Here is a 72,089-nt window from a genome sequence, read left to right on the forward strand (position 1 = left end):
CAAGAGACTATAAGAATATTTCAACATGCATGACATAACAGGAGCTAATATATTCTTAACAAACAATTGGCCAAATTGATGCACTACCTCCATCTGCCTGGCCCAAAAACAGAATTAGCAGCAGAAGCTCTGTCACAGCAAATTCAATGTTGATGGATTCAAGGACTCTTCAAGAAATATTAGGCATGAACTCAGCATTGATCTGATGACTCCTGAGATGAAAGAACTGTTTTATAAGAAAGACTTGAGAAGGTTGAACTGATATTTGTTGGAGTTCAGAAAAGTAAAAGATGATCTTGTGAAAAAATATATGGTTTTGAGGAAGTTTGATGAGAAATATAAAAACAATATCATCTGAATGCTGAAGATCTGATATGCAAACAGAAAGTGTTGGAGTAACTGAGCAGGCCTGGCAGTATCTGCGATGAGAAAAACAAAGTTAACATTTTGAATTCAATATGACTCTGCTTCAGAACAAGAACTCCCACTCCAGGTGCAGATAAAAATCCAAGAATTGTCCCTGATATACACTGATCTAAAATTTTTACTCATTCTGGCTGTATAGCTAAAATTGTAATTGAAAATGTAGACATTCAACAGTTTGTAAATAACAATCACATTATCTTGTCTAATTATCTTGAAATACTAGAATCATAGAATCCCCATAGTGTGGAAGCAGGCCTTTTGACCCAGCTTCTGAAGACGATCTCACACAAATCTGCACCTACCCTATCACTATAACACTGCATTTCCCATGGCTAATGTACCCCACCTGTACATCTCTGGACACTATGGGCAATTTAGCATGGCTAATCCATCTAACCCCTACAGGACTGCGACCGAATCAACACGGACATTTACTATAAACCGACCAACTCCCACAGCTACCTCGACTATACCTCCTCCCACCCTGCCCCCTGTAAAAACGCCATCCCATATTCCCAATTCCTTTGTCTCCGTCGCATCTGCTCCCAGGAGGACCAGTTCCAATACCGAACAACCCAGATGGCCTCTTTCTTCAAAGACCGCAATTTCCCCCCAGACATGGTCAACGATGCTCTCCACCGCATCTCCTCCATGTCCCGCACCTCCGCCCTTGAGCCCCGCCCCTCCAATCGCCACCAGGACAGAACCCCACTGGTCCTCACCTACCACCCCACCAACCTCCATATACATCGTATCATCCATCCGTCGTCAGTCCACATCCCCCACCAACCCAACCTCCACTCCCGGCACCTTCCCCTGCAACCGCAAGAAATGAAGCACTTGCGCCCACACCTCCCCTCTTACTTCCCTCCAAGGCCCCAAGGGATACTTCCATATCCGCCAAAGATTCACCTGCACCTCCACACACATCATTTACTGCATCCGCTGCACCCGATGTGGCCTCCTCTATATTGGGGAGACAGGCTGCCTACTTGCGGAACATTTCAGAGAACACCTCTGGGACACCAGGACCAACCAACCCAACCACCCCATGGCTCAACACTTCAACTCCCCCTCCCACTCCACCAAGGACATGCAGGTCCTTGGACTCCTCCATCACCAGACCATAGCAACATGGTGGCTGGAGGAAGAGCGCCTCATCTTCCGCCTAGGAACCCTCCAACCACAAGGGAGGAACTCAGATTTCTCCAGTTTCCTAATTTCCCCTACCCCCATCTTGTCTCAGTCCCAACACTTGAACTCAGCACCACCTTCCTAACCTGCAATCTTCTTCCTGACCTCTCTGCCCCACTCCCACTCCGGCCTATCACCCTCACCTTATCAACCTCACCTTAACCTCCTTCCATCTATCGCATTTCCAATGCCCCTCCCCCAAGTCCCTCCTCCCTACCTTTTATCTTAGCCTGCTTGGCACACTTTCCTCATTCCTGAAGAAGGACTTATGCCCGAAACGTCAATTCTCCTGCTCCTTGGGTGCTGCCTGACCTGCTGCGCTTTTCCAGCAACACATTTTCACCTGTGGGAAGGAAACCTATGCAGACACGGAGAGGATGTGCAGCCTGAGGCTGGAACCAAACCCAGGTCCCTGGTGCTGAGTCAGCAGTGCTCACCACTGAGCCACCATGCCACCCACATTGGTGTTAGAATTCGTGTTCCTTCAATAAACATTTATCAAATTCACAGCATAGGCAATTTCCATACGCAGATGAAAATCATTATAAGCCAAAATGTGCACATTTATGTGTGTTATGACCAGGAAAGCAATAAATAGTTCTAACAGTTAATCTGCCAATTGTTATTATACACCAGGCACCACTTGGGCTGTTCACACGCTTTCATTGATAGATTTATATCCAAATGTTGCATATATTTTCAGTAGCTTCCAACTGACTTCCTGACAAAAACGTAAAATTGATGATAACTTTGTGAAATCTGCTTTTTGCTACCTCAAGTGAAATAGACCATGCAAGGCAGTGAACTAATAATGACAAAATAATTAGTTGTGCATACATGAATGAAGATCTAGCAATCACTCAAATTCGAATCCAGAATCAGCCAATATGCATATACTTCATGCATTCTGTTAAAGATAGCACATTTTACCCAAGATTCTGCATTAAATAGTGCATAGTCGAATTTATTGAAAGAAGAAAGATCTGTTAACTGCTACACATTGAAATACAAAGGACAGATTTTATATTGATTGCAGGCAAGTCCGAGATCTCTCTGCTGCCAGGCTGATAAGCTGCAGTGATTTTGGGCTGGTTAGCACAGGGAGTGTGGACTTGGGGAAGCAAGTCTGTGGGTGGGGAGGGGGCGGGTGCTCAGTTTGACAGAGGGGCCCTGGGCAGAATGCACAAGACCCTTCCTCAAAGCAGCAGTCTGCAAGTTTAAATATGCCAGACTACATGTTGTTGGCAGACCATTCCCATTGCCAATTAAATCAGCGATGCACCTGGATGAGGCCATTAATTGGGCATTAATCAGCCAGGAATGTGAGGATGCAGAGGATCCTGGCAGAGGGAGATAGCACGAGGATAGGCAGTGATGGCGATGACTGAGGCAGTCATGACCCTGGATCAGCAATCAGATGCCCATGCGAATGCTTTGGGGTCACAGGTTCAAATCTCACCTTGTCCGAAGGCAAAATTTAAATTAAATTATTAGTATCAGGAAATATAAAGTTAGTCTCAGTGACAACTAAGACAATTACCATTAACTGTAATAAGAACCCATCTGATTTATGAGTTTCTTTTAGGAAAGGAAATATTCCCTCCTTACCTGGTCTGACCGACCTGTGATTCTGGGCCCACAGCAATCTTAACTACCCATGAAAATTGACTATTCAGATCACTAGCAATTAGAGATGGCTAACAAATACTGATCTTCAGTGATGTCCACATCCTGTGAAAGAGAAGAAAAAAAAGTGATGTTGTAATGGTAGTTTCATCAGCTGAGTAATCCAGAGACCCAGGTTAATACTGTTGGGACATGTATACAAATCCCACTATGGCAGCCTGTGGAATTTAAAATCAATTCATAAAAATTGAGTTAAAAGCTGCTCTAATGGTGGCTATGAACCCTTGTCATAAAAATCCAGCTGGTTCAGTAATGTCCTTCAAGAAAGGAAATCTGCAGTCCCCAAGCAACCCCAGACCCACTGCAATGTAGTTGATTCTTAAATGCAATCTGAAAATGCAAGAACACTTGAAAACCAAATGAAAGTTGTGAATCCAGCTTTGACCTAAAATTCAGGAATAACAACAATGAACCTATCCCTGTTAGCTCTGCAAAGTTCTCCTTGCTAGCATTAAGCAGCTTTTGCTCAGTGATAACCTGTTTACTGGTGCTCAGTTTGGTTTCTACCTGGGCCACTCAGCTCCTGTCCTAGTTTATCCAAGCATTAACAAAAGAGCAGGACTGCAGAAATGAGATGAGAATGACTGCCCTTGACATCAAGGTAGCATTTGATTGAGTATGACTTCAACGAAAAAGGAAATCGGGGGGATGTCTCTCCACAGTTTGGAGTCATACTTAGCACAAAGAAGATGGTTGTAGTTGTTGAGGTCAATCATCTTATTCCTAAACAATCATCACTGAAGTAGTTTCCAAGGTAGTGTCCTCGGCCTAACAATCTGAAACAGTTTCATTATGACCTTGCTTTAATCATAAGGTCAGAAGGGAGAACTGCACAATGGTCATTTGTGACTGTTCAGACACTGAAGCAGTGTGTGTTCATATGCATGAAGACATGGACACAATTCCATCTGAGGCTTATAAATGCCAAGTAATATTTATGCCTCTCTGGTGCTGAGTAATGGTCATTTCCAACAGAGGAGAATCTAATCATTTCTCATTGAAATCCCAATGGCATTACTGTCACTGATTCACCTGCAATCAATATCTTGGATGTTAACATTGACCAGAAACTGAACTTCACTAACTATATTAATACTGTGCTACAAGACCAGGTCAGAAGCTTGAAATTCAGTGGTGAGTAATTCACCTCCTAACTCCCCTGTCAATGATGAACATATCCCATGAATAAACAAATATTAAAAATAAAAGAAGGTCAGGTTAGTGAAGAAAGCAATAATATCTAAAGCAAGGTTACAATGCACATATATGAAAGCACTAGATGTGGTGAATAAGATTGATCAGGCACAGATAGCTGCGTGGAAATGTGATGCCAAGACGATAACAGTGACCAGGCTCAAAGAAGGACAGGATGCAAGGTATTCAGTCAGCTACAAAAAGGGTAATGTGGTGGTGGCATTAGTTAAGGAGTGTATTGTCATGCTGGGAAGAGAATATTCAGAAGGCCATCAATTAGAGGGAGAGAGATAAATGAACGCATGTACATAGAAATCATAGAGAGTACAAAAGTTAAAGAATAATGTTATTAGTTGTCTGAGTATTGTCTCGCATAATTATACTGTAAAGCACAGAAAGGGGAAAGAGTTGTAAGAGTGTGTTCAGGAACATTTTCTATGACAATATGTTTTTACTGTCCATGGAGAAGGACAAGGAAAAATTCAGAATAACTAATTGGGGAAAGGGGAGTCAAAGGTTGGCATGAGTAATGGTGGCTGAGTAATGTACTATCTTCAAATAAGAGTCAAGATATATTCCTTTGAAAGGGAAAAGTGAGAAAAATAACTTCAGAGATTACTGGATGAGAAAAGAGATAGAAATTAAGATAAAGATGAAAAGGTAAACTCATGACAGATGTTCAAGTAAAAATGCAATTATGATACATATTAAGTATAGCAGTTTCAGAAGATAGGTCAAAACGCATGTATGAAAAGTAAAGATGGAGTAGGAAAAGAGAATGTCAGCTACCATAAGAGGAAATCCTAAAATATTTTATAGCTGAGTAAATAGTCATAGGGTAGTAGAAGGAAAAGTAAGGCCAATTAATGACTAAAAGGTATACGAACAAAGGAGTCAGAGGGAACAGCCAAAATATTGCTCGAAGGAAGCAATGGCATAATGGACTAGTAATCCAAGCCCATAGATTAATGTTCTGGGGATAGATGCTCAAATCCCACCATGGTAAAAAGTGAAATTTGATTTCAATAAAATCGGGCCTAATAATGACCAGTTTAGCAATATCAGTTACCATTAAGACCCACCCGGTTCACTGATGTCCTTTCGCAACTGAAATCTGGACCACATGTGACACTGGACACACAGTGATGTGGTTGTCTCTTACATCAAATAGAAATAAATCCTAAAAAAGGAATGAGAATGGATAAACCATCTGGCATCGAAGACTTGTAAAGTCTTCCTTACCCACATTTAGTGAATTGTATCAAAATTGGGAAAGCTATCCCAAAGATATGTCAAGCAAAAGCCCGACAGAGACATACTCACAAAACCACTCTTACAATTCCTGGATATTTTCTATCCTACCTTCTGGGCAGATCACCAGTTGTAGCAAGATAGTCAGATGGGAGTTTCCCTGAGAGTCCCCAACATTGACTCTGGACCCCAGAAAATTTTATGACATCAAGTCAAATGTGGGAAAAAAAGCTTCCTGTTGATTCCTATCTACTGTCCATATTTTAACTAATCTATCTATCACAGATTCTTCCACCCCATAATGGCATTGGTAGGATTGGTCACCCCACTTTATGGAGATAAAATTCAATCAACACATTGAAGATACCATCCACTATTTTGTGTGGCACTACCACTGCATTAAGAGGGACAGAAGTTTGAACATGCCTAGGACCAATGATCATTTTGTTAGCACATTTTTTTCAAATATTTAAAAAAACCTTTACTGTCTGTTTTATATTTCTGGCTAGCTTTCTCTCATACTCTATTCATTCTTTTATATGTATATATTGTGTCCAATCTTCAGATCGGCCACTTGTCTTGCATTATTGTATGCTTTTCCTTTTAGTTTAGTACTACCTTTCACATTTCTAGTAAACCATGGATGGTAGATCCATCCCTGAGAATTTATTTTACTCATTGGAATGTATTTATTCTGCGTATTCTGAAATATTCCTGTAAATGTCTTTTACCATATTTACATTGAGTTTTCCTTCAAGCTAATTTTCCAATGCACTTTACCTCGGCCTAGTTTAATGCCAGAGCAGATTACTGCACATGCTAGAATCTGTACTGAAAACAAAAATTAAATCACAGTGGGTCAGACAGCTTTTGTGGAGAGAGAGCAAGCTAATATTTTGAGTCTAAATAACTCTTCATCAGAGCTGATATGAAGTATGGAGGAAACAGCATTTATACTATAGTCAAGGCGGGACGTGGCAGGGTGACTGGGATGCCGGGAGAGAAAACTGCACCCACCGCCCCCTTCAACTATTGCATAAATGCTGGCTCTTCCACACTTCTTGTTAGTGCTGATGAAGAGGCATCTAGACTCAAAACGTTAGCTTGCTCTCCCTCCATGGATGCTGGCTGAGCCATTGTGATCTCCAGCATTTCTAGCATTAATGCCCTCAGAATTGCCCTTACGTCATTTAAAAAAAATAGTTTCAGACACAGTTAAAAATCACACAATACCAGGTTATAGTCCAGCAGGTTTATTTGGAAACACTAGTTTTAGAGTACTGCTTCTTCTTCAGGTGATTGTGGGCCATTCCTCTCTCCTTCAAGGTGCATTCAAAATACAACCATATTATGGTCACTGTTAACCGTGAGACAATTAATCAAAGAGGCGAAAGTGAGGACTGCAGATGCTGGAGATCTGAGTCAAGATTAGAGTGGTACTGGAAAAGTATAGCAGGTCAGGCAGCATCCGAGGAGCAGGAAAATCGATGTTTCAGGCAAAAGCCCTTCATTAGGAATCTAATCTTGACTCTAATCAATTAATCAAAGAGCACAAGCAAAATGGAATCAATGGGTATCAGGGGTAAATTCTCCCCTGGTTGGAGTCATACCTAGGAATACATAGGAAGATGGCTGTGGCTGTTGGAGGTCAATCATCTTAGCTCCTGGACATCACTGCAGCAGTTTCTCGGGCTTGTGTTCTAGGCCCAACCATCTTCAGCTGCTTCATCAATGATATTCTCTCCATCATAAGCTCAGGAGTTGGATGTTCGCCAATGATTGCACAATATTCAGCACCATTCATGATTCTTTACATACTGAAGCAGTCCGTTCTCAAATGCAACAAGACGTGGACAATATCCAGACTTGGGCTGACAAGTGGCAAGTAACATTTATGCCACACAAAAGCCAGGCTATGACCACATCTAATAACAGACAATCTAAACACTGCTGATGACATTCAATGGTGTTACCATCACTGAATCCCCTACAATCAACATCCTAGGAGTTACCATGGATGAAAATCTCAATTGGACTTGCCATATAAACATTGGCTGTAAGAGCAGGTCAGAGGTGAGGCATGTAACTCACTACCTGTCACCCCAAAGTCTGTCCACCATCTACAAGGCACAGTAGGAAAGTGGTGGAATATTTCCAATCTTCTTAGATAGGTGCAGCTCCAACATCACTCAAGAATCTTGACACCATCCAGGACAAAGCAGCCCACTTGATTAGCACCATATCCAATAAACATTCTTTCCCTCCATCACAGACATTCAACAGCAGCAGTGTGACTATCTACAAGAAGAACTTCAGAAATTCACCAAAGGTTCTTAGCAAGCACTTTCCAAACCCATGACCACTTCTATGTAGAAGGACAAGGGCAGTTAATACAGGGGAACACCACCACCTACAAGTTCCCCTCCAAGCTACTAACCATCCTGATTTGGAAGTATATGCCATTCTTTCAGTATTGCTGGATCAAAATCCTGGAATTCCCTCTTGAAGGGATTGTGGGTCAATCTGTAGCATATGAACTGCAGCAGTTCAAAAGGCAGCTAGTGATGAGCAATAAATGCTGGCGAGATATTCTCACTCTTGAGGAATAATGTGCCTCTTGACCTTACTGCTATTCATATCTTACAAATACAGTGAACAGGTGAGAAGACTATCTCCATTATGCTAATCCTTGTTCAGAGGCATGTTACTTAGGCAACAATGGGTCAAGGAGCAACCAGTTGTGGAACCACAGATTAAGAAACCAGTTAACAGAAAAGCCAAAGAAAATTTAATTAGACTTCCTAGAGTCATGGTGGAACTCAAAGGAAGGCATGACATAAATAATATTGGCATAAGATAATTATTTTACCCACTCAACAGGATGGAAATCTGTGGCTAAACAGGTTGAGCAGAAATATTTTCCAATTATCATCACTGAAGATAGTTCACATGATAAAAATCTAAAGAGTTTATGAAAAGATGCAAATGATGAGAAAAGTAATGAACAGTATGACATAATAAATCACTGATGATCTTTAACTGAAATTATTCGGATAACAACACAGCCTGGGATACAAATCATTATGAAAAATTCAAATTTAATGTCAGGTGATGAGACAACACAAGTTCAAGAGGAAAATTTCAATGCTGCATTTTCCAAGGAAGAATCAACAGTACCAGTGGTAGAGATTAAGCTGAGTAAATCACAGTCTCAAATGACATGGAGAAGGAAGTGAATTCATTGGGTTCACCAGTAAGCCAACCACAACCAAAGTAGGTGAACGCAAGCATCCAACCTAACATAAGTTGAAATATGAAGTCTACATACATTAGGACAGAGCAGTTGGCAGTTTAGAATGACAAATTGTCTGCACCAGTTGAACACAGACTGCAAAAGGCTCCATAGAAGCCACCACTTAGGTCCAGATGACGAATGCCCACAGATTCAGGACATGATGAAGAGAAAGTACCTGATACAGAGATCCAGGAGATTCAGATCTCAAGGTGATATTGCCTGGATCAGAAATCTGGAAAAAGGCACATGGATGATTGTAACTAAGATCACATTTTGGTTCAGCGGTGACTTGGTCGTTGTTATTCCCATCAGACGATGTCCCTTTAAATGACCTTCATGAGTTCATTAATGAAAATGAGGAAGGACGTGCATTCCCACATGCTTCCCTGAGGAGCTTCAGTGTATGTGCGTGTTTTTCAGCATTCAATCACTTAAATGTAATTTTCTCTGAGACTAGAAGGGCAATGGTTAACTAATTTAAATTGGGCCATCTGGATCTTTCATAATTAAAACCTTGTCCAGCCATTATTGTGTGTGCTCATCTCAGAGGCTGTGCAGTATTAAATTGCATAACTTATACTCTTGATGAGGAAAAATATCTATTTCCTATTGTAAACCATGAAAAGGGAAGAATGTTCATACTTAAAACAAGAATACTACCAAATTTACACCAAACGAAAAGTCACCCATTAGTAATTTGTCCCATCTAATTGTTTTGTCCCACATTGTTGTATTTCTTCATCAGCTTTCACTTAACTTCTTCGCTTGCAATAAAGGTGGACATTTTCCTTGTTGAAATCTGTATGGCAGGCAGATGGACCTGCACAATGCACATGTTTTTTTCCCCTGAAAGAGACAGCCACAGAGATAACAGAAGTGTTGATCTGAGGCAGTTGGGAATTTCAAAGTGGTGTTTTGAGTTTAAGAGAAGATGCAGTTCCTTTATTTGACTTACCTAAAAAGTACAGGGTAACAGAGCAAGATTTCCAGCTTGCTGCATTGCATTTATGTGCGGCACTATTAGATCTGAGATTATCATCACCAGTTGAAATTATGTCATCGAGACTGATCAGAACAATACTTCTGAGTCATTGTGTAGTCAGGTTTTCAGCAAGGTAGAAAGACCACTAAAAGAGATTAGCCCAGCAGATGATCGGCATGCAGGTGAGGAATTGCCTTGCCTCCATGTGACACAAAAGATTATTCACACAGTAGAAAGAACCTGATTTCCTATGGGGGTATCAGATATTTGCAGTGACTGCACTGGAGGATGAACAGATGTCCAGTAAGGGAATAAAACTGCAGATGCTGAAGATCTGAAACAAAAACAGAAATTTCTTGAGAAACTCAGCATGACTAGCAGCATCTGTGGAGATAAAGCAGAGGTAACATGCCAAGACTAGTGACTCTTCTTCAGAACTGCTGTAGAATTTTCTGTTTTGTGCCAACTAAGGGAATTGCATTTAATCCAATAGCATTGAGAAAACAATGCAGGGAAGATGTGCGTATTAAATTTTGGAAGACCCTGTGAATTCAGCCATCACAATGCCAATGTGTAGGAGACACAAACATCTCCATTGATAAAGCAAGAACACAGTAGTCTTTTCAATATCAGAAGATTGCTAGCATTACAAAGCCCTGGCATATTATCATACCGCCTAAACATTTTGTGGACTCTTAAATGATGGATGAATGCCTAACTTCCATGTAAATACTTTTTATAGAAACTCTGTTATGTGTATTTATTATTATTGTGCACTCTTCAATTGAAGCCAAAAATGGAATGTTGTGATATTGGTTGAATGGGTTATGTAAATGCTAAATTGCATCAGCACTGCAGGAGTGGATGTGTGTAGCATGTGATACAACAATCAGAATTATGCTGAATCTCTAGCAGGTTATACACTTGAGCTCTGCTTTACTTTGCATTCCTCTGTATGTGAATGACAAAGTATGTGAATAACTGAATGAGCTTCAGATCTGACATCATATAACCATCTCACCCTTATATACAACCTTAAACCAGCATTTCACATCTTGTATAGAAAGCCAGGTATTCAACCAAGACACCAGAATATGTTGCAGACAGGATTGATACCCTTCTCTCACACTCACAGAAGAACATAGTGCACCACCAGTGACAGCAGTAATGACCTGAAAGGAAACTGTAGTGGTGGTACATCCTAATCTCCACTGAGGAGATGTGTTGAACATTTTTGGCTGCGTCCAGTGACAAGGCTGATTTCATCAAAGTTACTAAATCTAATTCCCTTTCTCATATTTAAGAAGAATTCAAAGTGGTAAAGTGACTGAACTTGCAATCTAGAGGCAGTCTATTGCTCTGGGACATTGGTTCCACCATGGCAGCTGGTGTAATTAAAATTAAACTAATAATTCTTGAGATTAAACGTAGTCTCAGTGATGATGGCTGTGATGACTATTATTAATTCTTGTAAAACCCATTTGCTTCACTAGTACTTTTTAGAGAAGGAAATCTACCATCCTTATCCAGGGCTGGCTTACACATGACCCCAAATCTCGAACAATGTAGCTGACTCTCAATGCCCATCTGAAACAGTTTGGGTAAACCATCCAGTTCAAGAGCAATTAGATATGATCAAAAAATGCTCACCTTGCTAATGGTGCCTTCATCCCAGGAAAAAAAGGTTTTAAAAATTAATTTTACCTTGCAACCTCTGATTTATGAACTGTGGATGTAAAAATGTACCTCTTATTTCCAACCGCACACAAAAGAACTCTTTAAAAAAATTATGCTCCGATACCCACAAGGTGCAATCAGGTGAAGCAATGACTACAACAGGGAACAGAAATCACTCAGTTTCATTTTCACAACAACCAACTGCAATGCTGACAATCCACAGCAATTACAGGACAGCACTGAGGTCGGATCTGCACATGACAAGAACGCTCTGGGCTTACAGCCAGGACAAGGGGAAAAGATAACACAGGGGCCAACTAATTGCAGGGTGAGATCACATAAACGGCAGAGGGCACCAATGAGGATGTCATTGCCAGCCCACTGAAAAACGCAGATGGCTATGCAAAATGAAATTATCGATGCAGGAAAGAAACCTATATTTTATGCCAGTAGCTACACAGTATTGGCACAGGGCTTTGTGCAAATATTAGGGATCACAGCTTCTACTGCAACAGTGGCTGCACGGCGCACCACAGCAGAGCAAACTGGAGGTGAACAATAGCAGGACTGGCTGAACAAATACCTGAGGAGCGGGGTCAGAGAGAGCAGGAGTGAGGTCAGTCAGAGCAAGACTGAGGACAGTCTGAGCAGGAGTGAGGATGGGATTGAGGACAGTCTGAGTGAGACTGAGGGCAGTCAGATTGAGACTGAATCAAGAGTGTAGTGCTGGAAAAGCACAGCAGATCAAGCAGCATCCGAGGAGCAGGAGAGTCGACGTTTCGAGCAAAAGCCCTTCATCAAGAATTCCTGATCATGGGCTTTTGTCCCGAAATGTCGACTCTCTTGTTCCTCAGATGCTGCTTGGCCTGCTGTGCTTTTCCAGCACCACAGTCTTGACTCTAATCTCCAGCATCTGCAGTCCTCACTTTCACCCAAACTGAGACTGAGGACAGCCAGCAAGGGACTGAGGACAGTCAGAGTGACACTGAGGACAGGCAGAGCCAGACAGGACAGTCAGAGAAGGACTGAGGACAGTTGGAGTGACACTGAGGGCAGTTAGAGAGAGACTGAAGTCAATCAGAGTGGCACTGAAGACAGTCAGAGTGAGACTGAGGACAGTTAGAGAAGAACTGAGGTCAGTCATAGGGTGATGGAGGACAGTAGGAGTAAGATTGAGGACACTATGAGTGAGACATGGGACAGTCAGATAGGTACTGAGGACAGTCGGAGTGAGACTGAGGTCAGTCAAAGTGACACTGAGGACAGTTGGAGTGGGACTAAAGTCAGTCAAAGGGGGATGGAGGGCAGTGAGAGTGAGATTGAGGACAGGGAGAATGAGAGATGGGACAGTCAGAGCAGGACTGAGGACAGTCAGAGTGACACTGAGGACAGTCAGAGAGGGACTGAGGACAGTCAAAGTCAAAGGTGTGGAGCTAAATCCAGGGGTGGAGTTCTGGAGGTTGTGTCACAACTCAAAAAGTGATGCAGATTTTCCTGCTCAGGAACCAGGTCTGGTGACTCAGAGGGTAGTGTCAGGAGACAGATAGTGATCCAAGTACTTTTGTGCTTTGTAGTTTGCTAGAAATACTTTATAAGAAAGAAAGGTGGGCAGTGGTATTATCACTTAACTATTAAACCACAAATCCACAATTCTGCTTTGTTTAAAAAGCACACAATCTAGAGGTAGTCAGTCAATGTGACATTTTGTAAATGCCTACTTTGGAAGTAAAGCCATTCTGCTGCTAGAATAGAACATAGACAGATTCTAACCCTACATCTTTAATGCATGAGCTGGGCTATCACCTTTTTTAAAAAAAAATATACTGATGAAGCCTTAAGTTATCTCAGGGTAGTGATTTGAAAGAAATTCTGGGCTATATATATTAATCAATTGAAAGCTGCATCCTCATTCTAAGTGATTGAAGACTTAACAGCCATCTGGGCTTGTCTAATACATTGCATCACTTGAATGACGCTTTGATTTTTTACTTATAAATTCTATGTCCAATGTATCTTGTCCCACTGGCTACCCGATGAAGGAGTGGGGGCTCCGTTAGCTTGTGTTTTCAAATAAACCTGTTGGACTATAAAAAGCACACAATCTAGAGGTAGTCAGTCAATGTGACATTTTGTAAATGCCTACTTTGGAAGTAAAGCCATTCAAATTTGTCCACCCCAGTCTAACACCGACACCTCCACACGGTGGCTTACAGAAAGAAGCGGCAATGACCAGCAGACGCCAGGTAACCAAGAGAATCAATAGACCAAACTCTTCAATCTCTTTAAAACATGCAATAGTACAGCCACTCAGTGATGATGGATGATGTATAGGATTTGGAAGATGCTCCTACTTCATACGATTAAAATTGCGAACCTTACCTGGGGAATTGTATTCCAGCAGATGTGAAGAATTGGATGTGGTGCACAGAGAAATGTGCCAGGAATGTCTTAGCAACTAGAACATTGCAAATTAAGCAAATTAGGTTCATTTTTCTTCCTTTGTATTTATGACAGAACTAGGTTCCTTTCATCTTAAGGCTCACCAAAGCAATTCACCTAATTTCCACTTGATAAAAGCGCCAGTTCAGACTCATGCAAACAGAAAGATTTCATTTCTTTTCTCAGAGGGAGAAGCACAAAAATGAGTGGTTTTATAATGCTTTGCTCAGCAAAGAAAGGAAAATACTTTAAGGCCAAGTACAAAAGTCTCCTGTCTGCTTTGCAAGTAGGTGATGCATATTTGTACAATGTCACACAGTAAGGAATCTCTGCATTGAATCTTGCCACTGAGCACCTTAAATTATAATAAAATCTATCAGGAGATGCCTAGCCTCCAAGATGAAGTATGTCTCAAGACTGCTCCTAATAGTTGTGATGAAGCAATGACATTTAGGATTAAAGAGCTATTTCCATACATTTGAACACCAAAACATCAGGATGAAATTCAGTAAACTTGAGAAGATCAATGGCAAACATAAAGACATCACCTTGTTAATAAAGCAGGCTGAATAGTGCATCATCAGCATTACCTATGTCTTTGAGCTTTGTTCTACATTATATTAGCAATGATAGTTTGACCCTTACAATCTATTATAAGTGTATGATGCTGGCCCAACCCTGAAACAATCTGCTTACTTCTCCTGCAAAAGACTACAGTCACTCATAAAATGCAACATGTGTTTACATCACCCATTTCATGACCTAGAGAAGTTCCAAAATGTTACATAGCCAATGATGTGATGGCTGAATGGTGAACACTTTTGCAAAATGGAAAAATCTCAATCTATTTTAGCACAGGCCAGCAACAGCAATGTAAATATAACCAAAACATTTTTTTTAGTCACTTGACAGAAAATTTAATATTGATCAGGAAACTGAGGAGATATTACTTGTCATTTTTCGACAATGATATTGATTCTTTGGCATTCATCTTAGAGAAGAGACAAGAAGTGAACTATTGTTGAACTATGGACCTGGTAAGAGAAACAGATGGACTCCTTAAGGCAAGACCTACCAAAACCAATGCCAATCAGGCTTTGGTCAAGCCATTAATGGACTTTCACTTGCAATTGATACTCTGGAGGTGGAGTTTCTGCCGAGCAAGAGCTGCTACTCAAACAGTAGCCAGCAACTGTTAGACTGGACATGACCCCAGATGGTGTCACAGTCACTGCTAATAGGGCAGGATTGGTGCAGCACACATCCAGGCAAATGGGGAATATTCCATCACCCTGATTTGTGCCTTGCAGATGATAGACAGGTTTCCAGGACTCAGGAGGTGAATTACTCTCTGTTGAATTCCCAGCCTCTGATCTGCTCTTCTACCCATTGTACTTATACGTTTGTTACTTAATTCAGTTCAGTTTCTCACCAACTGTAATCATGGGGGTTCTATATGATCTGCTAGTCATTACAGAGATGTAGCAGTAAGATGAAATGGATTGTGACTTGAATCCTGAAGGGTACAGGGATTTAGGAATGAAAATAAACTAGGGAAAGGTAGAGGTGTGGCTTTGTTAATTAATGATCTTATTGGCATATTAGAGAGGGATGACCTAAGACAGGAAATCACTGTGGTATGTGCACAAACTGCAAATGCGCAGCAGGGTGGAGCATTAAACAAAAATAATGACAGCTTGTCAAAAAGGCAATGTGAATAATCATAGCAGATTTTTATCTACATATTAATTTGAAAATCAGTGGGAAAATGTAGCCTAGATGATGGGTACATAGATTAGTTTAGTATAATTATGAGAGCACTATGTTCTGAAGATGACCAGAGAACAGGCTATACTTGAGACAAGATTAATAAATGATCTCATAGTAAAGAATCTCGTAGGTAATAGAGATCAGAATATCTTGAATTTGAATTTGAGGGAGAACAGAGTCAGCCGAAGATATTCTTTTAAAAAAATTGCAACAAGGAGAATTATCAGGGTATGAAAACAAGGCCTGCTAAATGAATTGGTAAAAATAGGTTAAAGAAAAGTCAATGGAGATGCAATAGCACACATTTAAGGGAACATCTGAGAACATGCAGAATAAAATCATTAGAAGGAGGAACAAAAATTTTAAGGGATGGACACATTATCCATGAATAACTAGAAACATTAAAAATACTACTAAATTAGAAGAAAAAATATATAATCAAGCAAAGACAGACAATAGGTCAGATGGTCAGCGAGAGCAAATGAAGGATAAATTAGAGCTTGATGGAATGTTAGCCCGAAATATTTAAACAGATAGTAAGATCTTTTTCATAAATATTTAAAGATAGAGTCACACATTAAGTATTGGTTCACAGAAACTGAGACTGAATGAAATAATGAAAAATAAAGAAAGGACAAATGAATTTTGCATCCATCTTCATCAGGGAGGATGCAAGTACCATACCAGAAGCAGCAATAAATCAGGAAATGGAACTCAGCCCACAGAAAGCAGGATACTGCATATCAGTTCGCCTAACATCTGTCATAGAGAAAATGTTTGAAGCTATTATTTAAGAACTTATAGCAGGGAACTTGTACAACATGGTTTTGTCGAATGAAATCACGTTTCACCAATTCATTTGAGTTCTTTGGGAAGATAGCATGTGTTTTGTATAAAAGAGAATTGATTGCTGCATTGTATTTAGTTTTCTGAGGCATTTTTGATAAGATCACTTTGGAAAATAAAATGTCATGGTTTCCAGCATAGCATATTGGCGAAAATAGGAAAGAGATTTTTTTAAATTCATTTTAGTGGGATATGGGTGTGTCTGGCTGGGCCAGCATTTATTGTCTGTCCCTGTTTACCCTTGAGAAGGTGGTGGTGAGCTGCCTTCTTGAACTGCTGCAGTTCACCTGCTGTGGGTTGACCGACAATACCATGAGGGAGGGAATTCCAGGGGTTTGACCAGAGACACTGAAGGAATGGTGATATATTTCCAAGTCAAGATGGTGAGTGGCTTGGAGAGGAACTTGAAGGTGATGGTGTTCCCATTTATCTGCTGCCCTTGTCCTTCTAGATGGAAGAGATCTTGGGTTTGGAAGATGCTGTTTGAAGATCTCTGGTGAATTTTATGAGGGATTATGAGCAATTTGAGGCTATAATGATAACCACACCACAAAGGTAATAATCTTTGGATTCCTGAAGGGCTTATGCCCGAAACGTCGATTCTCCTGTTCCTTGGATGCTGCCTGACCTGCTGCGCTTTTCCAGCACCAAATTGTGTAACTAGCGTTGTAGACAGGGCTTTAAACTAATTATTGGGGTGGAGGATTCTATTGAAGGAAAATGTAAAAGTTTAAAAAGAAACAAGAGAGCAGAAGTGCAGGATAATGAGGAGATGAATGATGATAGGTAGGGTTAAAAAGTTATGTACTCAAGAATCTAGCAGAAATTAGCAGAATAACATTGGTAAAAGCTCAAAGTTTAAAGTCCGTTATCTGAATGCATGCAACAAGAAGTTGAAATAAATAAATAAAAATAAACTAATATGATTTAATTTAAGGAGATCTAGTTGTAAAGTGACCAAGACAGGGCACTAAATATTCATGGATATTCAACATTCCAAAAGAATAGGGAGAAAGGAAAAGAGGCTTTGATAATAAAGGTTGGTATCAATGCAGTGGTGAGTACTGATATTGTTGCAAACATCAGAATGTGAATCAGTTTTGGTGGAAATACGGAATAGCAAGCAAGTCATTAACAGGACCTCGCAGAGTTGCCTCATTGTAGGACAAAGTATCGATTGAGTATTAATGGAGCAATGAAAGAAGGGCATGATAATTATCATGGGTGATTTTAATCAGTATATTGATGGGACAAATTAGATGGGTAACAGTAAAGACTAATTTGCATCAAGGATTGTTTCGTCGAACAGTACATTGCAGAAGCTACCCAGAAACAGGCTATTTTACATCTGGTAATTTGGAGTAGGAAACAGAGGGTAATGGTGGAGGGTTGTTTTTCAGACTGGAGGCCTGTGACCAGCGGTGTGCCAAATAATTGGTGCTGGCTCCACTGCTTTTTATCATTCATATAAATGATTTGGATGTGAATATACAGTTAGGAAGTTTGCAGATGACACCAAAATTGAAGATGTAGTGGACTGTGAAGAAGGTTACCTCAGATTACAACGAGGCCTTGATCAGGTGGGCCAATGAGCTGAGGAGTTTAATCTAGATAGATGTGAGATGCGACTTTGTGGAAAGGCAAATTTGAGCAGGATGTATATACTTAATGGTAAGGTCCTGGGGAGTGTTTCTGAACAAAGGGACTTGGAGTGTAGGTTCATTGTTCCTTGAAAATGGAGTCACAGGTAGATAGGATAGTGAAGAAAACATTTGGTATGCTTGCCTTTGATGGTCAGTTCATTCAGTAAAGGAGTTGGGAGGTCATGTTGCAGCTGTACAGAACATTGGTTAGGCCGCTTTTGGAATACTGTGTGCAATTCTGGTCTCCCTGCTATAGGCAAGATGTAATGAAACTTGAAAGGGTTCAGAAAAGATTTACAAGGATGTTGCCAGGGTTAACAGGTTTGAGCTATGGAGAGAGGCTGAATAGACTGGGGCTGTTTTCCCTGGAGAGTCAGAAGCTGAGTAGTGACCTTATAGAAATTTATAAAATCATAAGGGGCATGGATAGGGTGTCCCAAGGACAGTAAAATCCAAAACTAGAGGGCATAGGTTTATTCTGAGAGGGGAAAGATTTAAAAGGACCTAAGTTGCAACTTTTTCATGCAGAGGGTGGTGTGTGTATGGAATGAGCTGCCAGAAGAAGTGGTGGAGGCTGGTACAATTACAGCACTTAAAAGACATCTGGATGGGTTTATTAATTAGGAGAGGTTGAGAGGGATATTGAGGAGAAAGTGAGGTCTGCAGATGCTGGAGATCAGAGCTGAAAATGTGTTGCTGGAAAAGCGCAGCAGGTCAGGCAGCATCCAGGGAACAGGAGAATCGACGTTTCGGGCATTCCTGAAGAAGGGCTTATGCCCGAAACGTCAATTCTCCTGTTCCCTGGATGCTGCCTGACCTGCTGCGCTTTTCCAGCAACACATTTTCAGCTGAGAGGGATATTGGCCAAATGCTGGCAAATTAACTATGTTTATTGAGGATATCTGGTAGGCATGGATGAGTTGTACTGAAGGGTCTGTTTCTGTGTTGTGTATCTCTGTGACTCTGAGTCTAAATGCTGGCAAATGAGACTAGATTAATTTAGGATATCTGGTTAGCATGGACAAGTTAGACTGAGCGGTCTGTTTCCATGCTGTTTGGAATTAATAAAAGATCCTCCTTAAGGTAGTGATCACATAGCAAATTTTTAAGTTTGCTTTCAGAGAACAGCTTGAGTGTCAAACCTCTGCCCTTGATTTAAAAAATGAATGATTATAGAGATACAAAGAAAAAGTTGTCTGAAGTGTGTTGAGAAAGTAGACTTGGAGAATGTCAGCGGACAAGAAATGATAAATACTTTTAGCAGATGATATTTCATGACAGTCAGCAAGAACTTTTCCAGTCAAAAACACAAACTTGTTAAAAGGGATGGACCACCCTTGGTAAATGGAGGCAGTGAAGGAGCGTTTCCAATTTAAAACTAAGGCATCCACAGTGGTAAAACTAGTGGCAGGTAAGAGGATTGAGACTTTTTTTTTAAGAACTAACAGTGATTAATGAAAAGGCTAATAAAGAGAGAGATAATTGATTATGAGAGAAATTGACTATGAAAGTTAATTGTCAAGAAATATAAAAATAATCAGGAAACGGGTGTTTAAAAAAAGAGTAACCGAAGTAAATGTGGGACCCTTGTTAGATGCTTCTTCTCAACATCTCTGCTGAATGATCTGTCCCTAATTTTTAGACTATGCCCTCTAGTTCTAGAATCTTCAACCAGTGGAAATGTTTATTTTCATGTACCCTGCCTTTTCCTGTTAGTGGCTTAGATCATCCCTTAACCTTCTAAATTCTAGAGAAAACTGGCCTAATCTGTATAACCTCTCCTCATAATTAAACTCCTGAAGTCCAGGTACGGTTCTGCAGATTAGAAAACCATTACTGTGACACTTCTTGTGAAGACGTGAGGGAGATAGAAAACAGGAAAGGATAGGCCATTTAGTTTAACATTTGTCATTGAAAAAATTCTAGAATCCATTATTAAGGCAAAAATAGCAAGACATAGTGAAAAGCTAACAGAATCAACATGAAAGAGGAATCATGTTTGACAAGTTTGCTAGAGGTCTTTGAGGATATAACAAACAGAGTTGATATAGAGAAGAAAAAGATACGTGTGTATTATATTTGGGTTTCAATAAAATGCTACATGAAAGGCTATTTGCACAAGATAGGAGTTCACAGTGTTGGGGAGCTCATCAACATGGATTGTTCATCAGTTAACACACCGAAGAAAGAATCAGGATTGCTGGATCTTTGTCAGGTTGGAAACATGTAACCAATTGAGTGCCACAGGAATCAGTCCTAGGGTCACAAGTATTTACTGCCTAAATTAATAACTTGGAGGAATGGGCAGAGTGGAATGTATTACAATTTGCTGGTGAAACAAAGCAAAGCAAGATGATATATTGTAATGAAGACATCGAATCTGCAAGTGATTATAGGTATGCTGAGTGAGTAAAAACAAAGATGGAAGAAGTGTAAGGTCATGCTTTGCTAAGAAGAATCAAAAGGTCGACTATTATTTAAATGAAGAGGCATTCCAAAAATGGGCAACTCAGAGGGATCTTGGTGTCTTGTGCATGAAATACACAAAAAAAACATACAGGTACAGTAAGGAAGTAAGAGGGTAAATAGAATTTTGGCCTTTTTTGCCAGTAGTTTGGAATTTAAAAGTAGAGACATCTTGATCCAACTATACAGGTTGAACTTAGAGTACAATGAATCACATTTCAACAATTATGTATTGGTATTGCAGGCAGCTCAAAAGAGATTCAGTAGGTTGACTCTTGAATTAAAGAATTGTTTTATCAAGAATGGCTAAACAGGTTAGGCATTTGCAAGTTTTGAAAAGATTTGTAGCTCAGGTTGAGGTTTTGGATATAGGTTTGCTCGCTGAGCTGCAAGGTTCATTACCAGACATTTCGTTACCCTACTAGGTAACATCTTCAGTGGGCCTCAGGCGAAGCAATGCTGAAAATTCCTGCTTTCTATTTATATTTTTGCATTTCTTTGGGTTGGCAATGTCATTTCCTGTGGCGATGTCATATCCTGTGGGGAAATCACTTCCTGTTCCTTTTCTCAGGGGGTGGTAGATGGAGTCTAACTCGATGTGTTTGTTGATAGAGTTCCGGTTGGAAAGCCATGCTTCTAGGAATTCTTGTGCATGTCTTTATTTGGCTGGTCCTAGGATGGATGTGTTGTCCCAGGTGAAGTGGTGTCCTTCCTCATCTATATGTAAGGATACTAGTGATAGAGGGTCATGTCTTTTTGTGGCTAGTTGGTATTCATGTATCCTGGTGGCTAGTTTTCTGCCTGTTTGTCCAATGTAGTGTTTGTTACAGTTCTTGCTCTGCGTAGTTCCTCTGTGCTGCAGTGTGTGTTGGCTCATTGAAATAATGTTCTGATGCAGCTTCGTTTGTGGGTGTTGGGATGATTTCTTCGGTAGTTCAATATTTGGTCCGTATGTGTTGTTTTCCTGTAGACGCTGGTTTGAAGTTCCCCATTGGCTGTTTGCTCTACTGTGACATCTAGGAATGGCAGTCTGTTGCTGTTTTCCTCCACTTTAGTAAATTTTATGCCAGTAAGGGTATTTTTGATGGTCTTGAAGCTTTCCTCTAATTTGTTTCATTTAGTGATGACAAAGCTGTCATCCACGTAGCGGACCCAAAGTTTGGGTTGGATGGTTGGCATCTTACAGAAGGTTGTGAATGTCCAGAACTCTCTACCCAAGAGAGCTCTTGAGGCTAAATCTCTTCAATTATTCAAAGAGGAAGATTTTTGAAAAGTCAGGAACTCTTGCTAAACCTAGACAAGGCACGAGTGAGACCAAACCTGGAATACTGTAAGCAGTTTTGATCTCCTTATCCAAAGAAAGATATAGAGAGACTGGCAGTAGATTCTGAGCACAGAGGGGTTTTCTCATCAGGATGATATGAAAGTTGGTTGTGTATTCATTGGAGTTTAGAAGAAGAAAGAGAGGACACTTTCATAAAATATATGTTTATTAGGAGGTTTGACAGGATAAGTATGGAGAGATTTATTTCTCTTGCGGAAGATTCGGGAACCAGAGGGCATAATCTTAGAGTGAGGAGGAATTGTTTTTGTTCACTCAGAGGGTAATGAATCTGTGTTAAGAAAGGCAGGAAAGTGAAGTTGAGGATTTTCAGATCAGCCCTGATCTTGTTGAATGGCAGGGCAGACCTGATGGGTTTGGTCTACTTCTGCTCCCATGTCTTAAGGCCTTTTGCAGAAAAGTTAGACATTTGTTGGAGTTTTGAAAAGTAAAAGATGATTTTTTTGAAACCTATGAGATCCGAGTGTGGTGCACATGGGAAGGATGTTTCCCCTTATGGGAGAATCTAAAGCTAGAGACCACTTTTTAAAAATCAGTGCACGCTTACCTACAATATAGAAGAGGTAAAAAGTAGCTGAAGTAGACTGTAGCTTAAAGGCAGAGGTAGGTAGATTCTTGTTAAGCAAGTGGCTGGAAGTTCATTAGAGATAGACAGGTATGTGGATGAAAGGTTGCAATCAGATCAGTCATGATCTTATTGATTGGCGGAATAGGCATGCTGAGCTGAATGGCTCACTCCAAGTTTGTGTGTTCATTTAGGTGGCTGGATTGGGTGCAGCAATCTGCTGCCGAATTAAATGCATCACAACTCCTAAGCTGTTTTCCTGGAGCACTGAATTGCTCTAGAGGTCTCAGTTCAATGAAAGATGTTCCTTTGACACTGCATCACTGAGTTATCAGCCTAGATTGTGCAACCAAATGTCTGTTAGAGACAAGTCTTCTACCACTGAAACACAGCTGGTACCTTGTCTAATTGTTTATTTAACAACATAGTTTCTACTTTCTTCATCATTTGAAACTCATGAAAATAATGTTGATATTTACGTGGAGAACCTGCAAGTTCAAGTTGGTAATGTTATTATTCTTTAAGGAGCTGTGATTGAAATAGTGCTGGAATCTGGATGTTTTAATTTCTTCAAGTGTCTTCCTGCTGTAGGTAGCAGGTGGCTTATGAAATTCAATACCTTTCACAAAGATAAATAAGCAATTTTCACACTAATGAATGTAAACTTCTGGTAGGATTTATTTTTGCATTTATTTGTGAAATGTGGTCTTTCCTGACAAGGCCAACTTTTATTGCCAGTCTCAATTTGCTCTTGTAAAAGGGCACTTGAATCTGCACTTGATTATTGATGCCTCTTGCAAATCACAGATGCCGATTGGATTTCGCCAAAAAGTGCAAAGCTAAAATTGTAAGGGAAAGGATTCAGTCAGAAGCGCAAAGCTCAAATCCAGGATTATGCAATGTCAGTGTCTGAGTGCCTAATTCCAATAGGTTTGAATGGCACCCATTAAGGTGCAACAGCATTGGCACAAAATGTACTGCCTGCACAAATATCAAAACTATGTGTTCCTCTCCTTGATGAGCTGGTTGAGAATAAATAAAAACATGTTTTCTCTCCCACTTCCTTTCTCCTCAATTTACTAATCAACCAGTAAGTAGACAAATATGTATGACTCACCAGATGACACATACTTTCTATTAATTTAAAACTCCACTAATAGGTAGTGAAGAACATTGCTTTCAGAGGGTAATAATTGCAAGGCATTATGTAACACAGCACAGTTGTCATATCAATAAAAATAGCTACAGAAATGTAATTTGCATGAGCTTTGTTCATCAATGGAAACTGAAATATTGAAGTTCATGTAGATTTACATGTAGTAGTTTAGCAACAGAAATATTGACTGCACTGGTCAGAACCATTGTTTTAAAAGGCTTAAAATTGCATGTATTTCACTTTGATTTGGTGATTAATCATAAATTGCCAGCTGCTGGTACTTATGTAAATTGTTTTTTTTTGGAGTTGAAGCTATGTTATCAAAATCTCAGTAGTCATCTGACGAGATATAAGTGCTTTAAGATTGAAATCTGATTAATCTGTTCCATGACATGTGGCCTTATCAACAGGCTACTTTCCAGTGTAACCTTTGAATATCACCATTATTACAATTGGCTTTTACGATATCTATTATAATAAAAGATCAATTAAACAGGAGCTTTCCCAAATACAACTGAGAAATTCAGAGCTACACTGCACAAGTGTTTTAACCTTAAGAGAATTCTGAACTCTGACTCCTAAATCCTTTTGCATTTCAGATTTCCAAAGCCTTTTCCTGTTTAGAAAATACTCCACACCTCTATTCTTTTGACCAAAGTACATAACCTCACACTTGCCCATATTGTATTCCATCTGCCACTTCATTGCCCACTATCTTAGCCTATCCAAGTCCTAATGCGACTTCCTCACTGTCTCAACACTAACTGTCCCTCTGCCTATCTTTATGTCATCTGCAAAATTAGCAACAATATCCTTAGTTCCTCCATCTGGATCGTTAACTTACAACATGAATTGTTGTGGTGCCAACACAGGTACCTGCAGAAATCCACTAGTCACCTTCTGCCATCCTGAAAAAGGCCTCTTTATCCCTATTCTGCCTTCAGCCAATCCCCTATCCATAAAAATACTTTCCCGAACACCATGGCTTTTATCTTATTTAGTAGCTTTCTGTGTGGCACCTTGTCAAAGACCTTCTGGAAATCCAGATAGATCATGTCCATTCTTTCTAATTTGCCCGTTATCTCATTAAGAATTCAAACAGATTTATCAGGCTTGACCTCTGTTGATGAAGTTGTGCTGACTTAACCCACAATCTCATACTTAATAATGGATTCTAAAATCTTACCAGTGATTGAGGTCAAGATAACCAGTCTATAGTTTCCTTCTTGTGCCTCCCTCCCTTCTTAAGCTGAGGTATTACATTAACCATTATTCAGTCCTCTGGCCCCTTCCAGGACACCAGTGATTCCTGAAAGATGACCTCCTTCAGAGATAGTCCATCTGGTCCAGGTTATTTATCCACTTTCAGATCTTTCAGCTTTCCCAGCACCTTCTCCTCAGTACTGGACACCACACACACCTCTGCCCTCTCTCTTGAAGTTCTGGTATGCTGCTGGTATCTTCCACTGTGAAAACTGATACAAAGTATATATTCAGTTCCTCTGCCATTTCTTTGTTCCCTAATGCTACTTCTCCAGCCTTGTTTTCTAGCTGTCCAACGTCCATTCTTGCCTTTCTTTGCCTTTTAGATATCTGAGAACACTCTTGCAATTTTCTTTTATAATACTAGATAGCTTACGCTCATTTTTCATATTCTCCCCATTATTGCTTTCTTAGAAAACTTTTGCAGGTTTTTAAAGGCCTCCTAATCCTCTTGCTTCCTACTAATCTTCATCATATTGTCAGCTTTTGTTTTGCTGTTATACCATCTCTGACATTTCCTGTCAGCCATGGTTGTCTTGTCCTCCCTTTCATATGTTTCTTCTTCCTTTGGATGATTTTCTGCTGAGGCCCCCCGAATTACCCGTAGAAACACCTGCCATTGCTGCTCCATCATCCTCCCTGCTAGGCTCCCCTTCCAATTAACTCTGGCCAGCTCCACCCTCATGTCTCTGCAGTTACCTTTTCTCAGTAGTAATACTGTTACAACTGATTCCAGTTTCTCCCTCTCAAACTGCAGGGTGAATTCTATCATATTGTGGTCATTGTCCCTTAGGGGTTCCTTTACGTCAAACTCTCTCATCAATTTTTTCTCATTACACATAACCAAATCTAGAATTGCCTGTTTCCTAGTAGGCTCTACTACAAGCTGCTGCAAAAAAATCTTATAGATATTCCATAAATTTGTATTCTAGAGTTCTGCTACCAATCTAATTTTTCCAGTCCACCTGCATTTTGGAGTCCCCCATGATTATTGTAATAGTGCCTTTCTTACATGCTTTTCTATCTCCTAATTTATTTTCTTCCCCAAATCCTGACCACTGCTAGGAGGCCTATACACAAAACTCTTACTAGGGTCTTTTTCCTTTCTGGTTCCTCAACTCTAGCTACACAGATTCTAAGCCTTCCGATTCTGTATCTCTTCTTGTTATTGAGTTAATTAATTTCCTACTAACAGGCAGCCCCGGCCCTTTAACTTTCTGCCTGTCCTTTCAAAATCATGAGTATCATAGAATCATCAAGTCATACAGCACCAAAACAGACTCCTCAGTCCAACCAATCCATGCTAAACATAATCCCAAACTAAACCAGTCTCAGACCTAATCTCTTTGCAGCCACATGTCTATGAGACCCACAATATTGTGCCCACCAATTTCAGGCTACACTACAGCTCAATTAACTTGTTTCGGATTCCACTTGCATTTAAGTACAACACCCTCAGTCCTGATTGACGGCGCTTCTTCCCTTAACTGTCCCCTTATCTGCAGCGTCTGAAGTTAGATTCCTGATCCTTTCCATACTTTCTGTCATACAGTCATAAAGATATACAGCATGGAAACAGGCCCTTCAGTCTAACCCATCCATGCCGACCAAATATCCTAAATTAATCCAGTTCCAGTTTCCAGCACTTGGCCCATATTCCTCTAATCCCTTCCTATTCATAAACCCATCCACATGCCTCTTAAATGTTGTAGTTGTACTAGCCACCACCACTTCCTCTGGCAGCTCATTCCATACATGTCCCACCCTCTGCATGAAAAAGTTGCCTCTTATTTCTCTTTTCTATCTTTACACTCTCACCCTAAACCTATGTCCTCTAGTTCTGGACTCCCCCAGCCCGGGGGGTGGAGGGGGGGAGTCCAGAACATTCATTGACAACATTCATTGGCTATGACAAATCACCTAGGGATGCGCAAACTAAGCGGATTAGCCATGGGGAATGGGTTACAGGGACTGGGTGGAGATAGGTTGGGTGAGATACTTTTTGGAGGGTCAGGTTGGTATTGATGGGCTGAATAGCCAGTTTCTACACTGTAGAGATTCTATGAAAAAAACATGCTTCTTACAGCAGGGAGACCAGAATTGAATGTAGTATTCCAAAAGTGGCCTAATAAATGTTCTGTACAGCTGCACCATGACCTCCCAACTCCTATACTCAATGCACTGACCAATAAGGGAAAACATACTAAACGCCTTCTTAACTATCCTATCTGTGACTCTACTTTCAAGGAACTCTGAACCTGCACTCCAAGGTCTGTGTGTTCAGCAACACTCCCCAGGACCTTACCATTAAGTTTGCAAATCCTGCCCTGATTTGCCTTTCCAAAATGCAGCACATCACATCCTTACTTCTTGTTCTGGAAACTTTAATAACCTGTTGTCATAGTTTTGGGTATGTTCGCTGAGCCGTGAAGTTGATTTGCAGAAATTTCATCCCCTATCTCAGTATCATCCTTAGTGTTTTGGAGCCTCCTGTGAAGCAATGCTGTACTGTGTCTTCTGGAATTTATTTGGTTTCATTCCTGCTGCTTCTAGTTGCTGGCTCCAGTTGCTAGAGGCCGGTATGTTGAGTCTAAGTCTACATGCTTGTTGATGGAGTCCATTGAGGAGTGCCATGCTTCTAGAAATTCTCTGGCTGTACAAGACAAACAGTGCAATGAGAACATACCATGATCTAACTCACTAGCTATGCTGCCATACATAAAAACATCTTGGAACTGACAGCCAGACTTCTCTGAACACTGGGGTTCGTGACAACTCATAAAGCAAAGGCCATGCTCAGACAGCAATTCACCAGGACAAAAGACCCTATACCCATCATGTGCAAGACAAATGTAATTTACAAGATTCCATGCAAAGACTGTCCACAACACTATAAAGGACAAACAGGCAGACAACTCGCAATCTGCATCCACAAAAACCAAAGAGTCACTAAATGCCACGACTAGCTGTCCCTGGTAGCCATGCACACAGATGACAGGACCACAAATTCGACTAGGATAACACAACAATCATAGGACAAGCAAAAGAGAACAGCTAGATTATTTCTAGAGGCATGGCATTCATCCACGGACTCCATCAACAAGCACATTAACCTGGACCCAATATACCGGCCACTACATCGGTCAATCAGAACCGGCAACCAGAAGCAGCAGGAACGGAACCAAATAAATTCCAGAAGACACAGTACAGCAGCCCTTCACAGGAGGCTCTAAAGCAAAACAAAATGTCACTTAGACAGGGGATGAACGTCTGCAAATCAACTTCCCAGCTCGGCGAACATACTCACAACTATGACAGTCGGCACCCAAGATACAAATCTTTATGCAGACCTTTAATTATCTCTGTTGAGCTCTCTCCCGTTTTAGTTTTTTCCATAAATTTCAATGCAGTTGAACATACCCTCGCACCATCTAGTTTACAGGCCTATCCACAATTGTGTGATTTGCCAGGACTCAGAACAGTTCACTCCTTCCTTAGTACTGATGCCAATGAGCCATGAATTTGAACCTGTTTCTCCCATAACAATTTTTGAGCCATGCATTTTTCATCTTGTTGACACTGTGCCAATGTGCCCATGGCTCAGGTAATAATCCAGAGATTATTGCCTTTTTGGTCCTGCTTTTTTATTTAGCCCCAAGCTGCTCATATTTCCTCAACATAACCTCTTTCCCTTTCTACTTAAATCATTAGTATCTACATGGGTCATGACAACTGGATCCCTCCCTTCCCACTCCAAGTTCCTTCGCAGCCCAGATAAGATATCCTGAACCTTAGCACCAGGTAGATAACACAGCTTATGGAACTCTCAATTCTGGCCATAGAAAATAGTGACTGTTCCCCTCATTATACTATCCCCGATTATAACTGCATTCCTACTTCTCCATCCTCTTAAATTACTCCTTGTACAACAGAACAATGGGTAATGTATTCATCCTCCCTAAAGCCCATGTCTCATCCTGCTAATAGCTTGAAGATTTAGATCAGACCACCCATTTACCTTCTGAATTCTGGAGAAAGGGCCTAATTTGTATAATCACTTGTCATAATTTAACTCCTGAAGTCTAGGTGCCTTTCTTTATCCTGCCTCCAAGACCAATAAGTACAACCTCGATTATCCAAACATCAGTTATCTGAATTTCAGATTATCTGAACAAGATCTCAAGGTCCTGTAAAACCGGTATTAGGCAACTCAGCATTCAGTTATCAGTTAAATGGCATTATGGCATGCATTGCCGGATGACCGAAAAATGTTTGATAACTGCCACTCATAAATTACTGCTTGTTTCCATAGAACATATAGAACATTACAGTGCAGTACAGGCCTTTCAGCCCTCGATGTTGCGCCAACCTGTCATCCCAATCCGAAGCCCATCTAACCTACACTATTCCATGTACGTCCATATGCTTGTCCAATGACGACTTAAATGTACTTAAAGTTGGCGAATCTACTACCGTTTCAGGCAAAGCATTCCATACCCTTACTACTCTGAGTGTACAATCAGATCGGTTATCTGAACATCAATTATCTGAACAAAATACTCCCTGCATGTCTCATTTGGATAATCAATGTTCTACTGTACATCCTTCCTAAATGTTCATGCCCAGATCTGCTCACAGTACTCCATGTTGGGGCTAACCAGGGTTCTGTATAACTACAGCACAACTTATGTAATTTGCACTCCAGTCATCTAGATATAAAGATCAGCATTCCATTAGCTTTCTTGATTCACTTCTGCACTTGTTCACAACATTTTAAAGATCTATGCAACCTGCTCAAAGTTGGTCGTTAATGAGAAACCTGCTCGGTCTTGAGCTGTTATAATAAAGAACATTGTAGAGTCTACTGAGGTTAGGCTGCAAGCTGTGGCATCATCTGATGTTGCATTAGTGACTGTACTGATGTATTCTGCATCTGGATGTAAGTTTGCTCGCTAAGCTGGAAGGTTTGTTTTCAGACGTTTCGTCACCAATCTGAGCTACAAATCTTTTCAAAGCTCGCATACTGTGTCTCGTTGGTATATCCCATAGTCAGAATGAACCCATTATACAACAGAATTAAGCACTGCGATATGCAAATAAGAGGCCAAACCCCTTTATAAAGTCTCCTTTGCAAACGTATGCTGACTGAATGCTGAATTCAACTGGTTTCAGGAACACATGGCCTATTTGCAGATGCTTCAAAGTGCTGCTAGAATAAAAAAAAGTATAAAAATGTATAAATATATAAAAAAATCATCGGAGTCATTTGGAACATCGCAAGCCTTTAGTAGATGCTGAAAACAATCCCTTTGCACCTCCAACTCCAAGTGATCATTCTCTCTTCTCTCCCAGGCACCAGCCATACCATTTTGATCATATCCTGCTCCCCCTTTTGATCACCCACTTCCTCTGCTCTCCCCTGATTATTTTCCTCCCTGCTCCCCAATCTCTTTCACATCACACCATCCCAGCCTGCTCATTCCAATCTACTCTGATGGCTTTCCTTCCCTTCTCAGAAATTATGCAGACATTCATCCCTTGTGTGACCTGCCGACTTCCAGGCCAGCAGCTTGAACAACACAGTATTGAAATGTCAGCCTAGCTTGAACTTGTTTAGAGCTGCGAATACTACTGTGAAACGAAGGCTGACACATAATTCTCCAAATCTCTATTTAATTTTTTATTCATAAAGATGGAAGGATATAATTATACATTAAGTCATGTACCCTCTTGACATAAATCTTTTTCTTAGCATTCAAGCGTTACGGTCAAATTTTACTGAGTAAAATCACACACTGATTATTTTCATAATCAGCCATCTACATCTCTGAGTGAGCTGCTATACAAAATGTTCCAAATAATTTAATCACTTAATTTTGATGACCTTTGAGAATTCAAGTGGATAAAAATAACATTTTGTTGATAAATATAAGTTCAGATATCGTATGTAATATTATCACTTAGGGATGTTATAAAGTGCAATGAAATAAGATTGCAAATGAGCCTTTAGCAGTTTACTTTGTAATTAAGACATAGATTAAACATTGAATCACACCCTGTTTTGAATAATGTGTAAAAAGAAAAGACAATTACTGTTTGCTTCAAGGACTTACAGATTGCCAAGATTTTGAAAGAGAAAGTTGTGAAATTATAGCAGTTTGACAGGAGTAGGTAAATGGCAAGCAAAGAAAATTGGAATGGAAGTAATTATGAAGATATTGTGGCTTTAAGAGTTGGGTTTTGTCCTTGTTTCTTTTCGAGAATTATTGGGGGACAGCTGCCAAGCAGGTCTATAAGAAGATAAAAACTTGTGAAGCCTTGCGTGCGTTTTTTAAAAAGTGATAACAATAGAAGCAGCCTGAGTGGGTGTGTTTGAGCTCCCACCCACAGGCAGTATAGGTTTAGCTTTCAGCAGTTGTTGCTGGTGACTCAGCAGACTTAGAAGGCAGTGAATCTCTCCCTGCTGCTGCACTCTCTGAGTTTTCTCTGGATGCTTTTCCTCTTGGGCTGCTGGAGTTGCATGTCAGACAATTCTGTTTATTGAATTTGCCTTTTGTTTATGGGATGTTACTATATTGAAACAATTACTGTTCTGTAGTGAAATTGTCCATTATGCTGATAAATTTTCCAGTAGAATTAAATTATTCCAATTTTCTCTTCATTTTGTTGTATTTTAACTATACTGTTTGAAAAACATTGAGTAGTTTGACCAATCAAATTGCATCTGGGTGACAGCACCTCACATTTACCTTTAAAATAAGGAAATGTTAGGGTCTGGGCTGGCCCATAGCATAACTGAGAATGGAACAAAGTATTATGTTTTCACGGTTAATCTGAAGCAACATTAGATACTTAAAATTCTCCCAGTGCTTCCATATCTCTATATTAAAATCAACTTTGTTGTTTTGAAACTTATTCATGGCCAATGGCATTCAACATCCTTGATATTTCCAACTGGTGAAAATATCAGTCCAAACTTTGAAGGTAGGTTGAAAGAAACAGCCTACAATTTCACTCGATACCAAACTCTCCTAGTTCCTGCTTGATTATTGGACCATCTCCCACAATTGTGGAAGATGTATCTGTCTAGACACATCTTAAATGACGCTATTGTGCCTGCCTCTACCACCTCAGCTGTATTGAAGCAGATTGGAGGCGAGGTTGGCGCAGACTAGAAGAGAGGCCTGGTGTGGTCAAGAGTCAAGGCCCGATGTAGTCTGGAAGCAAGGCCCGATGTGGTCTGGAGGCAAGGCCCGATGTGGTCTGGAGGCAAGGCCCGGTGTGGGCTAGTGGTGAGGCTGGTGCAGTCAGGAGACAAAGATTATTTTCATTAGAAAGACAGAAGTTGAGGAGGGTCCGATTGAATTCTACAAAATCATGAGAGGTATAGACAGGGTGGATAGCAAGAAGTTTTTTCCCCAGAGTGGGGGGATTCAATTACCAGGGGTCATGAGTTCAAGGTGAGAGGGGAACAGTTTAAGGGACATATGCGTGGAAAGTTCTTTAAGCAGAGGGTGGTGGGTACCTGGAACGTGTTGCCAGCGGTAGGGGCGGACGAGATAGCATCACTTAAGATGTATTTATACAGATACATGAATGGGCATGGAGCAGAGGGATACAGATCCTTGAAAAATAGGTGACAGGTTTAGATAGAGGATCTAGATTGGCACAGGCTTGGAGGGCTGAAGGACCTGTTCCTGTGCTGTAATTTTCTTTGTGTTTTGATCTTTAACTACATGGATAGTTCCAGAAGAGTTGTTGATGGTGAGAAGTCTCCACACTAGGTTAAATCTGATCTTCCCAGACCTGGGAGGGGAGGGTGAAACAGCATCAGGAACATCAATCAGGAACACAGACTCCTCTAAGCAAGAGAAGTAGTTTACTTCAGAGGATAAAGTTTGGTGTCAATACCACAGGAATGGCCCTACATGGGTAAAAGGCACGATTGACAGGAGGTCAGGTCCTGAGACATATACAGTTCAGGTAGGAGAGGGAGTCCTGAACAAACACATGGACCACAGGAAAGCTGTAACCTCACAAACAGCACAGGAGGAAAACATACCCAGCTCCTCAGGACATCCAGCAAGGCTGTCAGAACCCATGAGTTCTCCTCTGCCTAGCATTGAAGAAAGTTCTAAGGGTGAGATGGACACGGCAGTGATCACAACCTCAACGCCGTTACTGCCTGAAGAGGAAGATGACTTTCAGCTAGGCACAAGAGGCAAGCTACGGTCGGTTAAAAGCAACCAGAATCTGTGGCAAAGTCAGAGAAACCGGGGCTGGTGTGAAAACACCCCAGAAGAAGCTACAGGAAAAAGAATGGGCCAATGCCCCAGGACTTAGAGGGGGGAGGATGTAGTGATTGTGACAAGGTCAGTCTGGTGGGTCTAATAGAATATGAGTACCCTGTTTGGGGCTGTGAATCTCATCCAATGAGGAAATTCTGTCTGACAGATATAAACAGGAGTATCCTGCACACACACAACATGGGTGCTGGGGAAATATAAGCACTACCGCAGTTAGACAGTAGTGTGGGGGTTAAAAAAACTAAAAAAAATAAACAGGGAGTATACTGCACACACAACACGGGTGCTGGGGAAAATATAAGCACTACCACAGTTAGACAGTAGTGTGGGGGTTAAAAAAACTAAAAAAAAACAGGGAGTATACTGCACACACACAACACGGGTGCTGGGAAAATATAAGCACTACCGCAGTTAGACGGTAGTGTGGGGGTATTAAAAAAAACAGGAGAGTCAGGAGTTCTACTCAGTCCAGGAGCTAGCTCTGAGCTCGCTGGGTCAATGTAATGTCCTCTGCATATGTAAATGAAGGGTGACTTGATGACAGAATACTTTTGTGGAGTTATTTCAGCCTTAAGTCCTAGAAGTCATTTTCTATTCTCCTCTTCTTTACCTCTCTCTGTTCGGATACTGTTAAAAACCTATCTCTTTAATAAAGCTTCTGCCTATCTATCCTAATCATTCTTAATATGGACCATGTCAAACTTTGTGAGGTACAATCTGCACTCTAACTCAAATTCAGTTGAATATTGATCCCCCAGGATACCTGTCATTTCTCCAGCTGGTAGTATACGTGCATTTTAAGTTTGTACCGATGAGCCTTCCCTTGCAGCCTATCTGATAAACTAATCAACTCACTTCCCAGCTGACACATTTTAAGTCCACTACGTGATCTGAACAAAGCGGACTACCCCGTAATGAAATATATCCATTGAATTTCTATCACAAACATCTATTAACACACAATGCTGTCCCTTTCTTCACTGCCTGAAGCCAATATTTTTCTTGCTTCTTTTTGTTTGCCTTGTGGGTTTGGATTTACACCCCCAGGAATGACTACTATCAGCTGCCTGCTGCAAGAGAGAGTTAATGTGTCTGTTAGGCTCTATTGTCTGATCAAAAACTGATATATGCTGAAAGTGAACTGCATCTCATTCTCTTGAGATGGTGCATCTGTTGTAATCTGTGTACTTCTACTATTTGAATAATATTCTCAAACTGGATATAAATGTTTAGAACATTGAACTGTTTTACTTATCATATTTCTATGATACTATAAATACAGCAGGACAATTGTAAAATCAAAGAAAATTATTTCTTTAAAATGTAAGGTTATGTAAAATGTAAGGATAGGAAACATACTCCATAGATTCAGAACTTTCAAACGTTTGTGCTATCACCCTATAAAGTGCATTGTTCCAGTTGAAAATGCCAAACTTTTGACAACAATTTGTTTCTTCTCACTGGAAAGCATCCCAATAAATTCCAGTTAATTCCCTCAATATTATTCCTGTAGTGGAGGGTTACATGGAGCCACTAGAATGTAGAAACAGGCCACTTGGCCCAACAGGTTCATACCGACCCAGCAAAGAGTAACCCACCCAGACCCATTCCTGTAATACTCTTCTTTCTTCTGACTAATGCATCTAACCTACACATTCCTGAATACTATGGGCAATTTAGCATTGCCAATGCACCTAACCTGCACATCTTTGGACTATGGGACGAAACTGGAGTACCCAGAGCAAACCCACACAGACACAAGGAGAATATGCAAACTCTGCACAGACAGTCAGCCAAGGCTGAAATCAAACCTGCATCCCTAGCACTGTGACGCAGCAGTGCTAACCATTGAGGCACCATGCCGCCCTTTAGTACCCTTAGTGGTCTGACTTTTTTCCCTCCAACCAGTTAACCAATTCCAGGTTGAAATTTGGTGCTTAATCTTTCTCCACCACCTTTCCATGTATAGCATTCCAGACATAAAAAGCTGCTTTTAAAAAAAACTCCAGTGTGCTTCTGTTTCATTTCTAAATTACCTTAACAATATAGCCCCTTGCGTTTAGCATTATCTCACCTGGAGTATTGTGTGTAGTTTTGGTAGTGTTGTGAGTTTTCAAGCCACGCCACAACACATTAGCCTGGGGCTACTGATTACCATTTGGGGTGGCATGGTGGCTCAGTGGTTAGCACTGCTGCCTCATAGCACCAGGGTCCCAGGTTCGATTCCAGCCTCAGATGACCGTCTATGTGGAGTTTGCACATTCTCCCTGTGTCTGCTTGGATTTCCTCCGGGTGCACCGGTTTCCTCCCACAGTCCAAAGAAGTGCAGATCAGGTAAATTGGCCATGCTAAATTGCCCATAGTGTTAGCTGTATTGGCCAGAGGGAAATGGGTATGGGTGGGTTGCACTTCGGAGGTTTAGTGTGGACTTGTTGGGCTGAAGGGCCTGTTTCCACACTGTAGGGAATCTAATCTAATCATCATATGAGGACGAACCTTCTGGCTATGGGGGGAGCACAATAAAGGTTTATAGACTGATTCCTAGGATGGCAGGATGGCAGGAGAGATTGAATTTGCTAGGACAATATTCACTGGAGTTTAGAAGAATGAGGCGAGGGGTGGGGGATATCACAGGAGCCTATTAATATCTAACAGGGCAATTCAAGAAGGATGAACCCAATGACTGGGGAGTCCAGAATCAGTCACAGTTTAAGGAAAAAAGGTAGGCTCATTAAGACTGAGATGAGAAGAAATTTCTTCACCAGAGCCTGTGGTATTTCTGCCACAGAAAGTGGTTGAGGCTAAAATGTTTCCAAGAAGGAGTTAGATATAAAGTTAAAAATCACACAACACCAAGTAATAGTCCAACAGGTTTATTTGGAAGCACTTGCTTTCAGAGCATTGCTCCTTCCTCAGGTGATTTTGAGTTATATAGTTCTTAGAGCTAAAGGGATCAAAAGACACTTGGTTGGATAAGCAGCCATCATCATATTTAATGGTGGAGCAGTCTCAAGCAGTCAAATGACCCTCCTACTGCTTCTATTTTATGTGTTTCAATAGAGCATGCTTTCTCACAGGAATGAGAAACTTCAGTTTTGAGACATCATACAATCATAAGCTGTAGGAGCAGAATTAGGCCATTTGACCCATTGAGTCGGCTCCACCATTCAATCAAAGCTGATAGTTTCTCAGCCCCATCTGCTGCCTTCTCCCCATAGTCCTTGCTCCCCTTACCAATCAGGAAGCCATTAATCTCAGTCTTAAATACTGTCAGTCAATCACTTGGCCTCCACAGCCATGTGTGACATTGAGTTCCACAGATTCACCACCCACCCCCCAACCACACCCCCCCCCCAACTTTTTGATCATAGAAATTCTCCTCATCTCAATTCAAAAGAGTCATGCCTTAACGCTAAAACTGTGCCCCAGTTTCTCTAGGGCAGTGGAAACACCTTCACTATGTCTGCTGTATCCTAATGTCTCAGTATTCTGTAAATTTCAATCAGATCACTCCTCATCCTTCTAAATTCCATCAAGCACAAACCTAGAGTCTTCAACTACTCCTCATAACAACTCCTTCATTCCTGGGATATATCTTGTAAACCTCCTCTGGACACCCTCTAAGGCAAGCACATCCTTCCTCAAATACAGGGCATAAAACTACTCACAATGTTCCAAGTGTGGTCTGACCAGAACCTTATTCACCCTCAGCAGTATATCCCTGCTGTTACTCTCTCAAAATGAATGTTAAAATTGCATCTAAGCTGCCAACTGAATCTGTATGTTAACCCTATGAGAACACTGAAATAGGGCTCCTAAATTCCTTTGTGCTTCAGATTTCCAAGCCTTTCCCTATTTAGAAAACAGTGTACACGACTTGTATTTTATCTGCCGCATCTTTGCCCACTCTCCTAGCTTATCTAAATCCTCCTGGAGTCTCTATATGTCCTCATCACTACTTGTCCCTGAGGACAGACTGAAGAAGTTGGATTATTCTCCTTGAAGAGGAGATTTGATCGGGATTTTCAAAATCATGACTGGGCTAAATAAAATAGATCAGGAGACACTTTTCTGAATTGTAACAGAAAAACAAATAAGAGGGAATTGATTTAGAAAGATGTGCAAATGAAGCAAGGGTGATGTGTAAAAAAGATTTTCATAGAACAGTTAAGGTGTGGAAGGCACATCCTGGAAATGTGGTTGATGCAGGTTCTGATATCAGTCAGTGTTAATACTGATTTGTGTATCAGTACACCATGGGCAGCATGGCTGCTCAGTGGTTAGCACTGCTGCCTCACAGCACCAGGAACCTGGGTTTGATTCCAGCCACAGGTGACTGTATGGAGTTTGCATATTGTCCCCGTGTCTGCGTGGGTTTCCTCCGGATACTCCAATTTCCTCCCACAGTCCAAAGATGTGTAGGTCATATGAATTGGTCATATTAAAATTGTCCATAGTGTAAGATGTATTAGTCAGAGGGAAATGGGTCTGGCTGGGTTGCTCTTTGGAGGGTCGGTGTAGACTTGTTGGGCCAAAGGGCCTGTTTCCACACTGTTGGGAATCTAGTCTAAACTGAGATATTCACTGGATGATTATTTGGATAGAAATGGTGTGCAGGGATATGGGGAAAAGGCAGGAGATTGGCACTACATAATAGAACTGGTGCAGACACAGTGGGCCAAATGGCCTCATTCTGTGATGGAACAGTTCTTTAAATTAAGCATCCCTGATTGTATTCAGCAAGGCAAAATCCTGCAACTTCATCCTACAGTACGTATGCATATAAACTACAGCAGTTCAGGAAAAGAGATCATTACCACCTTCTCAAGGGTAAAAAGGAATGCGTAGTAAATGCTATCCTTGCCACCAATTTGGTAAGAACTCTTTTTCTTACTTTTCATTGCTGTCAAAAAAATACTCTTCCTCATTCTGACTGTACCCAAAAGTATCTCTAGTGAAGCAGCAGTAAAATCGATGAATTGTTCCTGTTGCTTTTGCATCTAAACTTTCCTGACACCTGCAAATTCTATTTATGCCCATGGCAAAGCCTATTTGTTATGATTTTACCCATTGATTAAAATTGTTAATATTGTTTTGTAACTTCATGTTTTCCTCCATGCTGCTTATACTACCACCTGTCTGTCAGAAGTCACATAACACCAAGTTATAGTTCAACAGATTTATTTGACATCACAAGCTTTCCCAGCGCTGCTTCTTCCTCAGGTTGTGAAGGGAAGCATGCTTCCACCTCACCTGATGAAGGGGCAGTGCTCTGAAAACTTGTGATTTCAAATAAACCTGTTGGACTATAACCTGGTGTCATGTGACTCCTGACTTTGTCCACCTTCGTCCACCACCGGCACCTCCACATCATACCTATCATGCTCATCCAAGTCATTAGATCCCAGCACAGTTCTTGTGCATCATCAACAGTAACATTCTGCTAATTAGAAATTCACATTCCATTTGAACGACTTTCTTGGCTCATTTTCTGCTGATGCTTCATCTTAAGCCATTTCCTTGGCCATTTTCATCAGTGGTGGTTTATTACTCACTCCCACCCTCAGGGGCAGGACAAACAGGCAGATCCCAAGTCTCAGCCAGAAAGCGAAATGTGCCTATGCTGTCAGCTTTATTTAAAGCACAGATTAACTTGAAAAACTACAGAGCCAACCAGCCTTCTTCCAAATAACTCGGTTAGCTATTATCCATTACTTTGGCTTCAGCAACTCAGCCATATCCCTAAACAGCTCAATCATTTAGAGTCAGAGTCAGAGATGTACAGCATGGAAACAGAGCCTTTGGTCCAACCCGTCCATGCCGACCAGATTAGATTAGATTAGATTAGATTACTTTACAGTGTGGAAACAGGCCCTTCGGCCCAACAAGTCCACACCGACCCGCCGAAGCACAAACCACCCATACCCCTACATTTACCCCTTATCTAACACTACGGACAATTTAGCATGGCCAATTCACCTGACCTGCACATTTTTGGACTGTGGGAGGAAACCGGAGCACCCGGAGGAAACCCACGCAGACACGGGGAGAATGTGCAAACTCCACACAGTCAGTCGCCTGAGGCGGGACCAGATATCGCAACCCAATCTAGTCCCACGTGCCAGCACCCAGCCCATATCCCTCCAAACCCTTCCTATTCATATACCCATCCAAATGCCTCTTAAATGTTGCAATGGTACCAGCCTCCACCACTTCCTCTGGCAGCTCATTCCATACATGTGAAAAAGTTGCCTCGAAGGTCTCTTTTATATCTTTCCCCTCTCACCTCAAACCTATGCCCTCTAGTTCTGGACTCCCTGACCCCAGGGAAAAGACTTTGCCTATTTACTCTATCCATGCCTCTCAATTTTGTAAACCTCTAAGGTTTACAAACCTCAGCCTCCAATGCTCCAGGGAAAACAGCCCCAGCCTGTTCAGCCCCTCCCTATAGCTCAAATCCTCCAACCCTGGCAACATCCTTGTAAATCTTTTCTGAACCCTTTCAAGTTTCACAACATCTTACCGATAGGAAGGAGACCAGAATTACATGCAATATTCCAACAGTGGCCTAACCAATGTCCTGTACAGCTGCAACATGACCTCCCAACTCCTGTACTCAATATTCTGACCAATAAAGGAAAGCATACCAAACGCCTTCTTCACGATCCTATGACTCCACTTTCAAGGAGCTATGAACCTGCACTCCAAGGTCTCTTTGTTCAGCAACACTCCCTAAGACCTTACCATTAAGTGTATAAGTTCTGCTATTATTTGCTTTCCCAAAATGCAGCACCTCGCATTTATCTGAATTAAACTCCATCTGACATTTAGCCCATTGGCCCTTTGTTTTCAATTCCGTGACTTTAACTTTAGTTAATGGTTTCTCATTGATTGCCTACTGGAAATCCAAATATATGTCTGTAGACATTCCCTGGCCACTACTTTAGTAACCTCCTCACAATCAGCTTCATGACTTACCCCTTAGAAATGCATGCTGACTTTTTTTAAAAAAAATAGGACAATAGTATGTGCAATTTCTCAACCCACAGAAATGGCTCCTGCATCAAGCGATCTTTGCCAGAACATCCAAATCAGCCTCACAGCCTTATCATCTCTGGGCATTTATGGTTGTGATCATTTTAATTCCAGTGACTTTATTTAGTATCTTATGCCTCAGACTGCTTAATGCTTAGCCTGTCCCATCCTGAACGCCTCAGAAGTTGCCTTTGATCTCTTGTCAACCTGTATTCTGTAATCTGCGTCCTTCCATAGTGCTGAGACCATTTACAATTAAAGTATAATTACTTGGACTTTTCATTATTCAAACCAATCAGTTCACACTTGCCAATACCAAGTCCTGTTGTCACTACATAACCCATTGTCGAAACGTGTGGCGCTGGAAGAGCACAGCACGGCAGACAGCAGCTGAAAATGTGTTGCTGGAAAAGCGCAGCAGGTCAGGCAGCATCCGAGGAGCGGGAGAGTCGACGTTCCGGGCATTGAGATCCTCAGATCAGGACTTATGCCCGAAACGTCGTGTTTCTTGCTCCTCGGATGCTGCCTGCCCTGCTGTGCTTTTCCACTCCGACCTCTCCATCATCTGTAGTCCTCACTTCCTCTTAGTTGCTGAAAAGTATTTAGGGCATCTTCTGAATAATCCTTTACAGTTCCTTAAAAAAAAATTGGATTTCCATCTGCGAATCTTTCTAAACCTTGCCAGTTCTGAACTCCAATTACTTCACTCACCTTTCAAAATCCGTTTATAATTGAACCTCTGCTGACTGCTCCTTAATGGAAAGTTTTACAATGAGTGCGCAAAGGGAGTGAACTTAAGTAAGACGCGCTTCTGCAGCAAAAATGGTGCCAGCACGTTAACTAGGGCAGATTGTGAGGGTCAATCGAGTTCAAACCCTTTGAAGGAATCAACTTTGACGATTGAATTATTATAAATGTCTAACAGCTGGAGTCTGCGAGAACCGACAGCGTTTATTCATTTCCCACTTTGATTGTTTTTGCAGGCGGAGATAAGTTAATATTGATCCTAATCCACAGGGGCAGATTGTATTCTGACCAACGTCGCCCTGTTGTTTATTGAGACTTCTGTACCGTGGTTCTCCAGCCGCGGGATAGGTACATCGTTTAGACGTGGCGACTTGTGCTTTTTGCCAATTTAGTTAAGAGACTTAAATCACCAGCAACACACTATCGAACAATGCTTTATTGTTTGCAAGTAAATCGAGTACACTTTAATACTGATACAGTTCACATCAATCTAAATCCTCATGTTACAAGAACGGACACGAATACAGTGCAGCACCTTGTATTTGCAAAGTGCTCTGTTCGGACATGGTCATTTGTTTTAGCACAGGGCGATTAGCATTGCGGTATCCCGAAGGCAGCCGGTAAAATAAAACAACTTGCTCCAAACCAAACGGAGAACGACTTCATAAGCAACCTGGCAAAAAACCACAAAAGAACAGTCACAATCAGTGTCGACCCTCCCCAGACCCCGCAATGGGTAAGACAATGCAACTTTGTCACCGACTTCAAGCTAAGACGTCAATATTAGCTCCTTCTTCGAAGTTAAAAATCACACAACACCAGGTTATAGACCAACAGGTTTAATTGGAAGCACTAGCTTTCAGAGCGCTGCTCCTTCATCAGGTGGTCACTCCTTCTTGCTAATTCGTTCTTGGGATGTAGACGAGTGTTAGCCTCAGTCTAAGGTCTGAGGTCTTTCTGCAGAAGTTAACTAAGGGTCCGTTCAGGTATCGGACCATCCCTGAGCTTCAAAGGCATGTTCATAGAGTCCTGCATACTTTAGTTTGCTGGATAGAATCATACACCAATATTTGTTTCTCCATATGCTTCTGTGCTGCACCGGACTACTCCAGTGACGGGGTATGTTTTTATGAATAAAGTATATTTTTGAAATTAAAAAAAAAGTTAACCTGCATTGCCTGAAGCTATGAAAGGTTGTCCATATTTGTGGAGAAATGTGCACGTTAGCCCATACAGATTATTGCTGGACTAGTTGAGCATTTCTAAATCTGCGCTTTGAGTTGTGATAACTTTTGAGAACCACAAGATCAGCCAGTGGTCCCTGTGTGCCATTTACCTGAGAGAAGCCGGGGATGGGAGTCCAGCCGCCCGTGTTGCCGATGGCCTGCCCGATGGGCTGATGGAGATGATGATGAAACACAATGGCTCGGCGGAATCGAGGAGTCTCTGATCTGTCAACTCAGGAAGCTGGGACTACTCAGAGGGCGGCCCGCCAAGCGGCCCGAGTGGACTTCATGCGCTTGATGCTGTTGAGGTGTTTCTTGATGAGGAGCTGGAACTTGCTCTTGTCTTTCATGAAGCTGGGGTAGGGGCTGCCCTGGGGGCTGCGCTCGGCGGTGGGTCCCCAACAGCCCGAGCTGCTGCTGCTGCTGTTGCTGGCTCTCTGCCCTTCCCACCCAGCGAGGCTGCTGACCCGAACACAGCTTCTCCTCCCCAGCACCGCGCTCCTCTCCCTGCTGCTCCTCACCTCCGCCACGTCGCCTTCAAAGAAAAGTGACTCCTTCCTCTTAATGTGCGGCACCTCTCCGAGGGCAGGGAAGCCGTAAGGGGTGGTGATTTTCTGCAGATGGGGCAGGGACATGGCAGCTCGGGTTGGGGGGTCGGCGTGGTCCCCAGCAGCCTGGCCCCCGCAGCTCGGCCTCTTCTGAAGCCGCTCCCTCGCCACATTGGGCTCGGAGCAGCTCCTCTCGGAGCTGGGCCTTTCCGGGGCTTGCAACCGGTCGGAGAGCAGCAGGTCTGGTGACGAGGCGCCTCCCTGAGCTCTCTGACCCTGCTCCCGCGGAAGGGGGATGTCCAAAGGCGGGATGAAGAACTTGGGGATACGGTCGGGAGTCACCATCACGCTGAAGATGTCTTTGGAGCTGTGGCAGCGCCGCTTCTTGTCTGCGGTGACAACTTTGGCGTTGGCATGGTTGGACCAGGGCAGCATGCTTCCTATGTTACCTTTGAAGGAGATGTAAGAAGCCATGGATACCAGGAATGCACGGACTCCGGGTCAGCTCGGAGACAGTTGTGCTAGCGATCTGCAGGAAGCGGCTGTCTGCAGCTATTTTTAAATGATCTTTAACAGGTAACGTCACTCACTCACCCTGCGTCAGTAACATCTTTAGCCTGTCTGACTGGCGCTCCGATTCCGACCTCTTTGCATCTTGAACGCGCACACATACATACACACACAGAGACAAACAAACAGAAACATGCTGCAGCTCCGGGGGTGCGCTGTTTGGAATAACCATTTCGTGTGGCTGCACACTAATGGGGTGCAATGGAAGAGGGGGTTAGGGATACCAGTGCCCTGAGCGTACCCCATCGCTCAAACATCCCATCCACAATTGCTCCTGGTTTGGAAAAAGGTGTCTGGCAGTGCATTACCCACCGTGTTATCACAGGGGAGACTTGTAATAGCCAGGCGCCGCTGTTTGCTTTTCCAATCTAGTAACAGTCGCGAACCTGTTTCGGAACGCACATGCTCCTCCGGATGTTATCCAATGGTTTGACTTAAAGTTTGGTTCTGATGTGCTTATTCGTCACAGCCAAACCGGCTGTGGAAAACAAAATGTATCCATAACACAATGTTTAAAAAAAACACTCCCGCGTCATTCAATGCAAGACTTGTTTTTTTGACAAACAACTATTTAAATAATCTCCGTATGTCACTTTCCTGTAACACTGAAGTTATCAGTCATATGAGAAAAGGGAAACATATGAAAGAAATTAGAACTTGCCGGGAAAATGCATTTATAAAGATTCTTGCACGAAGTGTTTCACAACCAATGTGTTTCTGATCACTTTTACCTGCCAGAAGGAACGGGTAGGTAGAATTTATCATTGAAAAGGACACATATTTGACAGGACAACGACTTCGCCACATTTGATTTTGGTTTTGAACTTAAACTCTTCAACACCAGGTTCTAGAAAGAACCTGAACCACAGCTGACAATCTCCAGTGATACAGAGTCCCTACAGTGCAGAAAGTGGCCATTCAGGCCATCGAGTCTGCACGGACCCTCCTAAAAACATTCCACTCAGACCTACGTACCTGACCCAATCCTATCCTCATAACACCACAGGGGATTTTCCTCATGGCCAACCCACCTGACCTACACACTACAGCGCAATTTTTAGTGTAGTTATTGCACTTCAGCTGTCCAAGGCGGAAATTGATCACGATCCCTGGCACAGTGAGGCATCAGTGCTAACCACTTAGCCACTGTGCCTCAATGATGTGTGAGGACACCCAGCATCCAAACTGCCCACAGTAAAAAGTCTCAGGCGGCAAGGACCTACTTCTGATGATGCTGTTTGAGCGATAGACACTCCCCGGGGACCTGGGCAGATCTCCCCTGTTCTTGAAAAATGTCACGGCAGTTTGTCCATCCATCTGAGAGACCAGGAAAGGTCGCATTTTTAATTTCAAATATCCACAAGAGGGGTCCCTCTGACAATTCAACTATTACTCAGCATGCACTTGAAGATGAGTTGGGCATCATTATGGACAAACTCCAAGCTGGTTTACCTGAATGTATGTTGAATAAATTAATTTCAGCATTGAGACATCCAGACATCTGTTACATGTCAAACACAACTAGATCCTCCAACTTGACTAGTGGACTCTCCAGACTACTACACCCAGAATGAGAGCTCACTGTTTCAAGGTAGTTAAAGTTAAAAATCACACAACACCAGGTTACAGTCGAACAGGTTGATTTGGAAGTACTAGCTTTTAGAGTGTTTGTTGTCTGATTTTTAAACTTTGTCCACCCCACCGGCTCCTCCACATCATGTTTCTCCGTAGACAGACACTTGTTCTTTCCAACAGAACAATCAAGCAGGATGTATTTGCCAAAAGATGAAACTCTGACTGGAAATTTCTGGGCACTTGGGGATGGACTGGGATATGGGAAGGTCATTAAAATAATGCAGAAGACATTGGTAGAGGGTGTCTCACATCTTTCTACGGCATGCAATCTTGCCAGAAATGGGGAAGCCACCAAGAGGGAGGCTGCCTGCTGGAAGAGCAATTGAGTCACAGAAGTTGATTAGCGTTCAGGACCAGCACGATCCTGTGAAAATGTAGGATAAACATGGCAATGTTTGGGAACCTTGAATGACAAGACAAATTGTGTGCTTAGTCAAAAAGAAAAAGGAGGCATAGGTAAGGTTTATGAAACTGAAGACAGACAGAGCCCTTGGAGAATATAAGGACAGCAGGAAATAAATTAATCTAGGAGTCAGGAGGGCTAAAAGAGGCCATAGAATACACTTAGCAAACAGGATTAAGGAAAATCCCAAGGCAGTTTACATGTATATAAGAAGCAAGAGAGAAGCTAGGGAAAGGGTAGGTTCACCCAAGGACAAAGGATGGAATTTATGGGTGGAGCTTCAGAAGTGGATGAGATCCTTAATGATACTTTGCACTAGTATTCACAAAGGAGAAGGACATGGCAGGTTGTGAGTCTCAGGTATGTTGGGAAGTGGTATGTTGATATTCTAGAGCATGTCAGTATAAATATAGGAGGTTTTCAGTTTTTTTGAAAAACATTAAGATAGCCAAACCCCAGAGCCTGGTGGAATCTATCCCAGAACACTGAGGGAGGTGAGGAAGGAGATTGCTGGGGTCTTGTATGAAATCTTTGAATCCTGTTTAGTCATAGGAGAGATACCAGAGGACATGAGAATAGACATTGTTATTCTTTTGTTTAAGAAGGGCAACAGGGATAATCCAGGAAATTATACATCAGTGAGCCTTAAATGAGTGGTAGAGAAACTATTGGAGAAGATTCTTAGGGACAAATTTATTCACATTTGTAAAAATATGATATTATTAGCAATAGGCAGCATGGATTTGTCCAGCGAAGGTTGTATTTCACAAAACTGATTCAACTTTTTGAAAGAGTGACAAAATGATTGATGAGGGCAGGGTGGTAGACAGTGTTGACAATGACTTCAGCAAGGCTTTAGATAAAGTCCCTCATGGCATGCTGATACAGAAGGCAAAGTCACATTGAATCTGCAGTGACTTGGGAAGATGAATACAGAACAGGCTTGGTCATAGAAGACAAAGAATAACAATGGAAGGGTATTTTTCTGACTGGAGATCTGTGACCAGTGGTGCTTCACAAAGATCAGTACTGGGATCCTGTTTGTAATATATGTCAATCTCTTGGATGAGAGAGTCGGTTGTCTGATTATTAAGTTTGCAGATGATACAGAGATTGGGACATCTGTGGATAATGAAGAAAATTGCCAGAGGATACATCAGAATATAGATTGGCTGGAGACTTGGGTGGAGAAATGGCAGATGGAATTTGATCCAGTCAAATGTGAGGAGATATATTTTAGAAGGTCTAATATAGGAGGGAAGAATACAACAAATGGCAGAACTCTGAGAAACATTAACATCAGTTCCCTGAAAGTGGCAACACAATTGGATAAGGTGGTCAAGCAAGCATAAGGTATGCTTGCCTTTATTAGTTGTGGCATTGAGCATAAAAATTGGCAAGTCATATTGCAGCTTCAAGGACCTTTAGCTAGGTCATGTTTGGAATACTGTGTACAGTTCTGGTCACCACACTACCAGAAGGATGTAGAGGCTGTAGAGAAGGTACAGTAAAGGTTTACCAGGATGTTGCCTGGTTTGGAGACTATTAGCCATGATGAGAGATTGGACAAACTTGGCACGTTTTCACTTGAACATCGGAGGCTGGTGGGTGACCTGATGGAAGTTTATAAAACTGTGAGAGACATGAATAGAATGGATAGTCAGAGTCTTTTTCTCAGGGTAAAATGTCAGTTACTAGGGGACTTAGGTTTAAGGTAAAAAGGGGAAAGTTGAAAGGAGATTTGAGAGGCAAGTTTTTTTACACAGAAGATGGTTAAGTGCCAGGAATGTACTGCTGGAAGGAAGTGGTGGAAACACACACAATAGCAATGTTTACAAGGCATTTTGACAGAAGAATGAACAGGCAGGGAATAGAAGGATTCGGACCACGTGAAGGTAAAATGTTTTTAGTTTAGAAAAGTGTCACATATCGGCGCAGACTTGGTGGGCTGAAGGGCCTGTACCTGTGCTGGATTGTACTTTGTTCTTTGATCTTTTGTACTTCAAGATCACTTCCTGCTTCTGTGGGTAATTTGCCTAGATCAGGAGGGCTCACTGCCGCATGAGGAGACCATTATATGTAATATGGCAGATTGTAAGGAGGCAGACAGGGCTGGGCACTTTCTTATGGCTCACAGAGGGACAACTGGGCAACAATAATTACCCTGCCCAGTGACTCACTTTTTATGCCCAGCCCTGATTGTTATCATCTAGTGGGATCAAGCAAGGATGCTTCAGAGCAGGTGCAATCAGGAAATGGCTAATGGTAATGTTTAATTCATGGATAATTGGATGAAATCTTGATTAGGTATCTGTATAGGGGTCAAATAATTAATAATTAGATTTTTGTGATGGGTAAGCTGAAATAAAGCTCTAATGAGACTCTGTCTAACCAACCTTCAACCTGTGATGTTTTACATCAATGTCCCCTAAACCCATTTTCCCATCCTCCAAGTGCTGTTCTATGGTGGTGACCTTTTCCAACAATTACAAGCTCAGCAATAACCACTGTCAGCAGTAATGCTGCTGAGCTACTGGCCTTCTATTGGGTCTCCTGCATTTCCTGGATTTGGCTGCTGTCCTTCGACAAAAGTCTCAGCAGTAAGCATTTAATTATTCATCTTTTGATAAAGGCCATCCCAGTTCCTGCGGCCCACCAAAATAGAGTCATCACCTGCCTCTGGCCCCAGTGGTGAGACCTCTGCCCTCTCAACAAAATCCAAACCACCATTTCTTAAAACTGCAGCATGCATTGCCACTTCCAGTGATGCAGGCCATACCAAAGAATGAATGAGTAGTAAGTCATTCACCAACCCAGAAATAATAGACTCTCCCTTGACATAGTCATATAAAGAATAATTGTTGTTAAAGGACATACCAGATTCACTTAAACTCAAAGCATTTGAGTTGCTATGACTTGAGGCAAATAGTATAATTCAGAACCAAAACCAGAAACCTGACAACAAATTACATTAATGACAAGCCCTGTTCGGTTGGTCTAAATGGACAGATGTAGTTTGATGCAAAGGAAGAATTACATAATGAGGGACTCCAGTTAAAGGATACATTGGAAGAGTTAGTTTTTTTTCACTCGTCATTCACTGGAAGAGGGGAATGCTAGACTAGCATTTATTGCCCAGAGGGCAGTTGAGTCAATCATTTTTGTGGGCATGAAGTCACACGTTGGCCAGACCAGGTAATTTCCTTCCCTAAAGGACATTAGTGAACCAGATGGGCTTTTGCTCTGACAATTGACAACAGATTCAGGGTCATCACAAGTCTCTCAATTCCAGATTTTCATTGAACTCAAGTCCCACTGTATGCTGTGGCTATATTTGAGCCTAGACCTATAGAATATTAACTAGGTTCCTGGATTAGCAGTCCAGCAAGAACACCATTGTGTCATCATTCCCCCTCGTGCTGCTCTTAAGGGAAGATTGAGAGGAACTTTTACAGATGAATTTAAAATCATGGTCTGTGAACAGATTAGAAAGGGAGAAACTGTTTCAACTTGCAAACAGATTGAGAATCAGAGGAAACTAATTTAAGGGTAATGACAAAATGTATCAAAGATAATATAAAAGTTTTTTTTGACACAGTGGGTGTTTAAGACTTGGGATGCTCTATCTGAGGATTTACTAAAAGAAGATTGAGTCACATCTGTCAAAAATTATTAGATATCAATCTGCAGAAAAAATAATTTCCTGACGTAGTCATTCTAACTGAATCATACCTTACAATATCCCAGCCATTGCCATCACAACCCCTAGATATGTCGTGTCCCACCAATAAGTAGACTATCAGGACATGGCAGCACAGTAGTATACAATCAGGAGGGGGTTATCCGGGCAGATTTCAACAATGCCTCCCAGACCTATGAAACCTCCTGGCATCATCTAAAACATAATCTAAAGGAAACCTCCTGCTGATTGCTACCTACCACAGAGCTGAAAAGTCAGCTCTCCTCCATGTTGAACACCATTTGGAGCATGCACTAGGGCTGACTATGGGCACAGAATGTACTCTGAATACAGGAGTGTCTCTATAGTACCATTGCTGACTGAGCTGACTGAATCCTAAAGACGCAGCTGCAAGGTTGGACCTGAGGTAGTTGATGAGGAATTCAACACTAGTGCCAATAACAGTGATCATCAGTCAGTCCTCATGGAGTCAACATCCCACCTTCACAATAAGGATATTATTCATTGTGTTTGGTGGCACTACTACCAGGCAGAATAGGATAGATGTCAAACAGATCCAACAATTCAAGTTTGGGCATTTATAAGACCCTGTGGACCATCAGCAGCAGCAGAAATGTATTTACTCACAATCTGTAACTTCATGAGCTATCATTTCTCTATCATTACCATCAAGTCAGTAGATCAACCCTAGATCAACAAAGAATGTTTCAGAGATTGGAGTCATGTCTCGCGAAAAGGAAGATTGCTGTGGTTGTTGGAGGACAGTCATCTTAGTAACAAGGGTAAGGGCAGCAGACAGATGGGAACACTGCTATCTAAAAGTTTCAATTCAAATAGCACATCAAACTGATGTGGACAATATCTCCATTCCTTCGTAGTTGGATCAAAATTATGCAACCTCCTCCCCCCTGCCACTGCACACATTACTCTGTATGTGCCGACATTGCAATGACTGCAGTGATTCATAAAAGCAGTTCACCACCAACTTCTTCAGGGAAACTCGGATGGGCAATAAATGTTGGCCCAGTTGGTGATGCCCACATTCAATGAACACACAAATTCATATACCGGGCAGAGTTTCAGAATAATGGACCAATTCTTAAGGATTGCGATGAGCAAAGGTCTCAATCTTTGTAATTTCTACTCCAGTGTCCGTCAATACATAACCATTGAATATACTTAAAGCTGCAGTCAATAGATATTTGATGTCTTGGGAGATGAAGGGATATGGGGAGCAGGCAGGAAGGTGCAATTGAATCCCAAGATCAAAAATTGAATGTTGAAATTTAAAGCATGTTTGAATGGCATAATCTTCTCCTGCTCTTATTTTGTTTGCTCTAACCAGCGTGGAATTACAGGGCTACTGGGACAATGGTCAGGGTCTGATTAGAAATTCTAGTGAATCTCAGTGTTCTCTTAGTTGGAACTTGACTCGTTGCCTAGAGGTGGCCTGTAGGTACAGTTCAAAGGGAAAGTACTCCAAGTAGACTCTGGGTCTCACTCTTGTGTTTGATCTCAACTACAAGCTACTCGAGGAGGGTATACCCCTTCACAATGTGGTCTGATCATTGAGTTCAGTTTTCAAGATAAAAGTATAAAAAGCTGATTTGATTCCAACAGTTTTTTGGTTTCTTAGTCAAAGGTCAGTGTCCTTTGTGATAATGTGCTGAACATAAAGTTGAGGTCAGCCACTGTTTAGGTATTGCTGCTCAGATTGTATGATAACATTCAGTTCTCAAGAAATATTGTGATGCTGTCTAGATCTTATTTGTTAGATTTTACTTCTTTTATATATTGCAATAAGTAATTTTCAAAGTTTATTTGATTCAACTTGAAATCTGCATTTATTTAATACTTAGAAAAGAACAACTGAGTTTTAAGGTGAAATCATAGTCTGAGTTATTTACTTTTTGCCATGCAGTTGCAGAGATGGTTTGAGTCTATTTATAGTTTGCATCTTTGCGATAGCAGTAGGTCATTATGACAAGTACTACCAATGAATGCATAGTTGAGATACGATGATGCTTGCATTGAATGACGTGACGCAATTGTGGAAGTTTATTTAGTGATAAATGCAATTGATTAGTAGGAAGTAGTTTTGTAAACATTCCATTCCAAACAATCTCACAGGTAGCACAGATTGGCTCAGATTTGTTTGTTACTGATTGCTCTGGAAGGGTTATTACTGGGGGATGAATCATTTGGGGTAAGAACAAAAACAACATGTTGGACTGTCCCTGGTGGGCAGTGTTTGTAAATTGCTATTTTAACTAGGGATACATATGAGTTGATGGCAATTTATTTTAAAATATTAACACAGAAAATTCCAAAATTGCACAACAGGACAGTCAGCAATCAAAAAACAGAAAACTCAAGGAACATTTTCAAATAATATCCTGCTTTTAACAAAAGGCATATACTTATACTACATATCCTGTTGAATTGTAAATTTTCTTCCCCTTTCTCATGAATTAATAGGTGCCAATCACTCTCCAGTAACTTACCTAAAATGGACAATTTGTTCATTAGTCTGATCAATAGCTTTATAGAACAGGTATTTGGATCTTTTAATGTTTTTTTTATTTTACATCATTTTTACTGTCATGTTTTACACCATTATTGTGGGTGCTTGATAATTTTTCAAGTGTTCAAGAGACCGATCTTATCATGTAACATGCCATACTGTGAAGGGGGCTCCTCTTCTCTGGGTAGCTTGTGGTTGAGGCCAAACAGCCGGAGTGAGACTCAGAGTCTGTCTGGAGTACTTTCTCCTTGGACAGTACCTACAGGAAACAGGCCAAGTTAAACCACAGCGAACACTATGACTAATGTTCATGAAAAATTAGGTTACCTTATACTTCTGTACAAATTCAGTTTTCCTTGCTTACGCTTTAGACAGTGTGTTGCATAAATAAACAACAAACAAATAAATTCTATTCAATTAAATGTAACCTTATATAGTAACACAGCCAGTGAAATGCCTTGAAAGGAAATGAAGTAAGCACCACATTCTCATAAATAACCAAAGCTCCTATACTTGATTTAACAGTCCTCTAGTCTACTTACAATTCAAACTGATGATATTTTTTACACTGAAACTTAAAAATCAAACCTGAAAGACATTTAAAAAAAAAAGACTTTCAGTTGAATGTTATGTTTTTTTGGGCTGTGTGCAATTTGCATCTAGATTTTTGGAGGGTTTGTCACTTTGAAGCTGAGCAAAATTTCTCACCATATCTTACTGAACACATCTCATTAATTACCTACTCTGCCCCATGAGATCCCTCAAGACTGATTCCAGCCCCCGCTTATCACGTGCTGTTCCTGAAACAATTCATCCAGAATTGATCAGTTTTTCTTGTGCCTGTGCCATCTTTATAAGCCTGAAGTGCATCTCGACAAACACCATCAGTCCAAAGCTATCCTGCCCTGACCTTTGCCTGGACATGACAAGCAGGAGGAAATTGGTGCCCTGCTTTGTGGGCAGTAACTTGGAGGCCCTGCTGGAAGGGGTGGTGTACAGATGGGATATCCTGTTCTCTCAGGACCAGCAGAGGAGGTCAAAACACCAGACCATGCCAGCTAATCCAAAATTATCAGCCAGGTTATATCAATTGCAGCCATCTGGATGAATGACCATCAATGAAAGAAGGAGATCAATGAGCTTCTCAGCTTTGACAGCATGAAGTGACCCATCTTCTGTCTGATACTTCACACTCACTCTATCTCCGCTGCAGCATTCACCTTCCACCAAGGCTCGTGTTCTAACATGCTCACTATTGCCTGCAATATCTTCCCTCAATTACTGTCACTGACCCTAACCCCTGACACCACTAACCCTGCAAGCCCTCTGAACCACTGACTTTTGCACTCAAAGGTCCTCCTCACCTGCATCAACAGTGCCATCCAGTTTCACTTAATACTTACCTCTCTGCCATTTCCTTCCAGAAAGGAAACACCCATAATAGGGCAAAAAGACTGAAGCTAGCTGGTGGATTTCCTGACAGAGGACTCCTCATTCCTTTGACCGAAATAGAAATTGCTGGAAAAGCTTGGCAGGTGTGGCAGCTTATATTCTGAGGAAAGGTCACGCGACCCAAAATGTTAACTCTGATTCTCTCCACAGATGCTGCCAGAGCTGCTGAGCTTTTCCAGCAATTCCTCTTTTTGCCTCTGATTCAGTTCTTTCAGCCCTCATTCCTTATATGGACAGCATCTGGGCTCTGACACCCAGAGTGGACGACTGACCACTTGCAAGCTCCCAAGACTCTTTAATTTTCATACCTGGAATTAAAACTAGAAAAATTGAAAATTAATACCTTTGTTGATTATGTGTTGAGTTGTCAGTAAAATACAACCAGCCAACTGAAAATCTGTACAAGCTTGAGTCAAATTGTCTACAAAATTGTCAGTGAGCACAAATATCATTTGCAACACAGAATGAAAAGACAAAGTTCAGTATTAATTTTGAACTTTGTATGCATGTGAAATTTAAAGAAGTTACTACTGTTTTAATGCTACATGGCAAAAAATAAACTCTATTTCTTCTCAATGTTGGGTTAACTGTTCTAGTAAAAGTAATGGTATGCTAATAAAGCACACATTAATACATAAATGGCCGAAAACTTCAGATATTGGAGATACACTGTGACTTTGAAATTGTCTGAGATTGCCAAAATAAAAATAAAATATGAATGCTTGAAATTGTAAATAAACATAGAATGTGCTGGAAATACTCAACGGATCTGACAGCTTGTAAGGGAGAGTAAAACAGATTCAAAGGTGCGGTCCAATAGGGCCCTTCAAAGAAGATGATATTCTTCAGCTAAAAAAGTTTTTCTATCAGAATGTGCTGGATAATTTAGCAGCTCTGCTGTTAATCCTACTCTAAATAATTTTCCAACCTTCAAGTCCTTGTTAGTTTTTTTTCACACATCAACCTATTTAGAGATACTGTTACACACTGATGGAACAAATGGGACTTTGAACCTAGATTTCCTGGTTCAGAGGTAAGGCATTAACAGTGCAAGACAAGAGTCCCTCCTCATTGAGCTTGCTGCAATTTTACATCAATTAATCAATTAATTTACATCATTAACTATGGTGCAGAAAGTTGAATTTGCCAATGTGGAGCATAAATGATTATGTGGAGCATTAACATGATAAATATTAATGAGACACCAAACAATCTCACCACTGCAGAAAAAGAAATACAATTTTGCATTTTCATTTTCCTTTCTATTTTGTTCCTCACTTTCTTGAGCCAATCTTTAAATCTCTCTATTTCATTCTCTATACTTGATTCAATTAGTACACCTACTCTAGTTCACACACCTTGTCCCTTGTTCACCTGTTTTGTTTTCTATCCTTATATTCTATTGCTTAAGGAGACACAGTGGTGATGTTACCATTCATTAAGATCTCAGATATCTTATTTTTCACACAATACTGTTACATGTTTGCATGTTCAACCAGGTGACAGTACAATGTTGATATTTTCCTTCATGTTTTCATTAGACTTAAAAAGGACTTCATTAGTACATTTACCAGAGATCGTTGTGCCATGAATTTGAGATGATCTATGGAAAAGGATAAGGAACAATCCAAAGTTAAATATTTAATTAAAGTAAGGCTACTTTCAGTAAATCAAGAATAATCTCTCCTACATAAACTTAAATCAAAAGCTAGTAGGCAAAATTGTAACTTAAAAAATTGATAGCATTTAATGGATGATTCATGTTCAGTCAATATATATTCTCATAGGATGAGAAAGAAGGCCATCCAAAGCCAGAATTCCCTGGATGATAGAAGACGAAGTTCGTAAGATGAATGAAGTATACAGCATTTATTTATACAAATGAGACCCAGGCAGAATATTGAGCATTTTGAGGTGAAATGAACAAGCAAATAGAAAAACATAAACTAAAAGCATGTGAAAAGACTAGTAACTAAATTGAAATGAAATACTAACGTTTACAATTACGCAATATTAAAACGATAGCAAAAGGCATGTATCAATTAGGGACCAAAAAGGGGACATGTTAAGGGCATGTTTGAAGTGGAGAAAGCGAGGACTGCAGATGCTGGAGATCAGAACTGAAAATGTGTTGCTGGAAAAGCGCAGCAGGTCAGGCAGCATCCAAGGAGCAGGAGAATCGATGTTTCGGGCATGAGAAGGGCTGCTGCCTGACCTGCTGCGCTTTTCCAGCAACACATTTTCAGCACGTTTGAAGTGCTAAACTTCGTATGAGCTATTACGGAGGAAGAAGATGAGACCAATGTAATTATGGAAAAGTGAAAGTTGAGGTACTGAGTAGGCTAAAATTAATAAAGAGTTGGCGGTATTTGCGCTTAAAGTTGTTAATACACCAGGAATTAATGGGATGAATCTGAGGATAGTGAAGGAAGTAAAGATGGAAATTGTGGATATACTGGGCATAATTTTACATCTAACTTAGATATGAGGGCAATGTCAACAAACTGTAGATTTATAAATGCTACATCCTTATTCAAATACTCATCTTTGGATGGGAGGAAGGTATGCAGTCAAGTAATGTATAGGACCATTGCATTTCGTATTCTATATTAATGATGTGGACTCAGATCTACAGGGCACAATTGACAGATGACATTAAACTTGAAAGTTACTGTGAATTTTGAGGAGATAACAAAAGGCTTCAAGAGAACATAGGAAGTGTAGCATGAAATGTAGCATGGTTAGATGAAAGTTAAATGCAGACCATAAGAGGTAGGAACAGAGGAAAACCATTCAGCCTGTTGAGTATGCTCCACCATTCAATGGCAGATCTGACAATCCTCAGCTCCACTTTCTTCCCTTTTCCACATAACCTTCGATTCTATTACTGTTTTAAAATCTGTCTCTCTCAGCCTTGAATATACTTACCAATCCAGTCTTGACAACCTTCTGCAGTCAAGAATTCCATAGATTCCCTCAGGGGAGAAAAGAATCCTCATCTATTTTATATAGAGATGATATCCCCTGGTCCTAGACTCTCCCACAAAGGAAAACAACTTCTCAACATCTACTCTGTCAAGCTGCCTCAGAATTTTGTATGGTTCAATAAGGTCACCTCTCATTCTTCTAAATTTTGTATGAGTACAAGCCCAACCTATTTAACCTCTCTTAGAGTCAAAGAGTCAAAGAGATGTGTAGCACAGAAACAAACCCTTCGGTCCAACTTATCCATGCTGGCAGATTTCCTATATAAATCTAGTCTCATTTGCCAGCATCTGGCCCATGTCCCTCTAAACCCTACCTATTCATATACCCATCCACATCCCTTTTAAATGTTGTATTAGTACCAGCCTCCACCATTACCTCTGCACCACCCTCTGTGTGAAAAAGTTGCCCCTCAGGTCCCTTTTTAATCTTTCCCCTCTCACCTTAAACCTATGCCCACTAGTACTAGATTCCCCCACCCCAGGGAAAAGACTTTGTTTATTAACCTCAACCATGCCACTCATGATTTTATAAACCTTTATAAGGTCACCCCTCAGCCTCTGATGCTCCATGGAAAATAGCCCTAGCCTATTCCGCCTCTCCATTTAGCACAAAACTTCCATCCCGAGCAACATCCTTGCAAATCTTTTCTGAACCCTTTCAAATTTCACAACATCCTTCCTATGGCAGGGAGAGCAGAATTGCATGCAATATTCCAAAAGGGGCCTAATCAATGTTCTGTACAGCTACAACATGACCTCCCTACACTCAGTGCACTGACCAATAAAAGCAAGCATGCTTTCTGTTCACTTCTTCACTATCCTATCAACCTGTGACTCTACTTTTAAGGAATAATGAATCTGCCCTCCAAGGTCTCTTTGTTCAGCAACACTCCCCAGGACCTTACTATTAAGTGCATAGGTCCTGCCTTGATTTGCCTTTCCAAAATATGACACCTCACATTTATCTAAATTAAGCTGCACTCCTCAGCCCATTGGTCCATCTGATCAAGATCCCATTGTACTCTGAAGTAACATTCCTATCTGTCCACTACACCTCCAACTTAGGTATCATCTCCAAATTTACATAACTATTCCTCCCACTTTCACATCCAAATCATTTATGTAACTGATGAAAAGCCATGGATTCAGCACCAATCCTTGTGGCACAGGCCTCCAGTGTAAAAAGTAACGCTCCATCACCATCTTCACCATCTGTATCCATATGTCTCACTCTCCCTGTATTCCATGTGATCTAACCTTGCTAATCAGCCTACCATGAGGAACCCTGTCAAATGCCTTAACTGAAGTTCGTGTAGATCTCCTTAAGGAAATTCCTCCATGCCTTGTATAACCTAGTGAACATTCTCTGGAGTGCCTCCGGTGCTAGTATATTATTCTTTAGCTAAAGGGCCCAAAACGGTTCAGTTTTCCAGCTGCATTTTGATGAGTGGCTTGTGTAGTTTTGGTAAAACTTCCTTTTTACATACGCTATTCCCTATTAAAACAGAGACTAACATTCAATTTTGCTTCCTTTTAGCTGCTGAAGTTGTTTGCTAACATTTTGGGATTTATGCACAGCAATTTCCAATCCCTTTAGCTGTGGATTTTTGCTGCCTTTTTCCATTTAAATAATATTCAACACCTCTATACTTCCTGTCAAAATGCATAACTTCACATTTTTCCACAATATGTTTCATATGTCAAGTTTTTGTCCTCTCACTGAATCTGTCTATAACCCGCTGTATACTCTGTGACATTTTCATCACATGTTTCCTCACCTAGTTTTTGGGTCATCTGCAAACCTGGTGATCAACTTCCCTCATCCAAATCATTAAATATATTATGTATATTGTGACATCCACATTGAGTCTTTAAGTGGGAAGTGACTAATTTTGGTAGGAAAAGAGGCAAAGCTAAAGATTGCATTGACTGATAATGCATGATGAAAAATAATTGAAGAATTTGGATGTAGGTTTGCTTGCTGAGCTGGAAGGTTAATTTCCAGACGTTTCGTTACCCTACTAGGTAACATCTTCAGTGGGCCTCAGGTGAGGCAATGCTGAAAATTCCTGCTTTCTATTTATATGTTTGAGTTTCTTTGGGTTGGCGATGTCATTTCTTGTGGTGATGTCATTTCCTGTGGTGAAGTCACTTCCTGTCCTTTTCTCAGGAGGTGGTAGATGGGGTCTAACTCAATGTGTTTGTTGATAGAGTTCCGGTTGGAATGCCATGTTTCCAGGAATTCTCGTGCGTGTCTTTATTTGGCTTGTCCGAGGATGAATGTGTTGTCCCAGTCGAAGTGGTGTCTTTCCTTATCCATATGTGAGGAAGTAGCTCACTAGTATCCTCACATACGGATGAGGAAGGACATCACTTCGACTGGGACAACACATTCATCCTAGGACAAGCCAAACAAAGGCATGCACGAGAATTCCTAGAAGCATGGCATTCCAACCGGAACTCTATCAACAAACACATTGAGTTAGACCCCATCTACCACCTCCTGAGAAAAGGAGCAGGAAGTGACTTCACCACAGGAAATGATATCACCACAGGACATGACATCGCCAACCCAAAGAAACCCAAACATATAAATAGAAAGCAGGAATTTTCAGCATTGCTTCGCCTGAGGCCCACTGAAGATATTGCCTAGTAGGATAACGGAACATCTGGAAATGAACCTTGCAGCTCAGCAAGAAAACCTACATCCAAAACCTCAACCTGAGCTACAAATCTTCTCAAAACTCACATAATAATATGTAAATGGACCAGAAAAAATGTATTGACTTAGCAAATTGTTATGGTATGAGGTGCACTGCCTGGAAATGGCGTGGGCGATGGGATGACCAGTTTGCTTCTGTTCCTATTTTTTATGATCTTACGGTTTTAAGATACAGTTCATTTAAATGTAGCTCTTCTGGCAATCCTCTCTGTTATTCTGTTGCGACATTTACTTGTCTGGAAAAAGTTAAGGTTTCTGCTTAATGCTGAGTACCCTTCTAGGTGAGCTCTTTAGAGATGTAAGTTTAGTTATGTTATCATACATCCAATGGTTACAATGGTCAACTATTAATTCCATTCATTTAAGAGTCAACACAACTGTGTGTTTTTTTAAATGTCATCCATCCTTTACAATAAACAAAAGTGCTTCCTTACAAATGAGGCTTCAATGTTATAAGGATATTGCATTGTACTGCCTTTCAATTTCATCAGTGAACTTTTTTTTTCTGTGCAATATTGTCAAGATTTTCTGTGGTAATTACCTGCTATCTTTACGTACATAATGAAGCATATAAAAGATAATGAATTAACGTGAACAATTTTGTGAAATCTTGAGGCTATGCAAGCTCTTTCTTTTATAGTTGTCTTTTCACAAGGGAAAATCATATGCATTCACTTTTCTTCACTTTATTTTATCTTGTCACATTGCCACCGCTGCTTGCTATCAATGAAGTCTGATTTATGGTATTCTATTGTATTCATAATTAGCTACCTTCCACTGCATTCTGCAAAAGGTAAGTGCTAAATTCAAGATCAAATATTGTTCAGTTTATTTCATTTTTATTCCTGCCATTACTAACTGGCTGCTGTTCAACCTGATCACTTTTATTATCATGTTCAAGCAATGTTGATAAAGAGTGCTCCCTAGTGGTTTGTAAATGCAATTTGATGATTTCCATTTGCCTGTCTTTTTTTCTAATTTATACAAGTGAAGCTCTTCACTTTGCTGTTGCTCGGAAATGCCATGCATATTTCATTATTCTATGTTCACTGATAAGGGATGCAGTTCTGTAGTCCTGAAGAAGGGTCACTGGACTTGAAATGTTTACTCTGCATTCTCTCCACAGATGCTGCCAGATCTGTTAATTTTCTCCAGCAATTTTGTTAATGTTTCAGATCATCAATATCCACAGTTCTTTGTTTTATTTTAGTCCCCAGACAGAGTTGATGGTGTGAAACTGTTCCTACTGGTGGGAAGCATGAGAACTAGAAGACAGATTTAAAGTGATGAGTTGAACATAAAGGAATCTTTTGTTTTGTAGGAAATGGTTATGATCTGGATTCATAACCTGACAAAATGGCAGATGTATTTGTGATTTTCAGAAGGAAATTAATAAGTACCTGAAGGAGAAAGAAAGTGTAAGCCTACAATGAATGGTAAAGGGAGAAGAACTAAATAAGATGCCCTTGCAGAGAGTTGGCCTAGACTTGGCAACTCTGATCACCTTCATCTCTGCTACAACCAATCCATATTTGAAGATTTTAAATCACTGATGATGCTGTTTTTTGCTGTTCATTAAGCATAAGCTTGCAATATGTTAGGCAGGAAGCTACCTTCATCACAAGCTGGAAGTATGTCATCCACTGTATTAGTGTGGGAATTAAAGGTATCACGGACTGTCTTCTGAAACAGCCCATTCTGATTTTCCTTTCAATTGGATTCAATCAGTTACTGTTCGTGTCCTGCTTCAGCCAAAATTGAATTTTAATTCCCACTTGTTACACTATATCATCTTTAACAGAAATATATGCCAATGTGACAATTCAGTAAATTAACTTGGAGTAAAGTCATTGTTGCCATCAAAGTAAATATAGCAGCATTTCTTTTTCATAAATCAAAACCTAGAGACAGTAAAGAAATGGATAATTAGTTTTTGCTGCAAGAGATTGTAAGAAATGCTCTTTATGATCATTGTAAGAAGGGAAAGGGATCACTAGAAATGACACAGCTTCCAAAAGAACATTGGTACTATACAAATTTGGCATAGCATTTTGGGATAGATATTTATCACCTGAGATTTCAGAAGGCCTTTGATAAGCTACACCACACAATATTACTTTATAACATAGAATCCTGATGTGAAGGGTTTTGTCATGTTGCAGGGACCAAATGTTTTTATTGAGGAAAGATAGTTCTGTCATGGTATTGAAAGACAAGTTGCTGTTCTTGAAGAGTTGGTATGGGTCATAAACGTTTTTTGAAATACCAGGACAGACAAGAGGAACATCTATTACAATACCAAATATATAATGGGACTCCACTAATGCCGTAATTATCAGCCAAAGCTAAGTGGGGAGATTTTCACCTTTGCATTCCAAACTTCTGTGTTGAAATCCCACCCCAGGGCAAAGTACAATTAAAGCTGTCTCCTCACGGCAGTACAGAGAGAGCACTGCACTACAACAAGGATCATTTTTCAGATGTGATGTTAAACCAGGACTACATTTACTTGCATACATGGATGTAAAAGGCTCTTGGGACTATTTTAGAAGACAATTGGAGCAGTTGGTATCCTCAGCTATATTTGTCTCTCAATAAGCATCACAAAAACACATGATCTAGTCATCATCATATTGTTATTTGTGGTAGTTTGCTGTGCATGTATTAGCTGCTTCATTTTCCATACTATAACAGCAGCTGCATTTCAAAAAGTACTTAACTGGCTGCAAAATGCATTCAAACATTCAGTCATTGTGAAAAGTGCAAATATAAATGCAAGTTTTGCTTCTTACTTTGTCAATTTGTACTTGTATCCACAAATGTACAACTTCCCAACTTCAGAATGAGAATTAATTAATACATTGATACTATCAATGACCAAACGGTAGTCCATTTCAATACTATGAAGACTCCTACCTTAATCCTGAAATGTACCTGGAATATTGCCAGTCAAGTTTCACATCAGCTCAGTCTGGTAGTTAATGATTTTTTGTAAATATTAAACATGGTCTCCTCTATGAGACACCAACTGGTCGACCACTTTGCCGAACACATAGATTCCTGATGAAGGGCTTATGCTTGAAACGTCGATTCTCCTGCTCTTCAGATGCTGCCTGACCTGCTGCACTTTTCCAACACCACACTCTCGATACATATGTTCTGTCTGTAAAAAGACCCGAAGCTTCAGATTCCCTGCCATACCACCATGTTCCCTGGCCAACATTTCTGCCTCAGGATTGCTGCAGTGCTCCAGTGAATCCCAACACAAACGGGAAGAACAATATCTCATTTACCATTTGGAGAGCCTGCAGCCTTCAGGACTCAATATCAAGTTCAATAATTTTAGAGCCTAAACACCTTCTTCTATGTCCTTCACTCATCCCCAAACACCAAACCCTATTATGCCATATGCTGCTTTCACACAACCAATCTACTTTCACCTACTTATGGTCTCAATTATCAGCTTTTCTCCTTCCCTGGCATATTATCAACCATTCCTTTTCCTTCCCAACTTTCTTTCTTCTCTCCCCATGCCCCCCTCCCGGACTCTGTCTCTATTGATCTGTTGACTCCCTTTTCCCTTCCACCCTCTGTCAGCAGTACATATAGTACCTTTCCGAGCTACAATCAGTTCTGAAGAAGGGTCACTGGACTCCAAGTGTTGACTCTGTCTTCTTTCCACAGATGCTGCCAGATCTGCTAAGTTTCTTTTGAAATTTCTGTTTTTGTTTAAGGATATTAATGCTCCTCCTACATTATTGTATCTTAGTATAGGCTCAACTAAAGTTCTCTTTTTTTATTACATCTTAAGTGAACAATGTAGTCACAACCTTTACCAAGAAAAAGAAAAACAATGATCTCAGTTACCATTCCAATGAAGACATTACCATTGGCTGTGATTAACACAAGTTAGAGAGTCTCAGTGAGAAGCCAGCAAATCCTTTGACTTGGATTTTTTTATTCATTCATGGGACGAAGGCAGCATTGGCCATCCCCAACTGCTTAGATGGACGTTAAGAGTAAACCACAATGTTATAGGTCTGTAGTCATATTAGGCTACACCAGGTAAGGATGGCAGTTTTCCTTCCCTAAAGGACATTAATAAACCATCGACAATGGATTCTTGGTCATCGTTAGACTCTTAATTCCAGATTTTTAAAAATTGAATTCAAATTTCACTATCCACCATGACAGGACTCGAACCCAGGTCCCCAGAACATTACCTGGGTCTCTGGATTAACAGTCCAGCCATGAGGCCATTGCCTCCCCACGAGTTCCATTCCATTCTATTCCAGCCCAAGACAGAGAGACAATGTGAACCTGAAATTTTAATTTGTTCACCTGGAACTAAACAATGATTGATCTCAAGCTGACAGATGCATCAAGAAAATATTGAAAGCTTGACTGCCCCCCTCCCGCCCCTCCCGCCCCCCCGCCTCTTGAAATTGAACTCTGCTTGTGGCTGTCAGCAGTTAAACCTTCAATGTATTTTGAGAGGAATAAAGTGAATGCACAGTCTTACTTTGTTAAGTGACAAGTGTGGTCTCTTCAGTACATCATATATATGGAGACAAAACTGAAGTAGTGCGGCAGAATGCTATTTTAAAATAAGGAACCAAACCATTTACCTTCAATGTAGGAACAAATTACTGCAGATGCTGGAGTCTGTTCTGAAAACAACAAATGCTGGAGATCACAGTGTATGACATCTAGATGACTGTTGAAGAGTCATCTAAGCCTTGAAATGTTAGCTTGCTCTATCTCCATGATGCTGTCTGATCTGCTGTGTGATCTCCAGCATTTGTTGTTTTCCTTTACCTTCAATCTTTTATGTTTTTATTCAAATATTCACTGTCAGAATTAATACCATCCTAGAATTATAAGGTCATAGTCATACAGCGCAGAAACAGACCCTTCGGTCCAACTCATCCATGCAGACCAAGTTTCCCAAACTAAACTAGTTCCTCTTACCTATTTTTGGCCCATATCCCTCTAAACCTTTCCTATTCATGTACTTGTCCAAATGTCTTTTAAATGTTGTGACTGTACCTGCACCTATCACTTCATCTGGCAGTTCATTCCTCATTCACTGTGAAAGCGCTTCCCCTCAAATCCTTTTTAAGTCTTTCTCCTGTCACATTAAAAATATGCCTCCTAGTTTTGAACTCTTTCACCCCTAGGGAAAAGAGCTTTGCTATCTGCCTTATCTATGCCCCTCATGATTTTATAAACCTCTGTAAGTGTAAACAAACACCACTAATGAAGCAGTACTTTACAATCCTTTTCAGAAATTCAAGAAGCAACAGAGTATTGCTTGTAAATATATTTGGTGTCATAAAAATGGGTGCTCAGGATTTAAAATAATTTTTGTTTCTTCACTCAAGATAACTTAAAGAAACAATTTTCATGATGTTCACTACATTAATATTATACTTTCAGAGAATAATGTTCCTTATCAAGATGATGGATATCCATTCAATAGAATGTAACATTTTATGCTTCTGTCAGCCAATGTTAGAATCAAATATTCCAGCCTCAGCTACAGCATGGCTTGAAGCAGAGTAAAACTGACCTTATATTGTCACGTTAATTGGTTCCTTACCTCAGTCTCATTGCGGCCCATCAGCATACCCCCAAGTAGTTACTCTTTGTGCTACTGAAGGTTGTCATCCATCTCCTGTCATTGATATTGATTATCAATATGAACCGTGTTCTGTTCAGAAAGACGCACATAATGCTGTGTTGGCTCTCTTGTACTATCATGGCATGCATAATACAAATGTTTCAAGCACTTCTGAAAAGCAAATGCTCTGACAGTATATGACTAAGAAAAGTTTTTGATGATATGCGCAGTGGTTTGAGATGTCAAAGCGAAAAGTATGCCTCAAACAGTAAAGGCTCAAACGTTTGCAGCTCTCTTTCTACATATTTTAATGTTTAGACATGGACAGTCGCACTTTCACTTCTTACTCTTAATCTGCGCCTTTTAAATTCCAAAACCAGAACTGATTCATATAATAAATTATACTCAGTTTGTCTGACTTGATCAATAGGCAGCCCTGTTATTTAAAAGTAATGAAAACAGGCTCATGGTATATTAATCTTTATCTCAAGGGCCCTGGAAGAGGAAAGCGAGGAAATTATGCATATTTTGTTTTGTCAGATCTCTTTGAAACTCTACAGTGTGAAAACAGGCTATTTGGCTCACATGTTCACACTGACCCTCCAAAGGGCATCCCACCCAGACCAACACCATCCCGCGAACCCTGTAATACCCATGGGCAATCCACATATCTTTGGATTGCAGGAGGAAACTGACCCAAACAGGAGAAGAATGTGCAAAATCCACACAATCACCCAAGGATGGAATCAAGCCCACATCGCTGGCACTGTGAGGCAGCAGTGCTAACCACTGACCCATCCTCATGTGGCATGCTGTTACCATTCTAGGCACTGCACCTTAGGAAAGAGATGACCGAGTACAATGTGCATTCACCAGAATGCCACCGCAATTCAGACGGAAAAACTATGAGAATTGCACAAATGTAGCCTTTATATTTGAGAATACCGAAGTTTGAAGATTGAACTGATTGAGCTGTTTAAAATTGTGACATGTAAAATTGTCACAGGATTAACTTAGTGTTAGAAGTCTGGATGGAACAGAATTTGTAAGGAGCATCCAGGAGGGTTTTCTAGAGCAGTATGTAAATACTCCAACTCGGGAAAGTTGGACCTGGTGTTAGGGAGTGAGCCCAGCCAAGTGGTTGAAGTTTCAGGAGGGAATTACTTTGGAAATAATGATCACAATTCTAAAATACTAATGTACAAAGATGCAAGTGGACCTAAAGGAAGAGTTTTAAATTGGAGGAAGGCTAACTGTACCAAAATTTGGCAGGAGCTGATGAATGTGGATTTGAAGTGGCCGTTTGAAAGTAAATCCACATTTGATATATGGGAGGGTTTTAAAGAGAGATTGATTAGAGTGCAGGACAGATATCTCCCTGTGAAAATGAGAGATAGAAATGCCAAGATTAGTGAACCATGGAGGACAGGTGGAATTGAGACCAACTAAGAAGAAAAAAGCATATGTAAGGTCTAGGTGATTGAAAAAAGACGAATCTTTGGAAGAATATTGGAAAAGTAGGACCAATCTGAAATGAGTAATTAAGAGAGCTAAGAGGGGTAATGAAATATCTTTAGCAAACAGGGTTAAGGAAAATCCTAAAGCCTTTTATTGACATATAAGAAATAAGAGTATAACTAGAGAAAGGGTTGGCCTACTCAAGCACAAAGGAGAAAAGAGAAAAATGGGTGAGTTTCTTAATGAGTACTTTGCACAATTCACTGAGGAGAGGGACATGACCGTTGTTGAATTTAGGGATAGATGTTTGATTTCTCCAGATCAAGTCAGCATAAGGAGGGAGGAGGTATTGGGAATTCTAAAAGGCTTAAGATGGACAAGTCCCCAGGTCCAGATGGGGCCTATTCCAGGTTACTGAGGGAAGCAAGAGAGGAAATAGCTAGGGCCTTAACAGATATTTTTGTAGCATCCTTGAACACTGGTGAGTTCCCAGAGGGCTGGAGAATTGTGAATGTTGTCCCCTTGTTTTAACAAGGGTTGTTGGGATATTCCAGGTAATTATAGACCAGTGAGCCTGACATCCATGGTAGGGACTCTTCTGCAGAAGAAAATGCGTGGGACCATGGCTCAGTGGTCAGCACTGCTGCCTCACAGTGCTAGGGACCCCGGTTCAATTCTAGCCTTGGGTGACTATGTGGAGTTTGCACATTCTCCCCGTGTCTGCAAGGGTTTCTTCTGGGTGCTCCTGTTTCCTCACACAATCCAAATGATGTGTAGGTTAGGTTAATTGGCCATGCTAAATTGCCGATCGTATTCAGGGATATGGAGGTCAGGTGCATTAGTCAGGGGTAAATGTTGGGGAATGGGTTTGGGTAGGATACACTTTGGAGGGTCAGAGTGGACTTGTTGGGCTGAAGGGCCTGTTTCCACACTGTAGGGATTCTAAGAGAGTGAGGGATAGGATCTATTCCCATTTAGAAGAAAATGGGCTTATCAGTGATCAGAAACATAGTTTTGTGCAGGGTCTGTGCAGCTGCCATGTCTTACCAGCTTAATAGAATTCTTTGAGGAAGTGGCAAAGTTGATTGATGAGGGAAGGGCTATAAATGTCATATACATGGACTTCAGAAAGGCATTTGATAAGGTTCCCCATGCTTGGCTGATAGAGAAAGTGAAGTCGCATGGGATCCAGAGCGTACTAGCTAGATGGACAGAGAACTGGCTGGGCAACAGGAGACAGATAGCAGTAGTGGAAAGGAGAAAATGGAGAACTGTGACCAGTGATGTTGCACAGGGATCTGTGTTGGGACCACTGTTGTTTGTGACATGCATAAATGATCTGGAGGAAGGTGTTGGTGGTCTGATTAGCAAGTTTGCAGATGACACTAAAATTACTGGAGTAGCCGATAGTGAAGGGGACTGTCAGAGAATGCATCAGAATATAGATAGATTGGTGAGTTGGGCGGAGAAATGGCAGATGAAGTTCAATCCGGACAAATGCGGGATGATGCATTTTGGAGGATCCAATTCAAGATTGAACTATATGGTAAATGGAAAGGCCCTGGGGACAATTGATGTACAGTGAGATCTGGGTGTTCAGGTCTATTTTACCCTGATGGTGGGAATGCAGGTTGATAAAGTGGTCAAGAAGGCATATGGCATGATTTCCTTCATTGGACAGGGTATTGAGTACAAGAGTTGGCAGTTCATGTTACAGTTGCATAAGACTGGTTTGGCCACATTTGGAATACTGCATACAGTTCAGGTTGGCACATTACTAAAAAGATATGGCCCCTCTGGAGAGGGTGCAGAGGAAGTTCACCAGGATGTTGCCTGGTGTGGAGTGCCCTAGGTATGAAGAGAGGTTGAGTAGTTTAGGATTATTCTCGAAGATGAAGGTTGAGGAGGGACCTGAATGACGTTTATGAAATCATGAGAGGTATAGACAGAGTGGATAACAAGAAGCTTTTACCCAGAGTGGGGGACTCAATTACTAGGAGTCACGAGTTCAAGTTGAGAGGGGAAAGTTTAAAGGATATTTGCATGAAAAGTTCTTTACAAAGAGGCTGGTAGTACCTTGAATGCATTGGTAGAGGTGGGCACAATAGCATCATTTAAGATGTATCTAGACATAAATGGCCAAGGGCAGAGGGATACAGATCCTTAGAAAATAGGTGACAGGTTTAGATCGAGGATCTAGACCAGCGCAGGCTTGGAGGGCTGAATGGCCTGTTTCTGAGCTGTAATTTTCTTTGTTCTAGTAACAGCATGTTATCTTAATAACTTTAAATGTGCATTGTATTCAGTATAAAATATTACTGAACTGCTTTGTCTTTTAAAAATGTAAATAAACTCGAATGGAACTAAGAAAACGCGAATGGCACTAAACACTGTGGAATCATCAGCGAACATTTTTACTCCTGACCTTATGATGGAGGAAAGATCATTGATGAAGCAGCTGAAGAGGGTTGAACTAAGAACATTACCCTGAGGAACACCTGCAGAGATACTCTGGAGCTGAGATGATTGACCTCCAACAACCACAACCAAATTCCTTTGTGCCAGGTGTGACTTCAACCAGTGGAGGATTTTCCCCCTGATATTAATTGATTCCAATTTTCCTTGATGCCACACTCTGTTAAATGCAACCTTGTGGACAAGGGCTGTCACTCTCACCTCACCTGTGAAATTCAGCTCTTTTGTCCATGTTTTAACCAAGGCTGTAATGAAGTCAGGAGTTGAGTGGCCCTAGCGGAACCCAAACTGGGTGTCACTGAGCAGGTCATTGCTGAGTAGGTGCTGCTTGATAGCACTGTTGAAGACACCTTGAAGACATCTTTCATCACTTTACTAATAATTGAGAGTAGACTGACAGAGTGGTATTCCTCAAAGACTGTCCACTATCTACAAGGCACAAGTCAGGAGTGTGTTGGAATATTCCCCACTTGCTTAAATGGGTTATGCTGCAACAGCACTCAAGAAGTTTAACACCACCCAGACTAGCTCGCTTGATTTACAACCCAACCACAAAGAGTCACTCCCGCCAACACTCAGTAGCAGCAGTGTGTACTGTCTACAAAATGGAGTACAGAAAGTCACCAAAAATCCTGTGACAGCACCTTCCAAACCCAGGACCACTTCTGTCTAGAAGGACAAGGGCAGCAGATACATACAAAAATGACCATCTGCAAATGCCTCTCCAAGCCACTCAATATCCCAACTTGGAAATATTTGGCCACTCCTTCACTGTTGCTGGGTCAAATCCTGGAATTCCCTCCCCGAAGACATTGTGAGACAACCTAGACACCTGGACTGCAATGGTTCAAGAAGTCAGCTCAGCACCAAGGGCAGCTAGTGAAGAGACTGCGTGATGACTTAATTGAGATATCTGAAATAACGAGGGGTGTGGATTCACTGGAAAGGGAAGACGTAATTACCGTAGTGGAAATGGTGATTGGTAGAAGGATTTGAAGAGACACATGGAAAAACATTTTCATTCACAACTTGGCAAATGGCTGGAATTTAATCCCCAGTTTGGTGTTTCAAACAGAAACCTTCAACGATTTAAAAGGAATTTGGAATACACGCAAGTACTGCAGAATCAGAAGACTGAAAATAAAAACAAATTTCCAGAGAAACTTAACAGACGTGGCAACATCTGTGAAGAGAGATACAGATTTATTGTTTCAAATCTGATATGTCTCTTTTTCAGAACACAGCATTGACTAATGCCTGGAATGTGTGGATTATCTTATGGTGAAAGGTTGGACAAAGTAATGTTTTATTTGCTGAAATTTAGAAGAGAAGGAAGCATCTTGATTGAATCTTAGCAGATTCTAAGGGGTCTTGATAGGGTGGTGTGGAAAAGATGTCTCCTGTTGTGGACCAATCAAGAGTTACTGTTGCCCATTTAAGCCACTGTGAGGCAAAATGTTTTTCTTCAGTGTACTGTATATCTTTGGAGCTCTCTTCCTCAGCAGATTGTGGAAGCAGAATGTCTGAAAAGTTTTAAGGTGGGGTGGACTAATGCTAACCAAAGAGGGCAAAGGTTATTGGTGATCGGAAGTACTGTGGAGTATTGACCTGACTGGATGAAGGAGAAGGATCAAGGGACCGCCTGCTGCTTCTAATTTAATGTCTGTATGCATGTGCAATTTAAGAAGACAAAGATTGCATGACGAAAGATCCCACCATGGGGTGTCACAGTGGCATAGTGGTTAACACTGCTGCCTCTCAGTACCAGGGACCTGGGTTCAATCCCAGCATTGGGTGATTGTCTGTGTGGAGTTGGCACATTTTCTCTGTGTCTGTGCAGGTTTCCTCTGGATGCTGTGGTTCCCTCCCACAATCCAAACCTGTGTAGGTTAGGTGGATTGGCTGTGCTAAAAAATGCCCATAGTGTTCAGGGATGTGTAAGGTAGGGGCATTAGTCAGGGGTAAATATAGGGGAAGGGGTCTGGGTGGGTTACTCTTTGGAGTGACAGTATGGACATGTGGGGCTGAAGGGCCTGTTTCCACACTGTAGAGATTCTATGATTCTAAACTACCAACTCAAAAGAGTTAATGCCTTTGGAATATTCTTGAAAACTGATAAGTTCAATATGGACAACCATGATTTACAGCTGATTTTTATTCTTTTTCTAATTATTTCCATTTAAGGGTGGAGATGTGTGGATCCTTGGAGTGTATACAATGAATTTGAACATGAAGACAAAATGTGTATTTGCCATCATTAATCATTGTCCCCCATTGTGGCCGGGAATTAGCACATTGTTGTTTATTTAGTCATTGCCGTACCTTGGCAGAAAGCTCCAAATGAAACAGAATGCTGCTTTCAGCTGCAACCTGAAAACTTAAGTTTGCCCTTAGCTGCCAACAACAGCTTCTGATCCATCAGGGAATACTTATAAACTCTGACATTGTTTTTATACAAGGTTAGACAATGCAAAGGGAAGTGTAGATTGCTAAAATAATGGTCCATGGCCACAAGACACAACTGAAATTGGACACAGAATTCAGAGTTGAAAAAGCTGGTGCTGGAAAAGCACAGCAGGTCAGGCAGCATCCAAGGAGCAGGAGAGTCGATGTTTCTGGCATAAGCCCTTCATCATCCTTTTTGACTCCGACTCTCCAGCATCTGCAGTCCTCACTTTCTCCTAGTTGCTGAAAACTCTTCCAAGGATGCCCACCTTGAAGTTCTCCTCCCTCATTCCTGATGAAGTGCTTATGCCTGAAATGACTGTCCTGCACCACACATTTCAACTCTGACTCTCCAGCATCTGCAGTCCTCACTTCTCCACAGAAGGTATCTCTACTTTATTCAGATTCAACACCTTGAATGAGGTCTGTGTTTTTCTGGCCATCAACCCTTCATGGCCCAAACAGCATTCCGCTCAATGTATGGAACAGATGTTGGCCATTCTTAGTTAAAAGGACAGCAATGTTACTGGAATCATTTATGACCACATGAAAAAGGTTTCTAAGATTACAGAGGGATCTTGATCAAATGGATCAATGGGCTGAGAAATGGCAGATGGCGCTCAATCTGGATAAATGCATTTTGCTATAACAAACAAGGGTAGAGCTTATACAATTAATGGCTGGGCCCTGTGTAGTGTTGTAGAACAGAGGGACCTAGGGTTGCAGGTGCATAATTCTTTGAAGCTTGTAGGACAAGGTGATTAAAAAGTCTTTTGGTGCACTTGCCTTTATTGCTCAGTCCTTTGAGGAAAGGAGTTTGAAAGTCATGTTGAGGTTGTACAGGACATGAGTGAGACCTCTTCTGGAATATTATGTCCAGTTCTGGTCACCCAGTTACAGGAATAATAATATCAAGTTGGAGAGGATTCAGAAGAGATTTACCAGGATGATTACCAGGTAGAGAAGGTTTGAGTTATAAAGAAAGGCTGGATAGGCCGGGACTGTTTTCACTGGAGTGTAAGAGGTTGAGAGGTGAAC

General features: G+C 41.1%; 1 protein-coding gene across 4 annotated transcripts; it reads right to left on the reverse strand.

Annotated features, from left to right (window-relative positions):
* Positions 1–41,703: 41,703 nt before the first annotated feature.
* On the reverse strand, positions 41,704–44,100 carry LOC122555397 (C2 calcium-dependent domain-containing protein 4C-like). Of its 4 annotated transcripts, none has more exons than XM_043701375.1 (2): positions 43,031–43,642; positions 41,704–41,956 (listed from the first exon to the last, which is right to left on the reverse strand). In XM_043701375.1, exons 1-2 carry the CDS (start codon positions 43,529–43,531, stop codon positions 41,861–41,863), a joined length of 597 nt encoding a protein of 198 aa, XP_043557310.1. In that variant the 5' UTR covers positions 43,532–43,642; the 3' UTR covers positions 41,704–41,860. The 4 variants fall into 4 exon arrangements, 1 of the variants encoding a protein (XP_043557310.1); XR_006313261.1 differs by lacking the exon at positions 43,031–43,642 and adding an exon at positions 43,940–44,100 and having other exon boundaries at positions 41,869–41,956; XR_006313262.1 differs by lacking the exon at positions 43,031–43,642 and adding an exon at positions 43,652–43,927 and having other exon boundaries at positions 41,869–41,956.
* Positions 44,101–72,089: the final 27,989 nt, after the last annotated feature.

Source organism: Chiloscyllium plagiosum, chromosome 1, assembly GCF_004010195.1.
Source record: "Chiloscyllium plagiosum isolate BGI_BamShark_2017 chromosome 1, ASM401019v2, whole genome shotgun sequence".
Lineage (NCBI taxonomy): Eukaryota > Metazoa > Chordata > Chondrichthyes > Orectolobiformes > Hemiscylliidae > Chiloscyllium > Chiloscyllium plagiosum.

Bases quoted from the DNA above. Each gene is read 5' to 3' on its own strand.
- LOC122555397 (XM_043701375.1), bottom strand. From the start codon at position 43,531: ATGGCTTCTTACATCTCCTTCAAAGGTAACATAGGAAGCATGCTGCCC. The intron at 41,957-43,030 runs GTGAGGAGCAGC...GTTTTTTGCCAG, and splicing joins TTGAAGGCGACGTGGCGGAG to GTTGCTTATGAAGTCGTTCT.